This window comes from Nicotiana tomentosiformis, chromosome 10 (assembly GCF_000390325.3).
Source record: "Nicotiana tomentosiformis chromosome 10, ASM39032v3, whole genome shotgun sequence".
Taxonomy (NCBI): Eukaryota; Viridiplantae; Streptophyta; class Magnoliopsida; order Solanales; family Solanaceae; genus Nicotiana; species Nicotiana tomentosiformis.
This window is the reverse complement of record NC_090821.1, coordinates 24,368,061-24,440,149: the sequence shown is the minus strand read 5'-3', so window position 1 is coordinate 24,440,149 and position 72,089 is coordinate 24,368,061. Positions and strand designations below refer to the sequence as shown.

Sequence of the window (72,089 nt, the reverse complement as noted above, 5' to 3'; positions counted from 1 at the left end):
GACCTTAACCAAATATACCAACAAGTCCTAAAACACTATACAAACTTCGTCGAGCCCTCAAAACACGTCAAACAACAACAAAAACACGAATCACACTCCAATATAAACTTAATGAACTTGAAACATCAAATTTCTACAACCGATGTCGAAACCTATCAAACCACGTCTGATTGACCTCACATTTTGCACACAAGTCATATTCAGCCTTACAGACCTGCTCCAACATCCGAAATCGGAATCCGACCCCGATATCAAATAGTCCACTACCGGTCAAAATCTCCAAAAATTCGACTTTCACCAATTCAAGCCTTAATGAGCTACGGACCTCCAATTCATAGTACGGACACGCTCCTAAGTCCAAAATCACCCAACGAAGCTAACGGAACCGACAAAACTCTATTCCAAAGTCGTCTTCACATAATTACAACTACAGTCAAAAATCTCGAGACTTAAGCTTTCGTTTAGCGACTAAGTATCCCAAAACACTCCGAGAACACAACCAAAGCCTCCCGGCAAGTCACATAATAAGGAATAGATACGGAGAAAGTAGTAAATAGGTGATCGGGGCTATAACTCTCAAAACGACTGGCCGGGCCATTACAGTGGACCGCATACCCATCGTAGAGTTGAGTAGAAATATGGTTGAATTTTAAAGGTCGTTTTGCGGCCCATTCTACTGTCGCATATCCATTTCGCGGTCTGCACATCCATCGCATATTTTGTATGAAAAATATTGTTGGGTGATTATGCGGTGCATTCTGCGGCCGCATAAGTGGTATGCAGACCGCAGACCTATCGCAGACCATTCTAGTTTTTGGGCATCACTTTCGCGTCAATTTTGCGCACCACATATCTGTTCTGCAGTCCATTCTGCGACCGCAAACTTGACTTCGGAGGACCATTTTCCTATTTTTATAACCTGACCACATTTTTATAAATAGCTCTTGGGGCTTATTTTGGAACGATTGTTTGATAATTTTAGAGAGAGGTACGAGCATTTTAGAGAGAGATGGAAAACATCTAGCATTCTAATCACCCATTCTTGCACCAATATTCAAGAAAAAAAGAAGGTCAATCACTAGATTATCATCTATCCGGGTAAGTACCGCTCCTCATCTTTCATGCAAGAGGTTATGAGTTCAATAGGTTGTAGTATCTGGGGTTAATGAACCATTTTGGTTAGTTTCTTGTTGAAATTGCTTGAGGGAAGAAGGAATTACCATTGAAGAGATATGTAGTCTATTTTTCATAGTAGGTGTTTGACAAAATTCCTAAGAGAGTTACACCATGGGAATCCTTCTAATTATTAACCGATTTTTGCTATATTCCTATATATTGTTATTGCTAGAAGTGTTGGGGCATTGTAGTAACTTAAGGAAAGCTCATACAAGGTATGTTGGCTAAACTTCTCTTTTAGAATCGGATTCCATAATGTCCCTGTAAGTTTCAAGTATAGTTGGCCCAAGTTCCTACTTCCCATGTTTCGAGTTATTCCTTATAAATTTTACTATTCTGAGTAAGCTTGTGTTGAAAGATATGTCCTAGAAATGTGTACCTAATGCTCCTATTGTATTGTTCTCTCCTTCGGGAATGTACTCAAACTTGACCAATGTGTCAGAATATTATGATTTCAATCATGTTTTATTTCAAGTTATTATGCCAAGTTGTGGAAGAAAAATCAATGTGCTAAGACTCTTATTGTTCATATACATATTAAATCTTGATTTCCAAGTGTCCTTATTGTTGATAAGCTATGACTAAGTTCGGAAGTGGGACAAGTAAGAGTGAGGTATAAAATGTGGCCATGGTTGTTGTAACTATAGCACTTGAATCGAATTCTTGTTTCAATCGTAAATTACCATGATCTCCTTTATAAGAAATTCCAATGTGACTCGAGTTCTTACCTACTCACGAGCTAAAATTGTGTATTGCCCTTTTAGGAAAAGGTATTTCAAAAATAAAAGGTGTATTGCTCGTTTTGGATTATAACATTTTTTTTCTATTGCTGGTCAGTTTCCATTACTAATGAACTTGAATTTATGATTCCCGGAATATTCAATATGTTGATGTTTGTGATGATGATCCTTAAAAGTAAAAAAATTAAAATGTAGAATATGAAATATGGCCAACGTGCCAGGAATAAAGAATCATAAGTATGGCCAAGAGAGCCAAGGAAATAACGATGTTGTGAATGGTTGAAAGTACTAATGAAGATATTCATAGTGTGAAAGAAAATGAGGTATATAAAATATATTTGTACTTTTTTCCCCTTATGTGCAAAACAAAAATATTTTTGGGAGTACCATTAGCAAACCTAGGAAGGGTGGGTCGTAAGGCCCACGCTCGAAAATATACGTACCGGTGTAGGAGTGGATTGTGATTATTCCCCTTATTTGGGATGAGATTGAAATATTGATGTGATTATTATTATTCCCCTTAATTGGGATGAGATTGATATTAGCTGTGAATTGGAAAGTCAACCCACAGGGCATATGTGGGAAGGCAGCCTAGCCAATTGGGTGGAGATCAGATGCCATGTTGCGCACATGGTAGTACTACTCCTAGTAACATTTGTTTTTTGCATCACATGTCAAACCACATTTTTCATGGGGAGATGGCCTAGCCGATCGGGCGTGATCGGACTCCGTGCTAAAAATACGGTGGTATATCAGTACTAATGATCTCCTAACTAAAAATATATATTATTTTCGTATTTTTGAAAATTGTTATGTTTTAACTTGGCATTTGGATATCATTGACTGTTACTTGTTGCTTCCATGGTTTTCCCTTTCTTATATTGGCATTCTGTTTCGAAAGAGGAAATATAGCCTTACATACTGGTACCATTCCACATGTGCTAACGTTCCTTTTTCGGGGGCGCTTCATCTTCAATGGATACAAGTGGTTCATCAGTGGGCAGCTTTGGTCCCCATTAGCACTCATTCTCTATTCAGCAAGCTTTGGTGAGCCCTACTCTGTTTCGGGCCTTATGTCATTTGACATTGTATTTTGAGCTTTGAGGTATAGCCGAGGCCTTTTCACAGGCACTTCCATTCTTCTCTTCTATTGTACTTAGAGGCTCCATAGATAGGTTGTGGCTGGTGTTTGATGCTGGGTAATTAACTAGAAGTGTTGGTATGTGCCAAATATATTTTTCATCATATCTATAAACTTGTAATATTTTGAAAGTCGTAAATGAATCTCTTTGAATAATAGGAAAAGAATAGGGAACACTTGACTATTCTCATGTCTATCTCTTGTACTAATTCTTATATTGTTAATGGGCAAGGTTGTGTAGAAGGCATCTAGTAGGGTTGCTTAACCGGGGTATCTCAGTTGAGCACCGGTCATGCTCCCCGAGGTCGGGGCGTGACAAACTTGGTATCAGAGCCTAAGGTTTCAAAGTGTCCTACGATGTCTCGGAGCCGTGTCTAGTAAAGTCCTTCTTATCGGTGTGTTGTCGACCACATCTATAATGGGGAGGCTACTGGGATATTTAGGAATTTCACACATCTTTGATACTCCAGATCGTGCGATAGAGCCCGAGATAGGGAGCTAATTTCCTCGCCATGTCTCATTTTCCAGATGAGTAATCCACGAGTTCGAAGTAGCCAGGAGGGAATGACCTCGCCATTGAATTTGGAGGAGATTGCACAAGAGTTTGTTGGAAGAACGGGTCGATCCGTGGAGGGATTGGAAGAACGTGTTGCTAGGAAAAGTGCCCTTATTCCTAACAATGTCATCGTATCACCAGATCACGTGGTAAGACCACCTACGAAACGAAAGTGGGTTGTTGGTACTAATATGCCAGATTGTTTGATTTGTAAAACACGTCACTTGGGGAGATGTTGGATGACTCTGGAAATATGTTATGTTTGTGAAAAGAGGAGGCACAAGAAGAACAGATGCCCTAGGTTGGGTACACCCATCCCGGTCTACCTAGTATGCAGGAAGGAACGTTTGGTGCCGTGTCGTGAGGAAGGATAAGGGGGAATGCTTATGATGTATGCAAAAGTGGTAATATCAGGTTAGTGGGGCGAGTCAGTTTAGTGGACCTCATCCTCGTTGCGTGAAGTGTAGGAGATGTCATTCGGGGGTATGTCACTATGGTATCAATGTAGCATCAGTTAAAGCACTGCCCCGTCAATCTAAAGTTACCAAGTAAGTCACTCCTTAGTACATCATTCTGAACACCACATACTTTTTTTTTGTATGTGTACACCTATATTGAGAGCCTGTATAGATATGGTCTTACCAAGAATCTGAATCACAAAACATTGCATGTATCTACTTTTTCAATGAGACGCATTATTCATGAAGACTCTTTATCACACATGTCCTTCTTACAAGCTCTTGAGGAATTGAGTTCTATAGTGACTTCCTTGAATTGAGTTATAACCCTAGGTTATTACTTCCCACTTGCTTCCCTAAATCCTCCACAAGGGACCATACCTATTGAATTCCATATAGAACCTTTTGATCCAAATGGATAACATCTGCTCACTTCTACTGCGCACGCATAATCATAATATTTACCTACATGGCATCGAATCTAATGCAAATAAATCTATTGTTGAAATCTTTCTTGAGCCAATCTCTCTCTGGTGTATGTGGCTCATATGGCTTGAACAGTCACTTTACTCCCTTTGTGAGCATTATCATAAACCCTTTTCACGGTCTAGTAACATGAAAGCAGATCTCAACACCTATCATATGTGTACATGTCAATTTAAATGGTCACTTGTCTGCATTAAGTGCCTCTAAATTTTGAGAACCTCACACCTCCGTCATAGGAAGATCTTTTGTTTGCCCATTTTAGTATAACTTTCATGTTCCCTTAGGACGTTCTGCAGTAAGTGGCTCACTTTTTTTCTAGTATTGTAGTTGCCCAGGTTGTGGCTTGGGATTGAAGTTTGGGAGTTATCATAGCAGAAACATGTCTAGCTTATAACAGATGTTCATTTTCTCTTTACATCTCTACAACATGAATTAACTGTGTTCTTTAGTTAGTGAATTCATTGTGCTAGTTTCCTGACATTTGTTGGATAATCATGAGAGGTCACATCTTCCCCAAAATATTCAATACGTTGATGTTTGTGATGATGATCCTTGAAAGTAAAGAAATTAAAATGTGGAATACGAAATATGGCCAATGTGCCATGAATGAAGAATCATAAGTATGACCAAGAGAGCCAAGGAAATAACGATGTTGTGAATGGTTGAAAGTACTAATGAAGAAATTAACAGTGTGAAAGAAAATGAGGTATATAAAATATATTTGTACTTTTGTTTCCCTTATGTGGGAGTACCATTAGCAAACCGAGGAAGGGTGGGTCGTAAGGCCCACGCCCGAAATTACACGTGCCAGTATAAGAGTGGATTCTCATTATTCCCCTTATTTGGGATGATATTAAAATATTGATGTGATTGTGATTATTCCCCTTAATTGGGATGAGATTGATATTAGCTGTGAATCGGAAAGTCAACCGACACAGCATATGTGGGAAGGCGGCCTAGCCGATCGGGTGGAGATCTGACGCCATGTTGTGCACATGGTGGTACTACTCCTGGTAACATTTGTTTTTCGCATCACATATCAAACTAGATTGATCGTGGGGATATGGGCTAGCCATTCGGAAATGACCGAACTCCGTGCTAAAAACACAGTGGTATATCAGTGCTAATTATCTCCCAACCAAAAATATATTTTATTTTTGTATTATTAAAAATTATTATGTTTTAGCTTGGCATTTGGATATCAGTGACTGTTACTTGTTGCTTCCATGGTTTTCCCTTTATTATATTGGCATTCTATTTCGAAAGAGGACATGTAGCCTTACATACTAATACTATTCCACATGTACTAGCGTCCCTTTTGCTGGGGGGCACTGCATCTTCAATGGATACAGGTGGTTCATCAACGAGCATCTTTGGTCCCCGTCAGCAGTCACTCTCTATTCAGCAGGTTTTGGTGAGCCCTACTCTATTCTGGGCCTTGTGTCATTTGATGTTGTATTTTGAGCTTTGAGGTATAGCCGGGGCCTTATCGCAGGCACTTCCATTCTTCTCTTTTGTAGTACTTAGAGGCTCCGTAGATAGGTTGTGGGTGGTGTTTGATGTTGGGTATTGAACTAGAAGTGTTGGTATGTGGCAAACATGTTTTTTATCATATCTATAAACTTGTAATATTTTGGAAGTCGTAAATGAATCTCTTTGAATAATGGGAAAAGAATTGGGAACACTTGACTCTTCTTATCTCTATCTCTTGTACTGATTATTATATTGTTAATTGTCAAGATTGGGTAGAAGGCATCTAGTACGCTTGCTTAACCAGGGTATCTCGGTTGAGTGCCTGTCACGCTCCCCTTGGTCGGGGCGTGACAACCCTTATGCTCCACACACCATCACAATAACAACATCCGCCCAACATCTCCATACGCGCCATAATCATGAAAATTCAAGATAACAATGTTTCATCAAAAGAATAATATTTTAATTTTTTCAATAAGGTGCACAAGGTCAATGGATGTGTGTTCAAGATAAAAGATATGACTGCGACTAAATCAATCTAGCAATAATTCCGCAAATATCCATCTTCGCTAATTAGGAGATAATTGTTACAAACCAAATTCGCATACCATAGATCATGCCGTAAGTTAGTCGACGTAAGTCCAAGAAGAGATTATCTTTGAGATGATAAGAAGTTAATCCTATTGGTCTTAAATGATACAAGGGTGTATAAGAGTGGTTAACAAGTATTAGAAGTTAAACGAATCAAGGATGTTGTAACCCATATTTTCGAGTAACACTAGAGGTGATTAACTATCCCAAGAGGTCTTGTTTTAATGTATTTGAATCATATAATATCCGTATCATAAGTCTTGAAGTCAAGTGAGTTATGAAACAAAAGTCGATAAAAGTTATCACAACTTAGGTTTATAATTTTACTTAAACTTTAGGTCAAATATTACTGCATTTTTCTCCCAATGTGCTTGGAATTATGGGGTTATCTACTATCAAATTGAATATCTATGAGTCTAGTTTCCAACGCATTAAACCGTTCGTCGATACGATCTCGAAATAGAGAGATATTCGCGTGTTCGCGAGAGTGCGCCAAGCTACTCTCTATGGGGCCCACAAAGGCGGTTTAAGACATATGGACATATATAAGATACCTCAACCCCGTTTAAAGTCATTATTTTTTAGTATATTCAGAACTTATAACCCTAAAAATAGTCTCTCAAGGTTCTTTCATGATCCAAGACCAAAACAAAGGGCAAATAACACAAATCAAATGTTGGGAATCCCGTGGCGCTAGTAAGTTTCTTGTTCTTCTTGTTGTTGCTGATTTTTGTGTTGTTCAAGCTCGTGTGGGAGGTTGTTTTAAGTGTGTTATGTTGTTTAAATACACCTTCAAGTTTTTAATATCAACCCTAGGAGATTTCAAGTCTTCTAAAGTAATTCTAGTGCCGAAAAACCCGAATTAATTGCTAGTTTCGCTTCCTTATTCTTGTGGTAGAATTGAAGGGATATTTCGTGGAAAATTAAGGTCAAATTGGAGTTGTTCATTCTGTTTAAAGGTAAGGAACCTCTTACTCTATATATATTTAAGATTATCCAAGTTGTGGCTAAGTCGTTGATGCTAGAACTTGTGAAATATATATCGAAAGGCTTGGTAGTAATGTTGTTAGTTGGTGGACTGTTTTGGAGGCTCAATATGATTATTAATGATGTTGTTTGGGCTGTTTGGTGATTGTATTGACTTGTGGGAAGTCATATAAATAGGGGAGGTGCTGTCCGTTTCATCGTAAAATAGGTTGCGGTCGATACATAATAGTTACGATGCTTAAACGATAATGATAGTGTCATTTCTCTTATTGTAGACTAAGGAGTCATGAAATTTGCATAGCTTGAGGTTGGGCAGTATATACAAGGTATGTGAGGCTATCCCCTTCATTCTTTTTCACGACTCCGATTGTACATAATGTAATGAACGAGCTCCCAAAGATACTCTACTCTTAGAAGCCAGCAGTACTTATATTGCTGCCCTTCTTATGAAACGATTGATATTGATGTTACTTCTCTTATTCTTATATTATCAATGTTGTTGGTAGTTCCTGATTCTTATAAGATTCTTGATGATGAGTTAATCCTAATAAAGTGTACGAAGGATACCGACCTTACGTCACTTCGAAAGGTTCAAAATGTGATTCCAATGAGTCCAGCATGCATCATATATATGTATCTATTTTACTCTACCGAGCCACGCTATAGTCGGCTGGGTATGGCACCTATTGTGCAACCACTGATCAGTTGGGTTTTACCGAGCTCCACGTGGCCGGGTACGATTTTACCGGGCCCTATGATGGCCGGGTACGTTTTACCGAGCCTATTACGGCCGGGTACGATATGATGATAATGATGCCCACAAAGGCGTATATTTTAAAAATTTATGTATATATATATATATATATATATATATGTATGTATCATATATTTCATGTCAGTAGCCCTCAGAGGTACCCAAATGTCACAGGTTGTATATTCCCTATCACTGTTTACATTATTGTTCTTACTTATGCTTTCCTGCCTTACATACTCAGTACTTTATTCGTACTGACGTCCTTTTTATTTGTGGACGCTGCATGTCGTGCTGCAGGTCCTGATAGACGGGTAGACGCAGCTCCCCCATCACAGTAGGCTATCCGGTTCAGCGTTATTGGCAAGATCCTTTCTCCGGACTTGCCGTGGTCTTGGTATGCATTTTTGTTATAGACATTATGGGTATGTCGGGGCCCTGTTCCGGCAATGTTGTAGCACTTATGTTCTTTTAGAGGCTCATAGACAGGTGTCGACTCATGTATGGTTTGGAATGCCTTGTCGGCTGATTTTTGTTGTATAGTCTTTCATGGCACCATGGTAGCTCGTACCTTATATATAGTTTCTTGACAGTCTTGTCGTCCCATGTTACGTATGTTCATGACATTATCTTTCATTGTTGGATGTTCATGATCCATGTCTACCATTTATATTGGTCTTGTCGGCCCTTAAAGATAATAAGGAAGGTTAGATAAAATGTACGTTGGTGCTCGGCAAGTATGGCCCGGGTTCTAGTCATGACCTTCCAGTTGGGTCGTGACAAACTTGGTATCAGAGCAAGTCTGTCCTAGGGGATGTCTATGAGCCTTGTCTTGTAGAGTTTTGATTATGGATGTGTAGCGCGCCACATTTATAATCAGGAGGCTACGTGACATCTAGGGTTGTTACCTTCTTCCTGAATCTAGATCGTGCGTAGAGTTGAGTCGTAAATGTTCATATCTAATATTCACCTTATTTTCTTTCAGTGATGCCTTCGACTAGGAAGCAAGCGATTAGTAAACGGCTTGATACAGCTTTGGGAGAGGGTAACATTTAGGTGCCTCCAGCTAGAGCAGGCCAAAGTGAGGCTCAGAGTGAGATGCCGTCTCATACCTCTCTGTCTCCTCCAGAGGATATTAGAAGGCACCCAGTATATCCAGTTCCCCCGTCTGGCACTACTGACCACGATATGCGCAGTGCGGTGCAGTTGTTGACTAGCTTGGTAGCTGCTCAGGCTCAGAGGTAGAATACCGGTGCTGCTGATAAACCGGTTAGTGCGAGAGTTCGTGATTTTATTAATCTAGACCCTCCAGTGTTTACCAGATCAGACCCCAAGGAGGACCCACAAACATTTATTGATCAGGTTCATCGTACATTGCGGGTTATGCATGCTAGTGATACGGAGGCAGTAGAGTTGGCTTCTTATCGGTTACGGGATTTAGCGATTTTCTAAAATGATAGATGGGAGAGATCTAGGGGTTCGAACGCTCCTCCAGCCGTGTGGAAGGAATTTTTTGAGGCCTTTCTTCGTCACTACTTGCCAGTTGAGATATGACGAGCTAGAGCTGATAAGTTCTTGAACCTTCGACAGGGTAATATGAGTGTACGAGAGTATAATATACAATTTGATTCTTTAGCAAGGTATGCTCCCCATATGGTGTCCGAGATGAGTGATAGGGTGCATCTGTTTGTGAACGGGTTGGGACCACATCTGATAAATGAGTGCACAACAGCCTCCTTGGTAGAGGGCATGGATATTTCCCGTATTCAGGCTTATGCCCAGACCCTAGAGGATCGTAAGCGCCAGTAAAGGGTAGATAGGGAGCAGGATAGGGGCCAACATAAGAGGGCGAGATTCGCAGGGTATTCTGATGAGTTCAGAGGCATTATCAAGCCCCAAGCTTCGAGGAGTTCGGCGCCACCTGTAGCTAGTGCTGCTCTACAATTTCAGAGGCCTCGGTATGATCAATTTACCTATTCTGGTTCAGGTCAGAGTTCGAGGGCATCAAGCTCACAATTTCATATAGATACTAGTCAGACAAGACCCCCAACACCTCGTTGTGATCAGTGCGGCAAGGCCTACTTTGGACTGTGCCGTCGAGGTTCCGATGCGTGCTATTCTTGCGGACAGTGTGGCCATATGATGCGGGATTGTCCTAACATAGGAGGTGGTGGTATGGCTCAGCCGACTGGATCTGTGTCTGGTTCTTCCTCATTAGTTCGACCTCCAGCACAAGGTTTTCAACAGTCGACAGGTCGTGTTAGAGGTAGAGGTTCAGTGCCGAGTTTGAGTGGTGCTCAAAATCGAACCTATGCTCTAGTAGGTCGACAAGATCTCGAGTAGTCTCCGGATGTTGTTACAGGTATATTGTCTGTGTTTTCTTATGATGTATATACGCTAATTGATCCAGGATCTACCTTATCATATGTTACACCCTTTGTGGCTAATAAGTTTGGCATTGAACCTGAATTGATAAGTAAACCACTTGCGGTATCCACTCCGATAGGAGATTCTGTGATTGCTAGAAGGGTATATAAAGGTTGCACTGTGATGATTTGTAGTCGTCAAACCTCGGCAAATTTATTTGAGTTAGAAATGGTTGATTTCGATGTGATAATGGGAATGGACTGGTTGGCCTCATGCTATGCAAATGTTGACTGTCGTACGAAGATGGTTAGGTTTCAGTTTCCTTGTGAACCCGCCATTGAATGGAAGGGGAACATTGCTACGCCGAAAGGTAGGTTTATTTCCTATCTTAAGGCAAGGAAGATGATCTCAAAAGGTTACATTTATCATCTTGTTCGCGTTAGGGATGCGGAGGTGAAGCTGCCTACTCTACAATCAATCCCCGTGGTCAATGAATTTCCAGATGTTTTCCCAGATGAACTCACAGGCCTTCCTCCTGAAAGGGAGATTGAGTTTAGCATTGATGCGTTGCCTGACACTCAACCGATCTCTATCCCTCCATACAGGATGGCCCCAGCAGAGTTGCGAGAGTTGAAGGCGCAGTTGAAGGACTTGCTGGATAAGGGTTTCATTAGGCCTAGCACTTCACCTTGGGGTGCACCGGTCTTGTTCGTGCGGAAGAAAGATGGGTCGTTAAGGATGTGTATCGATTATCGACAGTTGAATAAGTTTACAATAAAGAACAAGTATCCACTTCCAAGGATTGATGACCTGTTTGACCAACTCCAGGGTGCCAAGTATTTCTCCAAGATTGACTTGCATTCAGGGTATCATCAGGTAAGGGTTAAGGAGAAGGATATTCCAAAGACGGCCTTCCGGACAAGATATGGGCACTTTGAGTTCTTGGTGATGTCGTTCAGGCTAACAAATGCCCCAGCAGCTTTTATACTTGCGGATAGTATTACAGACACTTCGGGATCATAAGTTATATGCTAAGCTCTCTAAATGTGAATTCTGGCCGAACTCAGTAGCATTCCTTGGCCATGTGATATCTAATGAGGGTATTAGTGTCGACACTCAGAAGATCGATGCAGTGAAGAATTGGCCGAGACCTACAACACCGTCAGAAGTTCGCAGCTTCCTAGGGCTAGCAAGATTATTATAGGCGGTTTGTAGAAGGGTTTTCCTCTATATCAGCACCATTGACTAAGTTAACACAGAAAGCTACCAAGTTCCAGTGGTCTGATGCTTGTGAACATAGTTTTCAAGAGCTAAAGAATCGATTGACATCTACTCCAGTGCTCATTCTCCCAGAAGGGACAGAAGGTTATGTGGTATATTGGGATGCCTCAGGTATAGGTTTGGGGTGCGTATTGATGCAACGTGGGAAGGTGATTGCTTATGCATCAAGACAATTGAAGAAGCATGAAAAGAATTACCCGACTCATGATTTGGAATTGGCTGCAGTAATATATGCTTTGAAGATATGGCGGCACTACTTATACGGCGTCCATGTTGACATCTACACAGATCACAAGAGTTTACAATACATCTTCAAGCAGAAGGAGTTGAATTTGAGGCAGCGTAGGTGGCTTGAATTACTGAAAGACTACGATGTCGAGATATTGTACCATCCCGGTAAAGCTAATGTTGTGGCAGACGCTCTCAGCCGTAAGTCAATGGGAAGCTTAATACATATTGAGGCAGGTAGACAAGGGTTGACCAAAGAGCTTCACCAGCTGGCCAATATGAGAATCAGATTGTTGGACTCTGATGACGGAGGTGTTACTGTACAGAATACAGCAGAATCATCTTTGGTAGCCGAGGTAAAAGCACGGCAATATGAAGATCCTACCTTAGTAAGATTGAGAGAGGGAATTCAGCAGTGTAAGATTACAGCTTTCAAGATCGGAGGAGATGGGACACTGAGATACCAGGGCCGATTATGTGTGCCTAGTGTGGCAGGGTTGCGAGAGAAGATTATGATTGAGATTCATCAGTCCCGATATTCTATCCATCCTGGCTCGACAAAGATGTATCATGACGTTAAGGAGCAGTATTGGTGGGATAACATGAAGAAGTCTATTGCAGAATTTGTAGCCCAGTGTCCTAATTGTCAACAAGTAAAGATCGAGCATCAGAAACCCAGTGGATTGATTCAGAATATAGAGATTCCGACCTGAAAATGGGAGGTGATTAATATGGACTTCATTATTGGATTACCTCGCTCTTATCATAAGTTTGACTCCATCTGGGTGATAGTTGATCGACTTACAAAATCTGCCCATTTTCTACCAGTTAAGACAACTTACACGGCTGAAGATTATGCGAAGTTGTATATCAAGGAGATTGTTAGGCTTCATGGTGTGCCGGTATCTATTATATCAGACCGAGGAGCTCAATTTACGGCTAACTTTTGGAGGTCTTTTCAGAAGGGTTTAGGCACACAAGTAAATCTCAGCACTGCATTCCATCCGCAGACTGACGGACAGGCTGAACGTACCATCCAGACGCTTGAAGATATGCTACGAGCATGTGTTCTAGATTTCAAGGGGAATTGGGATGACCATCTGGCACTTATAGAATTTGCCTACAATAATAGCTACCATTCCAGTATTAAAATGGCCCCGTATGAGGCACTGTACGGGAGGAGATGTAGATCACCAGTTGGATGGTTCGAAGTCGGTGAGACAGAATTATATGGGCCAGATTTGATTCACCAAGCCATTGAGAAGGTGAAAGTGATACAAGAGCGACTGAGGACGGCACAAAGCAGGCAAAAGTCTTATTCCGACGTCCGACGTCGTGATCTGGAATTTGAGGTTGGTGATTGGGTTTTCCTGAAGATCTCGCCGATGAAGGGTGTTATGCGTTTTGGGAAGAAGGGTAAGTTGAGTCCGCGGTATATTGGGCCGTACAAAATTCTTCGACGAATTGGACAGGTTGCTTACGAGTTAGAATTGCCATCTGAATTGGAATTTGTCCACCCGGTATTCCATGTATCTATGTTGAGGAAATGTATTGGAGACCCTTCTCGGGTCGTCCCTATCAAAGATGTACAAGTTACAAAGGATCTATCATATGATGAAGTGCCAGTGGCTATATTAGATCGACAAGTCCGCAAGCTGAGAACAAAGGATGTAGCTTCCGTGAAAGTATTATGGAGGAACAAGAATATAGAAGAAATGACATGGGAAGCAGAAGAGGAGATGAAGTCTAAATACCCTTACCTATTCCAGAGTGAAGATAACGAGGATGCCGGGGGAAAGAAGGACGCATTATAAGGTGAAACGGCTCTATGAGGTAAGCAATAGCTTGTGAATACTCTTTTTTTAATACAAAATGGTGATATGCAGATAATGTACATATCCATAATGCTTTGTATAGTCTTGTAAGGCCATAGGTTAGGTTTAACTTCTTGCAAGTTTGGCTAGTGTCCATTTTATAGGGGAAACTCAGCCAGAAATCTCCGTCGGAATCCACAATGAGTTAGACACCCCATAAACCCTTACATTCGAGGATGAATGTTCCTAAGGGGGAGAGGGTGTTACAACCCAAATTTGCATACCATAGATCACGTCGTAAGTTAGTCGACGTAAATCCAAGAAGTGATTATCTTTGAGATGATAAGAAGTTAATCCTATTGGTCTTAAACGATACAAGGGTGTATAAGAGTGGTTAACAAGTATTAGAAGTTAAACGAATCAAGGATGTTGTAACCCATATTTTCGGGTAACACTAGAGGTGATTAATTGTCCCAAGAGGTCTTGTTTTAATGTATTTGAATCATATAATATCCGTATCATAAGTCTTGAAGTCAGGTGAGTTATGAAACAAAAGTAGATAAAAGTTGCCACAACTTAGGTTTATAATTTTACTTAAACTTTAGGTCAAATATTACTGCATTTTTATCCCAATATGCTTGGAATTATGGGGTGATCCTATCAAATTGAAGATATATGAGTCTAGTTTCCAATGCATTAAATCGTTCGTCGATACGATCTCGGAATAGAGAGATATTCGTGTTTTCGCGAGAGTGCGCCAAGCTGCTCTCTATGGGGCCCACAAAGGCGGTTTAAGACATATGGACATATATAAGATACCTCAACTCCGTTTAAAGTCATTATTTTTCAGTATATTCAGACCTTATAACCCTAAAAATAGTCTCTCAAGGTTCTTCCATGATCCAAGACCCAAACAAAGGGCAAACTACACAAATCAAATGTCGGGAATCCCGTGGCGCTAGTAAGTTTCTTGTTCTTCTTGTTGTTGATGATTTTTGTGTTGTTCCAGCTCATTTGGGAGGTTGTTTTAAGTGTTTTATGTTATATAAATACACCTTCAAGTTTTTAATATCAACCCTAGGAGATTTCAAATCTTCTAAATTAATTCTAGTGCCGAAAAACCCGAATTAATTGCTAGTTTCGCTTCCTTGTTCTTGTGGCAGAATTGAAGGGATATTTCGTGGAAAATTAAGGTCAAATTGGAGTTGTTCTTTCTGTTTAAAGGTAAGGAACCTCTTACTCTATATATATTTAAGATTATCCAAGTTGTGGCTAAGTCGTTGATGCTAGAACTTGTGAAATATATATCGAAAGGCTTGGTAGTAATGTTGTTAGTTGGTGGACTGTTTTGGAGGCTCAATATGATTATTAATGATGTTGTTTGGGCTGTTTGGTGATTGTATTGACTTGTGGGAAGTCATATAAATAGGGGAGGTGCTGTCCGTTTCATCGTAAAATAGGTTGCGGTCGATACATAATAGTTACGACGCTTAAACGATAATGATAGTGTCATTTCTCTTATTGTAGACTAAGGAGTCGTGACATTTGCATAGCTTGAGGTTGGGCAGTATATACAAGGTATGTGAGGCTATCCCCTTCATTCTTTTGCACGACTCCAATTGTACATAATGTAATGAACGAGCTCCCAAAGATACTCTACTCTTAGAAGCTAGCAGTACTTACATTGCTGCCCTTCTTATGAAACGATTGATATTGATGTTACTTCTCTTATTCTTATATTATCAATGTTGTTGGTAGTTCCTGATTCTTATAAGATTCTTGATGAAGAGTTAATCCTAATAACGTGTACGAAGGATACCGACCTTACGTCACTCCGAAAGGTTCAAAATGTGATTCCAATGAGTCCAGCATGCATCATATATATGTATCTATTTTACTCTACCGAGCCGCGCTATAGTCGGCCGGGTATGGCACCTATTGTGCAACCACTGATCAGTTGGGTTTTACCGAGCTCCACGTGGCCGGGTACGATTCTACCGAGCCCTATGATGGCCGGGTACGTTTTACCGAGCCTATTATGGCCGGGTACGATATGATGATGATGATGCCCACAAAGGCATATGTTTTAAACGTTTATGTATATATATATGTATGTATCATGTATTTCATGTCAGTAGCCCTCAGAGGTACCCAGATGTCACAGGTTGTATATTCCCTATCACTGTTTATATTATTGTTCTTACTTATGCTTTCCTGCCTTACATACTCAGTACTTTATTCGTACTGACGTCCTTTATTTGTAGACGCTGCATGTCGTGCTACAGGTCCTGATAGACGGGTAGATGCAGCTCCCCCATCACAGTAGGCTTTCCGGTTCAGCGGTTATTGGCGAGATCCCTTCTCCGGACTTGCCGTGGTCTTGGTATGCATTTTTGTTATAGACATTATGGGTATGTCGGGGCCCTGTTCCGGCAATGTTGTAGAACTTATGTTCTTTTAGAGGCTCATAGACAGGTGTCGACTCATGTATGGTTTGGAATGCCTTGTCGGCTGATTTTTGTTGTATAGTCTTTCATGGCACCATGGTAACTCGTACCTTATATATAGTTTCTTGACAGTCTTGTCGTCCCATGATACGTATGTTCATGACATTATCTTTCATTGTTGGATGTTCATGATCCATGTCTACCATTTATATTGGTCTTGTCGGCCCTTAAAGATAATAAGGAAGGTTAGATAAAATGTACGTTGGTGCTCGGCAAGTATGGCCCGGGTTCTAGTCATGACCTTCCAGTTGGGTCGTGACAATAATAATCCCAAGCATGATCTCTAGTAAGAAAGGATAAGATCACACAGTCATATAAAGGATCACACATGTATCCCAGAGAGCACACCTTCAAATCAAGGCACAACACAAGAAAAATAATTACAAGTGTGTGCTCATAACATACATGTGACTACGTCTGAGGCAAGTATAGCATCAATCTCAAGATTATTCACTGTGTTCAAAATAAGGCACAAATAGCCTTAAAATTACCTCTAAAATGATTTATTGTGCTCACATAGTCAATTAATTGAATAACACATCGAATCAAGTAGAACACACAACCAAACAAGACATAGAGTAATCTAGAATCTACCGCGAGCATGAATACCCATGGCACATGTATATATGCTCATCACATCATATGTACATCACCCCTGCATGTAGCAAACATCAGTTAGTAGAAAAAATTCTCTCAACCAAACCTAGGCAAAACGCTTACCTCATCCGGGCTAGTTCAAAGCTCAAAAATGCATCCCCTTAAGAAATCACCTCTAACCGGATCAAATCTAGCCAAACATCAATCAAGTAAGTCAACCAATTTCGTAGGAAGCATCCCATTCAATAAAGCATTAATGTTTCAAGGATTCTCAAAAAGTCAACAAAAGTCAACTCTGGACCGCTTGCCCGAATGTCACGCCTCAACCAAGGGGAGCGGGACTGGTGCTCAACCGAAGTAACCCAGTGAAGCAAGCCTACTTGGTGTCTAATCTCTGGCCTTATCCATGAGTGATTAAGAAGAATTGACATGAGATAGTCAATCAGGAAGACAAGGATGTACAACTCCAGTTTTCGTTAATTAAGAAGTTTCACTGATAGATGATAAAATAATACAAATCCTTAGCTTACAAGTGGGGGTAAATGACTAGAAAATAGCATTTATAGTTCCCTCCATACTATTACGACCCATGGTGTATCTACGAAGCCTCTAGACTAACATGAGAAAATATGAAAGTGCCGGTGACAAGGCCCTAATTATACCTCAAAATATAAAGTATAAGGATCAAAATAACATAAGGCCCTGATGTAGAGTAGGGCTCACCGAATCAACTGAGAAGAGGGTACACACATATCGAGAACATGTGCCACCTGCTGAGGTACCACCTGTATGCATTAAAAATGCAACGTCCCCGGAAAAAAGGGACGTTAGTACATATAGAATAATACTAGTATGTAGAGCTAAGTACCCTCGCATGGAATAGAATGACACTATAAGGAAAGGGAGACATGAAAGTAGTGAGAAAATCAAGAGTATTTAAACTTCTAGGTTAAAAGATAAATAATCATCAAATAAGCATTAACATTTTTGGTTTGGAGATCATTGTCTACGGAGTCTCTAGACTAACATGAGAAAATACAAAGGTACAGGTGACAAGGACCCAGCTATACCTCAAAATATAACGTACAAGGATCAAAACAACATAAGGCCCTTATGTAGAGTAGGGTTCACCGAATCAAGTGAGAAGAGGGTACACACCAATCGAGAACCTCTGCCACATGTTAAGGTACCTCCTACATCCCTTAAAGATACAATGTACCCAACAAAAGGGATGTTAGTACATATGAAATAATATTAGTATGTAGAGCTAAGTACCCTCGCATGAAATAGAATGACAATATAAGTAAAGGGATACATGAAAGTAGTGAGAAAATCAAGAGTATTTAAAAATTCCAAGTTAAAACATAAATAATCATCATATAAGCATTAATATTTTTGGTTGTGCATGGCATAGCATCCGATCTTGGCCCGATCGGCTAAGCCGTCTCACCATAATGTCGTGTGGATCGACGTGTCTATGCTAGCAGTACAATATATCATCCCTATATTGGGGCATAATCTCATAATGGTGCGAAAGAGACTTTTCCCAATCGAATCCTACACCCGTGCATGTAGTTTCGGGTATACGCCTTTCAACTACACCTTTTTGGTTACATAAAAATACTCCCAAAAATATTTCATTTAAAGCAATTCACAAAACATGTTCTTTCCATTGACCCTTTGGTCGTACATCATCATTTTCACGTGGAAAAATGGCCATATTTCATCTTTCATATTTTCACTTGTCATGGCTTATCATAAGATGTCAAAGGTAATTTAAAACATTGGAGAATCATAGTACGAAAATATGAGTATGTAAGAGCTGAAAACACATTGAAACATTTCCATAAGGAAAGCATAGAGATTGCTTTTGAAATATGAAATAACTTTATAAGTATTTGATAGATCAATCCTACTTGAAATATTTTCCAAAGAAAAGCATAAAAATGGCAATTGAATTATGACTTGATTACATAAGCACTAGGTAAATCATTCGCTTGAGGAAATTCATAGTAAGGAATGAGATTTAAAGCAAACCATATTTGGAATGTAGGAGGAGTTCATGGAATTCAATTCTAGGGAAGGAGCTTAGCCAAACATACCTTACTCAAGCCTCCCTTAGGATCCCAACAAAGTTCCACTACTTGAAACACTTTAATATATATCAACATAATTCAATTAAACCATCATTAGAAAGGATTCTCATAATTTAGGTCCTTTTAGGCATTTTATCAAACACTTAGCATGCATGCTCGTCTACAACCTCCTACAATGAAGTTTCTTCATCCTACACCCAATTTCCAAACCAACAATTCAACCATATTAGTCATAAGACAATCAACGACGACTACCGTTGGCACAAGCGTGCCAAACCCTTCATTCCCACCCCACAAGAATCACATCTCCTAGTCTTCACATACACCTAAATTCTAGATTGAAGGCTTATGGATTCCAATCACCATCCCATATGCCCCAACAAAAAAAATACTACTTTTAAACTCATTATGAAGCTTCTCATAAGAGCTTAAGGATGAAATCTTACCTCGTTAGTTGAAGACCTTGTGCGTTTTTCCGCTTGAATCCCCGTGATGATTTGAGCAGGCAACTGAAGAGTAGCAAGCTTAGAGATTTTCTCTCTCTCTCTCTCTCTCTCTCTCTCTCTCTCTCTCTCTCTCTATATATATATATATATATATATATATATATATATATATATATATTGCTACCTGTCTATCAAAATATCAGACTCTACCCTCTAAAATGACCCTTAAGGCCTTTAATTAATATATAGTCGGGTTAAGAAATTCCCAAAAATTACCCTCCGAGTCAAATCCGCGATTGCATAATAGACCGCAAATCGCCTATGCGGTCCGCGATATGGACCTCGAAATGGTCCTCCAGATTTGAGTTTGATATGGACATGTATGCGGTGGATATCTGGGTCGCATAAGGGTTCTGAGGTCCTCACATTCGACCGTGAAATCTCCTTCAAAATTTCCCCAGGAGGACTTACCGATTCTGTGATGGATATGAGGTCCACAAAACAGCTATAAGGTCTACATAACCTACCGATATAACTCTCAAAATTTAGTTTGCTTCTGCCTCAATCCACGATGATTCTGCGGTCAGCGAAACAGATTTGGGATCAGCATAATCGCCATCTCATGCCAATTCTTTACCCACCTCACGATGCATTGCACAATCCATAAATTTGTACCACAGCGAGGAAACTCATCCCATCACCTTCCGAACATCTTAGCTTGACCCCGGCACTGGAAAATCCTAAAATCCTTGGCTAACTTTTACGGGGTCTTACATTCTCTCCCGCTTAGGATCATTCATCATCGAATGAGGGTTAGAGTCTGGATAGACACCCAAAGCGACTTAGTTCCTTATAAATGCACCAATAGGTCAGAATTTGATTAACTCCCCAAATTTTCAAAAATTTTGGCAGAGTTTCCTCTGTATCAGGGCCTATCCACCTGTCAGAGAGCCACATAAACCAATCCTAACAATGCATCCACAACTCAACAAAACATCACAAACACAAAAACAACACCAATCATAACATCATGTGCATTAAATTGCCAAAGGAGAATCTTAACATAAGTTATACAGGTTTAGAACATAGCTCATAGAAAAGTAAACTCTAACATTCTTTTAAGCACATCCATTTGGTTCTACAAACAAGTGAGGATATTTCCTCTCCATATCTTTCTTTGCTTCACAGGTAGCCTCTTCGGCTTGTTGATTTTGCCATAGCACTTTGACTGAAGCAATCTTTTTATTCCTCATCTTACGAACTTTTCTATCAATGATGGCAACCGGAATCTCCTCATAAGTCAATTCTACATTAACTTCAATAGCCTCCACAGGGACGATGAGCGACGGATCTCCAACCACCTTCTTTAACATAGACACATGGAATACTCGGTGTACTAATGACAACTCTAGAGGTAACTCTAGCCTATATGCTACTTGACCAATCTTCTGCAAGATTCTATAAAGTCCGATAGACCTTGGACTCAATTTTCCTTTCTTCCCAAATCGCATTATACCTTTCATGGGGGAAAACCTTCAAAATCACCCAGTCATCCTCTTTTAACTCTAAGTCTCTATGTCGCACATCTTAATAGGATTTCTGGTAGGTTTGAGCGATTCTCACCCATTCCTTGATGATCTTGACCTTCTCCATAGCTTGATGCATGAGGTCTAGCCCTATAAATTCTGCTTCTCTGTCTCCAAAACAACCAATATGGGATCTACCACTTCTACTGCAGAGAGAATCGAACGGTGCCATTTGAATGTTGGCATGATAGTTGTTATTGTAGACAAATTCTATGAGCGGCAAATGATAATTCCAGCTACCCTTGAAGTAAAGAACACAAGCACATAACATATTCTAAAGTTTTTGTATAGTTTGCTCGGCTTGACCGTTGGTTTGTGGATTGAAAGTTGTTCTAAGATTCACCTGAGTACCCAAACCTTGCTCAAAATTCTGCAAAACGTTAGTGATGAACTGTACCCCTCGGTCCGATATGATGAAAACTGGAGTGTCATGAAATATAATTATCTCCTTGACATAGTTATCAAGGAATGTGTTGACGTCGTGAGTCTATCCACAATCACCCTAATTGAGTCAAACTTAAGATGTGTGCGAGGTAAATCTACCACAAAGTTCATGTTGATCATCTCCCACTTCCATATAGGAATTTCTATATTATGCGCCAAACCGCCAGGCCTCTAGTGCATGGCCTTCACATACTGGCAATTTGAGCATCTGGCCACAAAGTCCACTTTATCACTTTTCATATCATTCCACCAGTAGACTTCCTTGAGATCATGGTACATTTTTGTAGAGGCGGGTGCACAGAATACTTGGAACTGTGAGCCCCGGTCATGATTCTCTCTTGGAGACAATCCACATTTGGAACACACAATTGCTCGTGGTACCTTAGCGCACCATTATTCATGCCAAGAGAAAAATCCATGGTCTTGTGTTTATGAATCCCCTCCTTCAACTGCACCAAGAATGGATCATTATATTGATTTTCCTTAACTTCCACTACTAGCAATGAGTCAACTCTATTTTGCACAATCATCCTACCTTCAATAGAGTCCGCGAGCTGAACTCCCAAATTAGCCAACCGGTGAACTTCCTTGGCCATCGTCCTTTAGTGTGCCTCCAAGTGAGCCAAACTACCCATAGACTTCCAGCTAAGAGAACCAGCCACAACATTAGCCTTCATGGGTGATAAATAATGTCGATGTCGTAGTCTTTAAGTAACTCAAGCCATCTCCTTTTCCTTAGGTTCAACTCTTTCTTCTTAAAGATATATTAAAGACTCTTATGGTCCATGAATATATCCACATTGACCCCATACAGATAATGATGTCAAATCTTCAATGCAAACACCACTACCGCATGCTCTAAGTCGTGTGTTGGATAATACTTTTTGTGGTTCTTGAGTTGCTTGAAGAATACGCAACCACCTTGCCATGTTGCATTAATAAACACTCGATTCCAACCCTTGAAGCATCGCAATATATGATGAACACATATGTACCTTACGATAAGGTCAAACACATGTGTCATGGTCAACCTTGGCTTCAACTCTTGAAACTCTTTTCACAAGCATCTGACTATTGAAATTTAGCTGCCTTTTGCGTTAATTTAGTCAAGGGAGAGGCAAGAGAAGAGAACCCCACCAAGAACCTCCTGTCATATCCAGCTAAGCCGAAGAATAAGAAACTGCAAATCTCCATCGGAGTCGTGGGTCTAGGCCAATTCTTCATAGCTTCAATCTTCTGAGGATCAACCTTGATTCTCTCACTAGAGACTGCATGACCCAAGAAAGTGACGGACTCGATCCAAAACTAACATTTCAAAAACTTCTCATATAACTTGTGTTGATCTATAGTTTGCAAAACCGCCTTGAGATGATCGGCATGGTCCCCTTCAATGAACGCTATTACATGACCCAAGGAAATCTTCAATGAACGCTATTAAAAATGAGTCAAGGAAATGCTTGAAGACTCAATTTATAAAATCAATGAAAGCAGCAAGCGCATTCGTTAGCCCAAAAATCATCACCAGAAATTCAAAGTGCCCATACTAGGTACTGAAAGGTGTTCTCGAAATATCCTTCTCTCTTATCTTCAATTGGTGATACCCCCGACCTTAGGTCAATCTTGGAGAAGTACTTGGCACCATCTAATTGATCAAATAAGTCATCTGTCCTAGGCAATGGATACTTGTTATTGATGGTGACCTTTTTGAGTTACCGATAGTCGTTGCACATCCTTAACGATCCATCATTCTTCCTTACAAAGAGAACGGGTGCGCCAAAAGGTGACACACTCGGTCAGATGAAACCCTTCTTTAGAAAGTCTTTCAACTGCTCTTTCAATTCCTTCAATTCTACCGAACCCATTCTATAGGATTGTTTTAATAGGTCGTGTACCCGAATAAACATCTATCCCGAAGTCAATCTCCTGAAATGTCTGTGCCTCAACATCGGTGTTCGTGACTTGGACCAGGTGGTAGACATATCCCTTGTTAATCATCTTCATGGCCTTAAGGTAAGAAATAAACCATCCCTTTGGCACGACGTCATACCCCTTCCACTCAATGAATAGATCATCTAGAAACTCAAACCTAATAGTTTTGGTTCGTCAATAAATCTTAGCAAGGAATGAGTAAAGCCAGTCCATCCCCATTATCACATTAAAATCCACCATCACCAATTCAATGAGGTAAGCTATGGTGTATCGATCACGCGGTGTGACAAAACAGTCCCTATATACATGTGTGACCACAATAGATTCACCAACTGGAGTAGATACTAAGAACGGCTCATGAAGTTTTTATTCTATCCCAAATTCCATGGAAACATAAGGAGTGACATACAATAATGTAGAACCGGGATCTATAAGAGCATACACATCATGAGATTGTATGGTCAACATACGTATGAAAATATCTGGATAAGTGTCTAAACTCTAGTGGCCCAACATGGCATAGAATCTACTAGGTCCTCTTGGACCCTATGTACCACCTCTAGCTGCACCACACCCTACGAGTGTCGGAGTACCTAGAGCTGGGGAAGGTGCTGTAAAAGTAGTAACCGCTGAATTGGTTGGCTGCACCACAACCCTACAAGCATTCTATCGAGATGAAGGGTAGTCTCTATGAACGTAACCGCTAAGACTGCACCCGTAGCACACACCCGAGCCAATGCAGCTTATTCCTGGATGCTTCCTCCCACACTTAGAACATATGGGCCTCTACTGTGGCTTGAGACTCTCACCTGACTGAATATGCTGATAAGGTCCCATACTACCCTAGTTTGGCTTGATATGGCCCCATTGTTGCTGACTAGGCTCTGATAGTGGTGCACTAGTTGAAGACTGAGAAACTAGATGTGACAGACCAGATGACTCTCTCCTAAACAATGCCTTTCCACCACTACCACCACTGAATAAACCACCAAAGTTTCCCACGAACCAGGCCTTCTTGTTACTATCTCGTTTTATCCTACTTTTAAACTTTCGGGTCTCTGTGGCGTGAGATAATGCCACCGTCATCCTATAAGTCATATTAGAATTCTAGCCGGCGGTAGAAACCTCATTGATAACCAATGTACTAAGGTCTTGCACAAATCGGCGCACCCTAGCCTCCAAAGTGGGCAACATGAAGAGAGCATACCTTCAAAGATTCACAAAATTCAGGTGGTAATTCCGCACACTCATGTTTCCTTGCTTCAAATTCTCGAACTCGGTGGCTCGGCTTCCCTGGTCTCAGTAGGTAATAAATAATCAATAAAGGCATTCGTGAACTCATTCCACATTTCCAGAGGGTCACCTTCCTTGCGCGACTCTTCCCACAACTCATACCAAGTATACAACACTTCCTTCAGGCAATAAGAGGCCAATTCCATTGCGTATGTCTCAGTGGCATGCACCACACGAATGGTCTTGTGCATATCATCAATAAACTCCTGTGGCTCCTCCTCGAGCTTAGTACCCGTGAACACGAGAGGATCTAACCGGAGGAATCTCTTCACTCTAAAACTAGCTAAATCCCCTTGGTGACTGGAGGAAGTAGATATAGCATTCAATCTCTAAGCTTGGGAAGCCATTATCTGAGTCAACAATTGGATGACTCCCCTAAGGTCTCCAACAGAAGAACTAGGACAGGCGGATGAAGCTGGAGGTAGAGCTAGTGTATCAATTTGTTGAGGCATCTATTCATTCTTGGTCAGAATCTCAGCATGATTACTAGAAGTAGGAGGTGGTGTAGTTGGGTAGTGCCTTCACCCCTTGGGTTCTCACCCACAACACCATGCACTATATTAACTGCCACTCTTGGGGTGGAATCGGCCCTTTGGCTACTCTTTACCTTTTTCCCAGGCACCATGTACTGAAAATTAGAACAAAGCACGAGTTAAAAGGGCAGTCTTATGATTAATCTCTATCAAACGATCTAGAGAACCAAAGAAAGGTGACATTCCTAAATGCCCAAGTAGCCTCCTAATAATAGATGTGGTCGACTTCATACTGATAAGAATGACTCAACTAGACATGGATCCGAGATATCCTAGGACACATTAAACTTCGGGGCCCAACCAAAGTAACACAATCAAGAAAGCCTACTTGGAGTCTACTCTCTTCCCTTATCCATAAGTGATTTAAGAAGAATTAACATGATATAGTAAATTGGGAAGATAAGGATGCACAACACTTATTTTCATTAATTAAGAAATTTCATTGATAGATGACAAAATAATAAAAATCCTTAGCTTACAAGTGGGAGTAAATGACCAAACTAGCATATATAGTTCTCTCCATAGTAACATGACCCACAGTGTGTCTACGGAGCCTCTAGACTAATATGAGAAAATATGGAAGTGTCGATGACAAAGCCCTAGCTATACCTCAAAATATAATGTACTAGGATCAAAATAATAGAAGACCCCGATATACAGTAGGGCTTACCAAATTAGTTGAGAATATGGTACACACCTATCGAGAATCGATGCCACTTGCTGAGGTACCACCTGCATCCATTAAAGATACAGCGTCCCTGAAAAAAGGCGACGTTAGTAGATATGGAGTATAACTAGTAGGTAGAGCTATGTATCCTCACATGGAATAGAATACCGATATAAGGAGAGGGGGACATGGAAGTAGTAAGAAAATGAAAAGTATTTAAAAATGCCTAGTTAAAACATAAACAATCTTCAAAAAAGCATTAACTACCATGTGCGCAGCATGGCGTCTGATATCGGCCCGATCGACTAAGCCATCTCACCACAATTCCATGTGGATCAATGTGTCTATGATAGAAATATAATACATCATACCAATATTTGGGAATAATCTGAAAATGGTGCGAAAGGTACTTGTCCCAACCAACTCTTACACCGGCACACATAGTTTCAGGTATAGGCCTTTCAACCTACACCTTATCGGTTACACAACAATACTTCATTCATAGAAATTTGTAAAACCTTTTCTTTCCATTGACCCTTAGGTCGTACATACATCATATTTAATTAGAAAAATTCCCACATTTCATCTTTCATACTTTCACTTTCCATGGTTTATCATAAAACCTCGAAGGTAATTTAAAACATTGGAGAATATAGTACCAAAACATGAGTATGTAAGAGCTGAAAACACATTAAAACCTTTCCACAAGGAAAACATAGAGATTTCCTTTGAAATATGAATTTACTTCATAAGTATTTGAAAGATCAAACATACTTGAAATATTTTCCAAAGAAAAGCATAACTATGGCAATTAAATTATGACCTGAGTGAATATCATGTTTATATAGATTTCTTGAGAAACAAAACCCTACCAAGAGCTCTGGCGAGTGGAGATTGTGACGATTGAAACTCGAAGCTTGAGCAGCTCTTCAATGGCCGCTCAGGCCACTGGCCAGCCTTTTATGGAGGTTGGTCACTCATCTGCACCACCTATGCAACCCCACCAAACATCTACAACCCCAAACTCGATCCAAAACTATGCACAATTAGTAAAACATAGTTCATTAAATGCTGCCATGCAGACGTTGCCCAGTGTAGCCCTAAAACCAATCGAATATCTTCATCGTGAACCCATTGTACATTTGAAGAAGACAAAGGTGAGGTAATCCATTATGCAACAAGGACTCCAACTTGCTGTTCTTGGCAAGTTCTCATATGGGAAGCCTATTATGTAGGAGTTACGTAAAGCTATTCCTCTCAATGTGAACTAAAAGGTTGTTGCTTGCCTTTTATTTGAAGGCACAAGATGATATGTCGCATATGAGGTATACCAAATGGAGCCCATGGTGGAAACCTAATGAAGAGACCCCAATTGCTATAGCTTGGATTTCGTTCTTAGACTTGCCTTCTAACTTTTTTGGTAAGGATTTTGTATTTTCTTTAGCTAGGGCAGTTGGTAAACCATTACATGTAGACATGGAAACTCAAAATGGTACAAGACCAAGTTGTGCTAAGGTTAAAGTTGAGGTGAATTTATTACCCATTTTTTCACAAAGAATTGAGATTGTGAAGGAGGAAGATGAAACTGGCCCCGAGCAATAATAGTGGATCAAAATTAAGTACGATTATATTCCTAAATACTGCAAATCCTGTAAGAAGCAAGGCCATAATGAGCAAGAATGCTGGGTGATTAATCCGGAATTACACAAAAAACATGAGGGTGTTGTTGATGATCAAGTCAAGGAGAAGAATATTATAGTGCAAAGTAATATTAGTGGAACTGCTACAGCTTCTACGAAGATCTTAACAAGTGGAAAAGTTATGGGTAATCTAGTGCCAAATGCTACAAGGAATGAGTGGATGCAAAGAAGGAAGAATAAGTATCAAAGAGATAGTAGAGGATAGATAATTGATGAGACTGGGAGTGGTGAAGTTATGCACTCAAAGGAGAAGAAGGAGGTTAAAGGAAAGGAACCAACTGGTAAAATTGGACGGGGCTGGGAAAGAAAAATCTGATGTACCAGTGCAAACGAGTAACAAGTTTTTCTTGTTAAAAGAAGGTGAGATCAAAGTATTAAAACAAGTAAAGAAGGAAGCGGTGGAAAAAGTGTTAAACAAGGAACAGAATGAGGTTAAAAGGCTAATCCTACGCCTACTACGAAAGGGTCTTAATGACGGCAGGTTCACCAAATATGGCAAAAGAAATTTTTAGTCCTAGTCTTATTGGGATGGGGATAGATGAGGCAAATAAGAAGGAATCCACAATTGAGTGGGTTCACAGAAGATTTGGCACAGGTAAGAGGAATTGAGGGAGATGAATGTAACAGTTAACCATTCTTGCCAGGAAATTCCATCGCAAACTTATGATGACTCTAAGGAGCATGGGACTAATATTGAGGTTTGTTCTGGTACAAGTTTGTGGAGTTAAGAGGTAAAGATTATGGAGAATGATACAAATGCAAACTTGAGTCCCAAAAGCAAAGAAGAAAGTCATAACAAGCAAGCAGATTTGGCATCAAGTTTGAGCCCTAAGTCTACAGTAAACCCTAGGAATTCCAAACCTAGGGTTGAAGATGGGGAAGGGGCTGGACAACCAACAGCTGACCCAAAAGTTGGAGTAGGTCAAGATACAAATATATAGGATAGTTTCACATGTGGCTCGAAGATTAAATCCTCACCTAAGAAGAACACCAATAGAACTGTAAATCCTAGGGGTACTGTCCAGGTGTTGGCCATCATTAGAAGTGATCCGGTGGAGTTTTCAGCTGGGAATCAATATGAAAAGGTTCAAGATGATTTAATTGAGCATACATATATGTCTCTTGATCAAACATCTGCTGCGAAGGTGTCACAAGGCAATGGAACAGTAATTACTGCGTTTGATTCTACAGTGAACCCTAGTTTGATTCTACAGTGAACCTAGGGAGATTAATGTTGGAATATTGAAAGAGGGTACAAGGATGTCAACTGACCAAATTTATTTGGTTCCTAATGCTAGCAATATGAAATCTAGGCAAAGTAATACTGCTTTACAACTAGCAGTTGCTACTATTGAGGATCCTGGACTTTTAGCTGGGAAAAATTTTAGTGTAACAAGTGGAATCTTAGCTAAAGGAATTATGATTAACAACATGGGTCAAAGGGAATTGGGAATGATTACCAAAAATCATGAACCAAATCCTTTAGCCCTACAGGTGGTTGATGATGCACAAGGTGAAGAGGAAGACTTGGGGGAGGACATAGAGGAGGAATCTACTACTGCTAATTTTAAACAAGTAGCAAAAGATGGTGATATATCTCCCAAGAGTGTGGACAAGAGGAAATCAACTGGAAAACCTACAAGAAAATAAAATAAAGGCATCGAGGAGAGTGTAGCTCAAAGGGTGAAACCAAAGGGGAGTGTGGTCTCTACTTCCAAATAATCTCATGGATAATGCGTTAATGTGGAATGTGAGGTCGATTAACACACAAAAAGCTTTCAATAGGTTGCTTAACCTACATAAAAAGTACAAGTTTTACCTGATGTGGTTGATGGAATCTTGGCAAGACATAAACAAGCTGGAGGAGTATAGAAGAAAACTGGGGATCCATGCTGCCTATGCTAATGTAAATGGCAAGATAGGGCTTTTGTTGATGAAAAATATTGATGTAGACATTGTGATGGATATGGAACAACAAATGACATTGAAGTTGTTTCATAGGAATTTGAATAAGGAACTATATGTGACATTAGTATATGCCAAATGTGATACTATAGAATGAATTGAGCTTTGGGATTCCATGTATCATTTAGCCTCAGATATGGAATCCCCTTGGCTTGTTGGAAGGGATTTCAATGTGATTTTATTCGAGGAGGAGAAATATGGGGTCCTTCTAGTTTATTTGACTGAAGTAGAAGATTTTGCACATTGTGTGGACACATGTGCACTGTATGATCTTGGCTTCAAAGGGAGCCTGTATATTTGGTGGAATGGAAGGTTTGATATCGATTGCATCTTTAAGAGGCTTGATAGGTTCTTGGAAAATCAACAGTTCTTTGATTTGTTCCGAGCGTTAGAAGTTGTGCACCTTATCAAGTATGGTTCAGACCATGCTCCTCTCTTATTGTCATGTAATATTGACACTGTCCAAATTAAGAAACCCTTCAAGTTTCTCAATTTTTGGACCAATCATGAGTCTTTTCTGAATCTAGTGAAGGAAAATTGGGAAGCTGACTCTATGGGGAATCCATTCATCATATTCCAAAGCAAATTCAAGAAGGTGAAGTCAGCACTGGCAGCCTGGAGCAAGGAGACTTTTGGGGGTATATTCAAACAAATTGCAGCATTGGAGGATGTTATTAAGGTACACGATATTGAGTTTGAATTAAATCCAACAGTTCAGAATAGGACTAAGCTGCACAAAGTAGAAGGTGATCTTACAAGATATTATCATCTAGAAGAAGGATTTTGGAGGCAAAAGGCTAGTATGCAATAGTTTAAAGATGGTAATAGGAATACTAAATTTTTTCATGCTCATGTGAGAGGCAAGAGGAAGAGGCTACAACTGTCCATAATTCTGGACAAAAATAATAATTGGCTGGACACACAAGAAGACATGGTAAGGGAAGCAGTTGAGTTTTTCCAAGATCAATTCATAGAGGAAAGAATACCTACCAACTTTGACATTATTCAGCATGCCCCTAAGTTGGTGTCTAATGAACAAAATGCAAAATTCTGGCAAGAACCAACCATGGAGGAGGTTAAAGCAGCTATTTTTGGGTTGAATGGTGATAGTATCAGTGGTCCAGATAGATTCACTGGACAATTCTATCAAGCTAGTTGGGAAGTTATAGGTGAGGACATCCTTAACATGGTGAGAGCTTTGTTTAATGGTGCAGAATTACCAAGGTTCATCACTCACACAAATCTTATCTTGCTTCCAAAGAAGAAGAATGTTTCAACATTTTCTGATATGAGGCCAATCAATTTGAGTAACTTCTCAAACAAGATCATATCTAGAGTGATCCATGAGAGGTTAGTTGAGCTTCTACCTTCACTAATCTCTCCTAATCAGGCTGGCTTTGTTAAGGGAAGGAGCATAGTGGAAAATATCTTTCTTACTCAGGAGATCATAACTGACATAAGATTGAGAGGGAAGCCAGCCAATGTGGCAATCAAATTGGACATGGAAAAGGCTTATGATAGAGTGTCGTGGTTGTTTTTGACAAAGGTGTTGAGGAAAATGGGGTTTGGAGAGATCTTCATTGATATGATATTCAGATTAGTGTCCAATAACTGGTACTCAATTCTATTGAATGGGCAATTGTATTGTTAAAGGTATCCCTCCAATAATTATTTCTTTTTCTGTTATTTCTTCATTTATTATTAATTCTTTAGGTAATTCAGGGCATAATTGTTCACTAGTTATTATTTCAGTTTCTGTTACTAATTCTCTTGTAATATAGTTTTCTTCTTGTCCTGTATTTATTAATATTTGATATTTTCTTTGTTCCATAATTCCAGTTATATAGTAGTTATATGTAGTGTTTCTTATTAAATTTTTTGGGATTATATATTCTCTTCTTGATGTACTTATTCTTGATGATGTTGGTGTTTCATAAGTTAATTGGTTTGGTATACTTGATGTACTTAATCTTTCTTTTACTATTTCTAAATCTTCTTCCATGTCAATTTCTTTATAACTATATTCATTATTGTCAATAACTGTAACTATTCTTTCAAACGGGTTTTCTATTTTGATTTTATTAATTTTATTTTTTGCTGCTATTTTATGTTTTGTTGTTAAGACGTATAGATTTTTACATCTAGCTGTAAATATTTTACTTCCAGGTGTTAATTCTATTCCTGACATTTTTCAGTATAGTACTAATGATTTATCTATATTCTTATCGTTTATTGCTATTGAATAGTTGGCACTTATTATGAATTTGAATTTTTGATATATGAGATTTTCTTTTATTGCACTTATTATGCTTTTTTCTATAGGTTGAATTATTCTATCATCTGCTAAATATATTTCTATAGGGGTATCTATTCCTTCCCTGAAACATGCTTTTATTAGTATTTCAGTTCCTCCTAGGTGTACATATTTAATTGGGTTTTTTGCTTTTATATCTTGTATTTCTTTGTTTATTATTCTTTTATTTATTATTGGTATTTTAGCTTTTCCTTTTGTATATTTACAGTCAATTATATGTTCTTTTTGGCTAACCACATAATATTCTTCTTTTTGTCTTTTAAACCAATTTTTTTATCGAAGGTACTTCAAATATTTTTTCAACACTGAGGTCTAATTCTTTTCCTTTTATTTGTTCAAATATACTATTATCAAATATAATCTTTTGTACTGAGGGTTCTTCATCTTTATATTCTTCTCGTGTTATTACTTTTATTTCTTTTTCAGTCATTAGATTTCATCATCTTCCTTAGTTATTTCATTTTCTATTTCATCTTCTATATCTGATATTTCATATATACTATCTTCACTATCTAGTTCATAATCTATATATTCCATTTGCATATATTCTTCATCATCAATTATGATTTCGGTTATTTGTTTTTTCTTTGGGTTTCTAGGTGCTTTACAGTCTTTAGCTATATGTCCTAATTTTCCACAGTTATAGCAAGTACATTCTGTTAGTTTCTTTTTTGGTCTAAATGATCTTTTATTCTAGTAATTTTTTACATAATATCTTTTTCTTGGTCTTTTATTTTTATATTTTGATTTATATTTATTATATTTCTTTGTTTTCCATTTTTTATTATTTATTATATTTATCTGTATTATCTGTACATCCAAATTGTGGTGATGTTTTGTTTTTACAACGTCTTAAGTTTTTTATTAATGTTTTTTCTATTTTTGTTTCTTCTTTATATTTTTCACATATTTGTACAAACCATTGTTGTAGAAATTTTATTCTAGCTCCTAAATTATCTGTTAATCCTGCTTCATTCCAATCTTTTATTATTTTAGAGTTAAAAGGTTCTGGTAATTTTGTGAAATATAGTTTTCTTATTTCTTTGTTTTCTTCTGTATTATATGTTCCTTTATAATAATATTCCCTAAATGCACAAGTATATTCGTCTATATAGCACATATTACATATTGCTAATTTTGTTATCAGATTTCTACTTGTTTATTTTTCTTTATTTTGTTCTTCAATTTCTGTAGTCATACTACTAAATTCGTTTCTTATGGCTATTTCATATTTGTATAATATTTCTATATTTGTTGTTGCTATTTCACCATTAAATTTTTTATTACTTCTTAAGGTATCTATACTTTCTCTAGTTAAATTGTGTAACCATAATTTTACTGTTCCTATGAGTGTTCTTTCTATATATACCCAGAGTTTCTGTCATTCCTATTTTATTATCTACTAATTATTTAGATACATATCCCATCCATAGTTGGATTGTTTTATTTATATCTGCTACGCAATCTAAATCTAAAAAGTTATATTGTTCTGATATTGGTTTTGGTGTCCATTTTTTATTTAATCTACTATCCCATAGTGTATTATATCTATCATGTTGTTCATAATTAGCTGTATAATAATTTGGGTATAATCCTTTTGGATTTTTTACACCTGATGTACTAGGTTTTTCATCCATATTTACATCTCCTGTATTTACTTCTATATTTTTTGTTTTTTCTATACTTTCTAAAAGTTCTGTATATGTTTCACTTATTTCACTTGATTCTGACTCTTGGTCATCTATATTGTTATCTATTTCTTCAATTCTGGGAGTTTCTTCTGTTTGTAATATTTGTTTAAATTTATTTATTTCATCTGTTTGTAATATTTGTTTAAATTTATTTATTTCATCTGTTAATTCTATTTCTTTATTTTTTTCTCTTTGTTTATTTTCATAAAGTGCTTTTAACATGTTTAACTCTTTTTCTAGTGCTATAATTTTTGTGTTTTTTATTTCTTCTAATTGTTGTATTTCCTTATTTGCTTGATTTTTAATAATTTCAATTTCTTTTTTCTTATCGATTTCTTCATTTTCTTTACTTATTCTTGTCATAGCTGTCAGACTATCTTCTAATCTTGCTGTTTCTTTTTCTATCATTAGATATAATTGATCTCCTATTTTTTTATATCTTCTGCCTAAATTTGAAAATATTATTTTTATTTTCAATCCATCTTGGTTTTCATATGTCTTTTCATCTACAGCAAATTCTTCTTTGTTCATTTTTAATCTATAGCTCTAATACCATTTTGAAGGTCCTTATTGTTTTCATTTATAATTTAATCAGATGAGAAAGCTTTCTCATAAAATTCTCTTTGTAGTGGGATTATTCTAATTATTTCTGATATACATTCTAATACATATTCTATGTATTCTATATCTTGGGTTCTTTGATATTGTTCTATATTATCTTTTACTAGGGTTTTTAGTAAATTTATATTATCTGTAGTTTGTTGCCAGTATTGTAGATATGTATGATTCATTATATGTTATCAAAATATAGACCTAGTTCATATAAGTCTGTTTCTGGTATAATTAGTTCTGTCTAGTTTTGATTCATTATTTCTGTTATTTCAAAACTAATTAGTTTTTCATAGATTATTCTTCTTACATCATTATTAATGGTTTTTAGTATATATAGTATAAGTATTTTATAACTAATATCGTCATCTATTAAGTAAGTGTTCATCTTATCATATGATTTGCTAAACATATTCCTTTTAATCTCTATGTTTATTATCCTTATTCATCATATTATAATAAGTTATTTTAATCACCTTTTCTGGTCACTACCATGATTTTCTGCTTCAATCAGTTACCCTAACAGCGCTTCAACTCTTGTTTACTCCCCTAAACGGCCTTCTGCCTACCGGTTTCAACTTTAGGATGCATAGTCTGGGCTTACCTATTCTTAGCATATTTTCATGGCAAACTTACTCAAGATGATTTCTATAACAGTATTATTATATGATGGATAATTATAATCTACATGTATGAGATTATCAGGAATATAATGAATTAGCTACTCATAGTTATAATATGACATACCTGGTTTTGTATGTTCCTGATGTCTTCTTGTTGATTTATAGTTTTCATATTTTCTTGTTGATCCTTAGCTTCTTGATTCATAGCTTTCCTTTAGCTTTCCTGTATTTTCTGTATTTTGTATTTTAGAGAGAAGAGAGAAAAGAGAGAAGCCCTTGGATGCTAATGTGCAGCCTATCTTATTTCATAAACGAAAGGCTTATTTAAAGATTACAAAATGACTTTTACTATTCATGAACGACCTTTACTGTTCATGAAACTGACTCTTGACTCTTACTATTCATGAACGACCTTTACTGTTCATGAAATCTGACTCTTGACTCTTACTATTCATGAACGACCTTTACTGTTCATGAAACTGACTCTTGACTCTTACTATTCATGAACGACCTTTACTGTTCATGAAACTGACTCTTACTATTTACTTTACGACTTTTACAAAAAACAAAATAACATAAAGAAAAGAAAAGATTCTAATATATCTTTCATATTATTTTGTCTGCCATATTTCTTTGTCGTCTAGCTTGTCGTCTTCTTCTTCAGTAATCTTCTTCTTGTTTATTCCAGTTGTACGTCTGGAACAATATTATCTTCTCCTTTGCATTTTGAGTATATGTGGTCTGGATATTTGTGACTGATTAACTTGCAGTATCTTGTTAATAATTCTGGAGAAATAAAATTTGTCCTTATAGCTCTTGTGGTTGTAGATTGTCCTGGCTTCAAAATACTTAAGACCCATTGTCTTAATTCTTCCATATCTGGTTCTCGTATTTCTCTGCAATTTGAATATATCATTGTCTGTTCTCTTGAATAATAACTCCAAATAGCATTCTGGTTTAGGTAGTTGTTTGCTAGTTCATTTAGTATAGTGGATATTCCGATAATCCTTTTATTTGCATAAAAGTCTGGAATATTTATTTTTTCTATCTCTTCTTGTTCTTCTATTTTTTCTGGTACGAGCATCTCTCTTGTAAGTCCGATCTTGATAACTTGTATGATAGGTTTTATTTCTTTATATAGTATTTCTGCTGTAGCTGAATAAAATCTTATATAGAACAATGTTCCTTTGGTTATCCTTTTGTATTGCATAAATGCTCTGTATAATTCTGGTATGGTAGCTATCTCTTGTCCTGTTTGTGTGTATACTGTATCTAGTAATCCGTAATTGTAGCAAGTGGCTACTAGTTTTGCATTTGTATTTGGTAGTGCTATTAGTTTATTATATCTTATTAGATAATGAGTAATATAATCTTCATTTGGATTTTGGGTAGTTTGGGATCTTGGATTTTTGTTTAGGAAGTTTTGTATTTTGTATATGTTGTCTATATATGTACGGGTTATATGGTTGTATGTCTTTTTGGCTTGGTTCAGGCTTTCTTTGTAGGTGTTTATTTGTGGTGGTAGGAATATTTCTTTCTGAGTATTTTGGATATTTTTCTGTATGAATGGTTTTGAAAATAGATTGTTCATATTTGTATTTGTATATCTAGGTTTAATTTCTTCCTTCTTCTTTGCAGATAAACTGCTAGCTGTGCTACTTCCTGCAACTGCATTTAACAAACTGTTATGAGTTTTTAGGTGTTTCTCAACGTCACCTTCTAGCTCTGGAATTTTAGAGACTTCCGATCGTCTTATCTCCGCATTTTTCAAGTCATGCTGCTGACCACTAGCTGTTTTCTTTATTATCTGTATCTCTTCTTCTATGCTTTCCACTTTTTTACAAAGTGTAGTCATAGCTAAGAGTAGATTTTCCATTGTATTATCTGGTTCAGTTTGGGTAGCTTTGTCTTGATAAGTAATCTGCAACAACATTCTTGTTAGTAGTGATTATTTCAATTGTAAATGTAAAGTTTAATATATTTAATACCAGTCTGCGTATTTCTTTTGTTGTAACTGAATCTTGTACTTTTCTGGTTATCCACCATTTAACTTGGGTGTTATCTGTTCTTACAATAAATCTGTTGTAAACTATATATGGTTCAAATGCTAATAAATATTTATATAATGCAAATAATTCTTTTCTATTTATCTCCCATTTTTCTTGTGCTTCCGTATAAGATCCTGAATAATACCTGCAATGATGTTCTATTTTTTCTTTATCATATTTATATTTAAAAACTCCTCCATAACTATGATTACTTGAATCTGTTTCTACAATATAAGTAAATTTCTTGTTTTCATCTGGGAAGTATAATTTTGGTAATTTTTTGCACAATATTTTGATCTTCCTTATTTGTTCCTTATCTTTTTCATCAAACCCATATTCTACATCCTTTTTTAGTTTTTTCTGTAAAGGTTTTAAGTTTTCTGCTAATTTGGGTATATATTCTCTTACTTGGTTTACTAGTCCTAAAAATGATTGTAATTTCTTTTTTGTATCTATGTTTTCATCAAGATTGATTATTTTTTGTACTATATGTGTTTGCATTTTCATTTCATTTTTATCTATTTATATTCCTAAAAATTCTATCTGATTCTTCATAATTTCTGCTTTGGTTTTGCTTAAGCTTATACCAGAGTTTTCTATAATATGTATGAATTTTTCTAATAATTTTATATGTTCATCTTGTGTTCTTGAATATAGTAATATATCATCTATATATACTATACAATTTTCTAGTTGGTTAAAATAATTATCCATAAAATGTTGGTATCTTCCTGGTGCATTTTTATATCCAAATGGTAAAACATTCCATTCATAAAATCCTTGTGGTACTGTAAATGCTGTTAGTTTTTTAGATTCATCTTCTAGTTTTAGATGGTAAAATCCTGATTTACAGTCAAATTTACTAAAGTAATTATATCCTTGGATTTGTCTTATTTTTAATATCTTATTAGGTATTGGGTAATTATATGTTTTAGTTTTTGCATTTAAGTTGCGGTAATCTATAACCATTCTACTTTTTCCTCTTTTTTGTTCACTATGTTTATTTACTATAAATGCTGGACTTGTATGTTTACTATTACTTTCTTGTATGTAATTGTTATCTAATAATTCTTTTATATGCATTTTGAATTCTGCCAAGTCATCAAAGTTATATTTTAAGGATTTTTGTGTTATTATACTATTTTCCTCGATTAGTTCTATTTTTATTTTTGTCTTATGTTTATTCCATCCTTGTAGAGGGTTATCATTATATAATTTTTTTAATTCATTCTGGATTATTTTTACTTTGTCTATTGTAAATATAATAATTTCTAATTGAGTAGTTATATTTTTACTTATATTTTCTAATTTTTGTGTGATTTTTTCATTTCCTCATATCCATTCTGTAGTTTTTCGTTGTTTATTATTTACTCTTTTTGCTCCTACTTTATTTTTACATGGTGTGGTAAACCACCAGTGTGTTCTTGTTATTATGTGTGGGTATAATTTGTCTAAAAATGGCATTCCTAGTAACATATCTTTCGTAGTGAATTCAAAGTTATATATTTCTTCTATAGTTAATATTTTATCCCATATTTGTATTTTTACATTTTTGGCTTTGTAGTTAATCATACTATCTTCATTATTAAATCCTGTTACTACCATAGGTGTTTTTAATTTTTCTCATTTATCTGTTGGTAAACAATTATATTTACATATATTAGCTTCTGCCCCTGTATCTATCATTGGTGTATAGTATCTATTATAATATCCTTCTACTATGATTTTTGCGAGTATATATATTTTCATTCTTCTGTTCTTTTTATTATTAGATGAGAAAGCTTTCTCATAAAATTCTCTTTGTAGTGGGATTATTCTAATTATTTCTGATATAATTATTTGTGATTATTCTCATATCTTGGGTTCTTTGATATTGTTCTATATTATCTTTTACTAAGGTTTTTAGTAAATTTATATTATCTGTAGTTTGTTGCCAGTATTGTAGATATGTATGATTCATTATATGTTATCAAAATATAGATCTAGTTCATATAAGTTTGTTTCTGGTATAATTAGTTCTGTCCAGTTTTGATTCATTATTTCTGTTATTTCAAAACTAATTAGTTTTTCATAGATTATTCTTCTTACATCATTATTAATGGTTTTTAGTATATATAGTATAAGTGTTTTATAACTAATATCGTCATCTATTAAGTGTTCATCTTATCATATGATTTGCTAAACATATTCCTTTTAATCTCTATGTTTATTATCCTTATTCATCATATTATAATAAGTTATTTTAATCACCTTTTCTGGTCACTACCATGATTTTCTGCTTCAATCAGTTACCCTAACAGCGCTTCAACTCTTGTTTACTCCCCTAAACGGCCTTCTGCCTACCGGTTTCAACTTTAGGATGCATAGTCTGGGCTTACCTATTCTTAGCATATTTTCATGGCAAACTTACTCAAGATGATTTCTATAACAGTATTATTATATGATGGATAATTATAATCTACATGTATGAGATTATCAGGAATATAATGAATTAGCTACTCATAGTTATAATATGACATACCTGGTTTTGTATGTTCCTGATGTCTTCTTGTTGATTTATAGTTTTCATATTTTCTTGTTGATCCTTAGCTTCTTGATTCATAGCTTTCCTTTAGCTTTCCTGTATTTTCTGTATTTTGTATTTTAGAGAGAAGAGAGAAAAGAGAGAAGCCCTTGGATGCTAATGTGCAGCCTATCTTATTTCATAAACGAAAGGCTTATTTAAAGATTACAAAATGACTTTTATTATTCATGAACGACCTTTACTGTTCATGAAACTGACTCTTGACTCTTACTATTCATGAACGACCTTTACTGTTCATGAAACTGACTCTTGACTCTTACTATTCATGAACAACCTTTACTGTTCATGAAACTGACTCTTACTATTTACTTTACGACTTTTACAAAAAACAAAATAACATAAAGAAAAGAAAAGAATCTAATATATCTTTCATATTATTTTGTCTGCCATATTTCTTTGTCGTCTAGCTTGTCGTCTTCTTCTTCAGTAATCTTCTTCTTGTTTATTCCAGTTGTACGTCTGGAACAATATTATCTTCTCCTTTGCATTTTGAGCATATGTGGTCTGGATATTTGTGACTGATTAACTTGCAGTATCTTGTTAATAATTCTGGAGAAATAAAATTTGTCCTTATAGCTCTTGTGGTTGTAGATTGTTCTGGCTTCAAAAGACTTAAGACCCATTGTCTTAATTCTTCCATATCTGGTTCTCGTATTTCTCTACAATTTGAATATATCATTGTCTGTTCTCTTGAATAATAACTCCAAATAGCATTCTGGTTTAGGTAGTTGTTTGCTAGTTCATTTAGTATAGTGGATATTCCGATAATCCTTTTATTTGCATAAAAGTCTGGAATATTTATTTTTTCTATCTCTTCTTGTTCTTCTATTTTTTCTAGTACGAGCATCTCTCTTGTAAGTCCGATCTTGATAATTTGTATGATAGGTTTTATTTTTTCATATAGTATTTCTACTGTAGCTGAATAAAATCTTATATAGAACAATGTTCCTTTGGTTATCCTTTTGTATTGCATAAATGCTCTGTATAATTCTGGTATGGTAGCTATCTCTTGTCCTTTTTGTGTGTATACTGTATCTAGTAATCCGTAATTGTAGCAAGTGGCTACTAGTTTTGCATTTGTATTTGGTAGTGCTATTAGTTTATTATATCCTGTTAGATAATGAGTAATATAATCTTCATCTGAATTTTGGGTAGTTTGGGATCTTGGATTTTTGTTTAGGAAGTTTTGTATTTTGTATATGTTGTCTATATATGTACGGGTTATATGGTTGTATGTCTTTTTGGCTTGGTTCAGGCTTTCTTTGTAGGTGTTTATTTGTGGTGGTAGGAATATTTCTTTCTGGGTATTTTGGATATTTTTCTGTATGAATGGTTTTGAAAATAGATTGTTCATATTTGTATTTGTATATCTAGGTTTAATTACTTTCTTGTATGTAATTGTTATCTAATAATTCTTTTATATGCATTTTGAATTTTGCCAAGTCATCAAAGTTATATTTTAAGGGTTTTTGTGTTATTATACTATTTTCCTCGATTAGTTCTATTTTTATTTTTGTCTTATGTTTATTCCATCCTTGTAGAGGGTTATCATTATATAATTTTTCTAATTCATTCTGGATTATTTTTACTTTGTCTATTGTAAATATAATAATTTCTAATTGAGTAGTTGTATTTTTACTTATATTTTCTAATTTTTGTGTGATTTTTTCATTTCCTCGTATCCATTCTGTAGTTTTTCGTTGTTTATTATTTACTCTTTTTGCTCCTACTTTACTTTTACATGGTGTGGTAAACCACCAGTGTGTTCTTGTTATTATGTGTGGGTATAATTTGTCTAAAAATGGCATTCCTAGTAACATATCTTTCGTAGTGAATTCAAAGTTATATATTTCTTCTATAGTTAATATTTTATCCCATATTTGTATTTTTACATTTTTGGCTTTGTAGTTAATCATACTACCTTCATTATTAAATCCTGTTACTATCATAGGTGTTTTTAATTTTTCCCATTTATCCGTTGGTAAACAATTATATTTACATATATTAGCTTCTGCCCCTGTATCTATCATTGGTGTATAGTATCTATTATAATATCCTTCTACTATGATTTTTGCGAGTATATATATTTTCATTCTTCTGTTCTTTTTATTATTATTTTCTTATCTTTGTATGTTATGGTTAATTGTTTATCTCCTAGGCTGTATGGTTTTACATTTTCTAACCATTTTATTCCTAGTGTAATATTTTCGTTTTCATTTTCTTGGTATATTTTAAATTGTATCGTTAAAGGTATTCCTCCAATAATTATTTCTTTTTCTGTTATTTCTTCATTTATTATTAATTCTGTAGGTAATTCAGGGCATAATTGTTCAGTAGTTATTATTTCAGTTTCTATTACTAATTCTTTTATAATATAGTTTTCTTCTTGTCCTGTATTTATTAATATTTGATATTTTTTTTGTTCCATAATTCCAGTTATATAGTAGTTATATGTAGTGTTTCTTATTAAATTTTTTGGGATTATATATTCTCTTCTTGATGTACTTATTCTTGATGATGTTGGTGTTTCATAGGTTAATTGGTTTGGTATACTTGATGTACTTAATCTTTCTTTTACTATTTCTAAATCTTCTTCCATGTCAATTTCTTTATAACTATATTCATTATTGTCAATAACTGTAACTATTCTTTCAAACGGGTTTTCTATTTTGATTTTATTAATTTTATTTTTTGCTGCTATTTTATGTTTTGTTGTTAAGACGTATAGATTTTTATATCTAGCTGTAAATATTTTACTTCCAGGTGTTAATTCTATTCTTGACATTTTCCAGTATAGTACTAATGATTTATCTATATTCTTATCGTTTATTGTTATTGAATAGTTGGCACTTATTATGAATTTGAATTTTTGATATATGAGATTTCCTTTTATTGCACTTATTATGCTTTTTTCTATAGGTTGAATTATTCTATCATCTGCTAAATATATTTCTATAGGGGTATCTATTCCTTCCCTGAAACATGCTTTTATTAGTATTTCAGTTCCTCCTAGGTGTACATATTTAATTGGGTTTTTTGCTTTTATATCTTGTATTTCTTTGTTTATTATTCTTTTGTTTATTATTGGTATTTTAGCTTTTCCTTTTGTATATTTACAGTCAATTATATGTTCTTTTTGGCTAACCACATAATATTCTTCTTTTTGTCTTTTAAACCAATTTTTTATCGTAGTTACTTCAAATATTTTTTCAACACTGAGGTCTAATTCTTTTCCTTTTATTTGTTCAAATATACTATTATCAAATATAATCTTTTGTTCTGAGGATTCTTCATCTTTATATTCTTCTCGTATTATTACTTTTATTTCTTTTTCAGTCATTAGATTTCATCATCTTCCTTAGTTATTTCATTTTCTATTTCATCTTCTATATCTGATATTTCATATATACTATCTTCACTATCTAGTTCATAATCTATATATTCCATCTGCATATATTCTTCATCATCAATTATGATTTCGGTTATTTGTTTTTTCTTTGGGTTTCTAGGTGCTTTACAGTCTTTAGCTATATGTCCTAATTTTCCACAGTTATAGCAAGTACATTCTGTTAGTTTCTTTTTTGGTCTAAATGATCTTTTATTCTAGTAATTTTTTACATAATATCTTTTTCTTGGTCTTTTATTTTTATATTTTGATTTATATTTATTATATTTCTTTGTTTTCCATTTTTTATTATATTTATTATATTTATCTGTATTATCTGTACATCCAAATTGTGGTGCTGTTTTGTTTTTACAACGTCTTAAGTTTTTTATTAATATTTTTTCTATTTTTGTTTCTTCTTTATATTTTTCACATATTTGTACAAACCATTGTTGTAGAAATTTTATTCTAGCTCCACAATTTGGATGTACAGATAATACAGATAAATATAATAAATATAATAAAAAATGAAAAACAAAGAAATATAATAAATATAAATCAAAATATAAAAATAAAAGACCAAGAAAAAGATATTATGTAAAAAATTACCAGAATAAAAGACCATTTAGACCAAAAAGTGCTTGGGAGAGCCTTGGATGCTTTTTTTTTGACAATCCAGATTTCATAGGCTTTGGCATGCCAAAGTGGAGCCAAAACATCAATTATCTATCCTATGCAGATGATACTATTATATTTTGTTCTTCTTATTACGGGGCAGTCCTGTTTATCATGAATGTATTGGGGGATTATAAGGCAGCTTCAGGGCAGAAAATCAACAAGGAAAAGTCTTCCTTTTATATGCACGAAAAGGCACCTACAGATGAAGTAAATACTGTCCATTTAATCACTGAGTTCCAAAGACAGTCTTTCCCATTCACTTACATGGGATGTCCAATATTCTATAGTAGAAGGAGGAAGAATTTCTATAAGAGCATTATTTTCAAAGTTCGGGAGAGGTTATCATCATGGGAGGGTAAGTTACTCTCAATTGGTGAAAGGGTTGTGTTCATTGCACATGTGTTAGAAAGCATGCCAATTCATCTCCTTTTAGTAGTGAATCCTCTAATATATGTGATCAACCAATTGCACAAGATGTTTGCTAGATTTTATTGGAGCAACTCAGGCAATGGAAGGGCAAGACACTAGGCTTCATGGGATAATCTTTGTTTACCTAAATATGAGGGAGGTCTTGGTTTTAGATCATTGCATGATGTATCCAAGGCATTATTTTCCAAGCTTTGGTGGAATTACAGAACAAACAATACTCTATGGAATACATTCATTAGAAATAAATATTGCAAGAAGATCAACGAATTAGTGGTGCCATGGAGGCAGTCATCTCGTGTGTAGAGGAAAATGCTTCAAATGTGGGATGAAGTGGAACACCAAGTGTGGTGTCAATTGAAGAGTGGTAACTCCTACTTCTGGTTTGATAATTGGACTGGATTTGGAGCTCTTTATCATGCTTCAGGTCCAGACCATTGGTGTGATGAATCCATAAAATATGTTGATGATGTGGTGGAGAATGGGGCATGGAATGAAGGGCTTTTGAGGAAGTTACTACCAGAGGAGTTAGCTGACCACATTTTTGATTCCATCACACCACCTTCAGATTACTCAATGAAGTATAAGCGTTGGCGGAAGCTGGAAACAAAAGGGAAATTTACAATGAAGTTTGCATGGCAATACATAAGGAAAAGAAGAGATGAAAGCAAGCTATACAGGTTCTTTTGGGTAAAGGGTGTGCCTTTCAAGATAAGATTTTTCATGTGGAGGTTGTGGAAGGCAAAACTACCATTAGATGATTGGTTCTTAAGGCTGGGGTACTTTAGAACCTCAAGACATTGCCTCATGTCTTTTTGACATCTCCAACTGCCAGATTTGTTTGGAACTACTTTGGTGCACCTGCAGGGATCAAAATAGAAGGGGAGCAGCTAGTACAAGTGATAAATGAGTGGTGGAATAAACCGGGGAACACAAGTTTGAAGGAAATCTATCAAGCTATGCCAGGTATGATTGTGTGGCATTTGTAGAAGAAAAGGAATTTAGGGCTGCATAGGAAGAATGTATCCTTTATAGGTTAATCTTTTAGATATCAACCTCGATACAAATATTTTTGAATGTGAGAAGGCTAGGCTTTAAGGGAGTTACCACTAACTGTCCAGATTTACATGAAAAGTTGCTAAATCATATCCCTAGATTGAGGTTCACTAAAGTTTTGTGGCAATTGCCTCCAGATGGATGGATTAAATGTAACACTGATGGGGCCTTTAGAGGGGAATTTGGAGGAGCTTCATATGGTGTTTGCATTAGGGATGGTATTGGAGATCTTATATATGCCCAGGCTGATGTAGTTGAAGAGGCAACCAATAATATTGCGGAAGCACAGGCCATTCTTGAAGCAGTCAGGTACATAATTCAAATGCAGTTTCCTCCATGTATAATTGAGACTGACTCTAGTTAGAACGAATGATAACACAAGGAAGGATAGTCATAAATCAATGAAAGTATCAGACAATACTAAAATATCAAATTAAGAGAAAGATAATTGTCAAATAAATTTCCATTATTTTTGGTTGGGAGATCTTAGCACCGATATACCACCGTGATTTTAGCACGGAGTACGATCTATGACCGATCGGCTAGGCCATCTTACCCGAAGACATCAACCACGATCACAATCACTATCACAGTTTCAATCATTATCTCGATAACAATTTTCAGCACAATCACCACCATTTGTGCGGCATGGCATCCGATAACGACCCGACCGGCTAGGCCGTCTCACCAAAATATCGTGTGGATCGACATCACCCTTTTCTAGCAATCATCTCATCCTAATAAAGGAGAATATTTCATCACATCAAACTCGTCCCAAATGAGGGGAATAATTACAACTCATTCCTACACTGTCATGTGTAATTTCGGGGTTAGGCTATTTCAACCTACCCTTCCTCAGTGATTAACGATACTCCCAAAGTGTTTGTTATTAAAAAGGATTCACAACTCATTTCAACATCTTTTAAATGTTTCTTAGTTTCATTGGCACTAGTGGCCCCAAATGTAATATCATTCTTGGCACGTTGGATGTATTTCATGTTTTATGCTCTGCTCACCTCTTTCACTTTCGAACATCATCACGGATCATTAACAACGAAGCATTTCTATTCAAGACTTGAGTACACATGTGAGCAAGCAAGAGTCTTAACTACATTGAGATTTCTTATACAATTTGGCATAATAGCTTTTGCTTGAACCACGACTTGAAGCTATAGCATTTAGACATGCAACCCGTACTTTGAACACATTCTCAATTAGTAACACAACATAACAGGAACATTCAGAATACATATTGAACACATATATATTTTGACACAAGTCTTATTTGGAATAATTAATTTATAATGAACAGCTCGGGACTTACAAGGACATTGTGGTGTTCAATTCTAAAAGAGGAGTTTTTCCAACATACCTTGCTTTGAGCTTTCCTTAATCCACTACACAGTTCCGAAAATCTAGCAACTTTGATCTATTTAGAGATATAGCAAAATTTGACACAAATTAGGAAAAATGTCATGGTTCCAGCTCATTTGAGCATTTTATCAAATATTTGGTGGGTATTATGATTTCAAGGTCCTCCTTTGGTGGATTCCTTCTTTCCACTACCCAAAGTCTATCCAATTTAGCTCAACATTCTTCCCCCAACCCTTGATAGTACATGCATGCATAATGGATAACTTCCACACCTAAGAATTGCTTTTCTCATTACCGATTTTAAGTAAAATCACAAATTTGAGGGCTAGGGAGTAGAATCTTACCTCTAGGATAAAGACCGAGTGAATTTTTCTTGTGAATTCTTCAACTTTGAGAAAGAGTTGATGAACAATAAGCTTAGGAACTTCCCTTATCACTCTATGGCACTCCCTCTCTCTAGAAATATCAGATTTTTGCTTTAAAATGGCCCTTTACTTCAGTATATTGATATAAGGTCGGGTCAAAAAAGTTAGAAAATGAAGCCCCAGTGCAAATCTGCGGTCGCATATTACGCTTCTGCGGTCCGCAAAATGGACAGAAGAATGGCCCTCCGGAACTGAGCATTTATGCTTCACTCTACGACAGGTATGCGGTCCGCTGACCAAATCTGCGGTCGCATAATGCGCCGCAGAACTTCCCTCCATAATGTTTCATGCTAGATCTGCGATGGGTTGTGTGGCCCACGAAATGAAGAATCTCTACAATCATCATCACATAATTCTATCCTGGCATCATGAAACCCTGGGTTTTAGGTGAAATTTTATGGGGCCTTACATCCTCCCCCGCTTAAGATCATTCATCCTCGAATGAGGGCCAAAATCTGACATTAGAAACCAATGTGACTCAGCTAATATTTCACATACCAACAGTCCCCAAATTTTTGACTAACTCCATAAATTTTCAAATATTTCGCCAGAGTTTCCCTATAACTGGCATATCCACCTATCAGAGAATCCCAGAAACTAATCCTAACAACAAATGCATGAACCAACTACGTAACATAACGTAAAAACAATGGAAATCATGGCCTCATGAACAATGTATTACCAAAAAGGAACACCCTTAGCATAACTATACAAGTGAAACATAATTCATGGAAAGTAAACTCTTAGCATTTTCATAGAACACAACTTTATAAATATATGGCTATTCAAACAAATGAGGGTACTTCTTCTTCATCTCTTCCTCCGCCTCCCGGGTGGCCTCTTCAATCTGTTGGTTTCGCCATATCACTTTCACGGAGGCAATTTCCTTATTTCTCAGCTTACGAATTTCCAACCACCTTCTTCAACATGGATACGTGGAACTTTGGGTGCACTAAAGACATCTCTGGAGGTAGTTCAAGCTTATAAGCCACCCGACCAATCCTCTGAATAATTCTGTACAGTCCGACATACCTCGGACTTAACTTCCATTTCTTAACAAACCGCATTATACCATTCATGGGGAAAACATTCAATAATACCCAATCGTCCTCTTTAATCTCCAAATCACAGCGACGCACATCAGAATAGTACTTTTGACACCTCTGAGCAGTTTTCAACCATTTCGTAATGATCTTAACCTTCTCCATAGCCTGATGCACGAGGTCTGGCCCTATCAACTCTGCTTCCCCAATCTGGAACCATCCAATGGGAGATCTACATCTCTTATAATATAAAGCCTCGAACGGTGCCATCTGGATACTAGCATGATAACTGTTATTGTAGGCAAATTCTATGAACGGCAAATGATCATCCCAGCTACCCTTAAAGTCAAGAACACACGCACGCAATATATCCTCAAGCGTCTGAATAGTCCGCTCTGCCTGCCCGTTGTCGCACCCCTCTTTCTCACGAAATCGAGTTTTGACACGTGACAACTCTTTTAAAGGAAGGTGTTACAAGAGAGAGTCGCCACCTAATGGGTTTGAGGTGCGTTAGGTCACCTATTTGAAAAAACATCTCTGGTTTAACCAGTTTGCGTCACCAAAGATCGAGTAAGGGCTCAAATTACCTCGAAGAGAAGGTGTTAGGCACTCTTCGAGGTCCACAATTGTAGATCCCGTCCAAACTTGAATTATATAAATTAGTCAAATAGTCAGAGATATAAACAAGAAGTTTGAAAAAAAAATAATTATTAGAAAGTCCTTGAGTAAACACAAATAATTGGTTTAAAGACAAGATGGGGGGGGTCCTATGTTTTTTAGCCTAAAAGGATCACCCCGTGCAACATAAATAATACTTCGTAACTCCCTCGAGGTGGGGTGTTACTCGTATTATTCAGCGGGCACCGACTATCATCTCCTGCTACCTGATTGCTATATTTAAGTTTTTACCTAAAGCGCGCTAATTGATTCTAAACAGTGCACTATGCGTGCACTACCCGTCCCATGCCTATGGCCCAAGAGGCGTTTGGACCTCTATTTTGGATGGTTTCTAGACTTAGCTTAGGCTGCTCAGAAATGATAAAACTAGGTGACATACAAAATAAGTTGGACTTCATGTGAAGGCAATTAAGGGCTCAAGTTAGCCTCCACAATTAGACAACAAATGCACGCAAACAAATTAGGCATTTGACAGTTTCGGAATTGAGACAAGTTAAAGCCATTAAGCCCTATAGACATGGTTTCTATGTGACCTTAGGATTCAAACGTGCAGGCAGTTTCAGAGCAACATGCCATTTTACGTACAATTTCTAAGAGATTACATAGTCGGCCTGCTGATTACAGATTATAAGCATTTAAACCTATAGACATGATATCTAGGTGATTTATGCAGTTGTTGTCAGTGATAACTATTGAAGATACTCATAATTACTCAGTTTGATCCTATAGGCATGGTTTCTAATAGTGGCAACGAAACAATGTTGAAAGTTCAATATTAACACTTAAAATCGAGTGGTATTACCCTATAGGCAGAATTTCTAACGATTAACGATTAAAATTAATTTTTTATACTTAGATGCTATAGGCATGTATCCTAGGTGGGCAGTATAACAACAAATTAACCAAGTAAAACCCTATAGGCATGATTTCTAAATGCAGATTTTGTAGAACATAAGCTAACATAGCCCTATAGTCATAGTATCTAATGAATATGCTACAGTTATGTAAAATGAAAGATTGGTCATTGACACTTTATTTCCTATAGGCATGGTATCTAATAAAACACATAGGAGCATAATATGTTAAACAAATTAAAACTCAGGTCCTATGGGAAGGTTATCTAACAACACATAGGAGCAGAATATGTTGAGTAAATTAAACACCTATAGGCACGATTTCTACTCGTTTATGCAAATATTAGTAGATACAGTATACACACAAACAGGACAAGAGATAGCTACCATACCAGAATTATACAGAGCATTTATGCAATACAAAAGGATAACCAAAGGAACATTGTTCTATATAAGATTTTATTCAGCTACAGCAGAAATACTATATGAAGAAATAAAACCTATCATACAAGTTATCAAGATCGGACTTACAAGAGAGATGCTCGTACCAGAAAAAATAGAAGAACAAGAAGAGATAGAAAAAAATAAATATTCCCATCCTTGTAGAGGGTTATCATTATATAATTTTTCTAATTCATTCTGGATTATTTTTACTTTGTCTATTGTAAATATAATAATTTCTAATTGAGTAGTTGTATTTTTACTTATATTTTCTAATTTTTGTGTGATTTTTTCATTTCCTCGTATCCATTCTGTAGTTTTTCGTTGTTTATTATTTACTCTTTTTGCTCCTACTTTATTTTTACATGGTGTGGTAAACCACCAGTGTGTTCTTGTTATTATGTGTGGGTATAATTTGTCTAAAAATGGCATTCCTAGTAACATATCTTTCGTAGTGAATTCAAAGTTATATATTTCTTCTATAGTTAATATTTTATCCCATATTTGTATTTTTACATTTTTGGCTTTGTAGTTAATCATACTACCTTCATTATTAAATCCTGTTACTACCATAGGTGTTTTTAATTTTTCCCATTTATCCGTTGGTAAATAATTATATTTACATATATTAGCTTCTGCCCCTGTATCTATCATTGGTGTATAGTATCTATTATAATATCCTTCTACTATGATTTTTGCGAGTATATATATTTTCATTCTTCTGTTCTTTTTATTATTATTTTCTTATCTTTGTATGTTATGGTTAATTGTTTATCTCCTAGGCTGTATGGTTTTACATTTTCTAACCATTTTATTCCTAGTGTAATATTTTCGTTTTCATTTTCTTGGTATATTTTAAATTGTATCGTTAAAGGTATTCCTCCAATAATTATTTCTTTTTCTGTTATTTCTTCATTTATTATTAATTCTTTAGGTAATTCAGGGCATAATTGTTCAGTAGTTATTATTTCAGTTTCTGTTACTAATTCTCTTGTAATATAGTTTTCTTCTTGTCCTGTATTTATTAATATTTGATATTTTCTTTGTTCCATAATTCCAGTTATATAGTAGTTATATGTAGTGTTTCTTATTAAATTTTTTGGGATTATATATTCTCTTCTTGATGTACTTATTCTTGATGATGTTGGTGTTTCATAGGTTAATTGGTTTGGTATACTTGATGTACTTAATCTTTCTTTTACTATTTCTAAATCTTCTTCCATGTCAATTTCTTTATAACTATATTCATTATTGTCAATAACTGTAACTATTCTTTCAAACGGGTTTTCTATTTTGATTTTATTAATTTTATTTTTTGCTGCTATTTTATGTTTTGTTGTTAAGACGTATAGATTTTTACATCTAGCTGTAAATATTTTACTTCCAGGTGTTAATTCTATTCCTGACATTTTCCAGTATAGTACTAATGATTTATCTATATTCTTATCGTTTATTGCTATTGAATAGTTGGCACTTATTATGAATTTGAATTTTTGATATATGAGATTTCCTTTTATTGCACTTATTATGCTTTTTTCTATAGGTTGAATTATTCTATCATCTGCTAAATATATTTCTATAGGGGTATCTATTCCTTCCCTGAAACATGCTTTTATTAGTATTTCAGTTCCTCCTAGGTGTACATATTTAATTGGGTTTTTTGCTTTTATATCTTGTATTTCTTTGTTTATTATTCTTTTGTTTATTATTGGTATTTCCTTTTATTTGTTCAAATATACTATTATCAAATATAATCTTTTGTTCTGAGGATTCTTCATCTTTATATTCTTCTCGTGTTATTACTTTTATTTCTTTTTCAGTCATTAGATTTCATCATCTTCCTTAGTTATTTCATTTTCTATTTCATCTTCTATATCTGATATTTCATATATACTATCTTCACTATCTAGTTCATAATCTATATATTCCATCTGCATATATTCTTCATCATCAATTATGATTTCGGTTATTTGTTTTTGGGTTCTTTGATATTGTTCTATATTATCTTTTACTAGGGTTTTTAGTAAATTTATATTATCTGTAGTTTGTTGCCAGTATTGTAGATATGTATGATTCATTATATGTTATCAAAATATAGATCTAGTTCATATAAGTCTGTTTCTGGTATAATTAGTTCTGTCCAGTTTTGATTCATTATTTCTGTTATTTCAAAACTAATTAGTTTTTCATAGATTATTCTTCTTACATCATTATTAATGGTTTTTAGTATATATAGTATAAGTGTTTTATAACTAATATCATCCATTTTCCCAATTTTACTAACACCCCAATTATTATTACAGCATTATTTCAGGCCCAATGAATGAATCAAATTACAAAGTTACAAAATCACTATAGTGGGCCTAAGACATGCCCAAAAATACACCCAGCCTGGCCAGGCCTTCAAATTTCGTATCCATACAGGTTTAACCATAGCCCAAAAGTCATAGCTAATCGAACCTAGAAAACAATCTTCATTTACACAAAATATCCAAAACCCAGTAACCACAGCTGATTAACAACCATTTACACAAACCAACTAGTTAATTCAGTAGGTGAAAAGGGAGGCAGAATTGAGCAATTGGGATAAAGTGGCCACAGAACCTTAGACCCTAGTGTGTCAGAGTTCCCAAAGGTTTCAAGAACCCAGGACAGTGCTCACACTAGGGAGGTTAATAGAGAAGCTTTAGGGGGCCTTGGCTTCCAGCTGGCCCAGAATTAGACTCATAACAAGAAACAATCAAAGAAATAGTAATAAAGTAATAGGTTTGGAAAAGCATTTGTAGACACTTTAAGATAATCACATAATGAACATGAGCTTGAGAAGCAAACTAATATATTGAGGCACAGTTACATATGACAAGAAACACGGAGCCTAAGATTGCAAAGTTTGCAGGCAAGGGCATTAGACTACTAAAAGCAATTAATACAACCAGTTTAGAACTTAAAGGATCAAATTATACCAAACTCAGGATTAAAGAGTATAACACAAACAGGATCAGGTACCATAGAGGGCATCAGTCAAGGAAGAAAGGACAATAGGTTATTAGAGGTACAGAATTGGATATGGCAAGAACAAATAGAGTGACAATCATATTCGTAGGGGCAAACTATACATTTAAAATGAAGGTCTTAAACAAACTAAGGCATATTAATGACAAAAACTGATCACTGGAGATTCAGAATTAGGCAGAACATATGGATTAAGCCATATAATCAAGGCAGAACATTCAGATTATAAGCAATCACCCAGCTAAACATGCTTCAATCTGTCCAAATTGACTAAGCTAGGTGCAAATACATTATTAGGCTAGTAATTATAGGCAGAATTAGACAGAAAAGAGTCAAGGGAATACATGAAGTCATGCAATTTTTAGAAAACATGCTAACATAATGGAATAAACATTGCGAAGGTTTAGAAACTAACCAGTGATTATTCAATAAATAAGAAAGAACAGCAAATAGGACCTAGAGTCTCAAATGTGTCAAGTCCCCAAGGGTTTCAAGAATCCAGGACAGTGCTAACACCCAAGAAAGGTCGAAAAAATAGAAATCTGGTGGCCTTCGCTTTTAGCCAGTCAAGAGCCCAAAACAGAACAAGATACCTAACGAGCACCGAGTAAAGCTTCAGTTTTAGTTGAAAAATAGTGATTGAAGTTCTCTCCAAAAAGGGGAAGGGGAATGGGTTTTTATAGCAGTAGGAATCGAACAAACAAACAAGGAAATATAATCAATCAGACATAGAAATAAGGAAAGAAGAGCATGCAGAATCAATTCGAACCAATTTAGGAGAAAAATCAGGTCAAACCTAAGTTTTTAGGGAAAACAAATATCAACAGATTATACACAAAAACACTAACATATGATGAATATAGACACAAATAGCACTAAAAATTAGAGAATCGAACCAATTTTGGTTCGATTTAAGGAAATCTAAAAACCCTAGTTTTAGGGTAAGTAAGAATCAACATAATATAAACAAAATTGGACTCACACGGTGTAGAATAAATGTGTGTAGACGGAATATCGTCCAAATTCATGAAATGGGAGTCAATCGGATAGAATCAGAGTGGTAATACTTGCCATATTTAGGCAAATATTAGGTAATACCATGGAGAATCAACCAATAGCGGAAACATACTAACATGGTAAGGAGATGAGAGGGAAATCGCATTAGAAGAGGGATTAGGGGAGGGTTTTTAGAAGCGGCGGCTAGGGTTTCTCAGAGAAGAAGAGAGAGAGTAGAGAGGATTTAGGAGCGGAGGGTGGTGAGAATGGTTAGGTTTTGGGCGGGTTTGGATTGTTAAAGAGAGGGGGTGAACGGGGGCCGTTGATCTTGAGAGATTAATGACTAGGATTAAAGATAATGGGGTAGGTCGTGTAAAATGGGTATTGGCCGGGTTTTGTAAAGGGGTGTTTGGTTTGGGCTTGAGATTTATTGGGCTAGGGTGTTAGGTTTGGGCCAGCAATTGGTCCGAAAATGGGTGGATTTTTAGGCTAGTTTTTAAATACCTAATATTTAATGAATAAATAATTTATAAAAGTAATTAATAAATAAAAAAAATATAATTTATGAACTAAAATGATTAAAAATAATTACTTAAAATTATAAAAATATAAAAGTCATTTTCTGCATAAATAATATAATTATACATGCATATGGGCTATTGTTGCAAAAAAGTGCAATTAGCCCTAAAATGCAAATATAATTATAAGAAATGCACTAAAAGAATATTTAAAACCTTGGTATAAATGATAAGTTTAGATAATTAAATCATCATAAAAATAATTTGGAGGATAATTATTGAATATTTATATAATAAAATACATGAATAAATTGATTTAAAGCCTTTAAACATTATGGAAAATTATGAAAAATGCTTGTATAGGTTTATAAGCTAAATGATGATGCAAATATACTATTTTGAAAGTGTATATATATATATATATATATATATATATATATATATATATATATATATATATATGTTTTAAAAATACGAGAGAAAAATTGGGTATCAACAACTGCCCTTCTTTACCCGAGAATGATGAAAGAGTTGTCGGGTAAAGAAATGATGACCGATTTTGACTGAATTGGGTGATTTGAAAAAAATATAGGCCGAACTCCGATTTCTGAGTTGCCTACATATCCCTGGTTTTACAGGAATTAGGTCGTGTGTAGTTCTGGATCCAACGGTGGAATAAGCCGATGGAGTTGTTATAGGAACGGACAAGCTCTTCTGGATAGGATGATATCGGAATTGTGAATGGATGTACGTTGGAATGGTTATGGGTATGTGAACGGTCATCAAGAGGAAATGGGTAACGGATGATGGTTGGCTGTATTTGAGGTAGTTACACGGTGTGAATATTGAACGGAAACTGGAGCGAAGATTGCTCCCGTTGGGAGAACGGTTACCTACTGTATTACCTGCAAAACATAAATACAATGCATGCAGGTGTATATTGCGATAATTTAAATATGATGCAAATTCCCTTTTGACCATGAAAGTTGTCTTTGGACGATGAGGATGATGTCCTCAGGCCATGATGTCCTGAGCCATGAATTGCGTGATAAGGGATTCGCAGGCCATGAAATGATGTTCTCGGGCCATGAAAACGGTGCCTCTGAACTATGACGCCTTTGAATAATGAGGTGCGATATTGAGAGATCCTCAATACATGGCATGGTGTCTTCCGGCTATGAGGATGATGCCTTCGGACTATGATGCCTTCAAACAAAAATGGCGGTATTTCACCCTATGAGATGCAAAGACATGACGTTTGGTTATGCAAAGCGAAACAAGACAGAGTTTAGTCTTGTGAAAGATCGAGGGCAGAGCTTAGCCCGAGGTGGAGAATAGTGCTAGATTTCAAGTAGCATGGCATTTGGGGTTACGCAAGGAAAGACAATGTTTAGTCTCATGCAGGCATGGAGACAATGCTTAGTCTTGTGTAAAAGGAAGGCAGTGCTTAGCCTTATGCAATTAAGGAGGCAGGGCTTAGCCTCATGCAAAGACTGGAGATAGTGCTTAGTCTCATGCAATGGAAGGCATTGATTAGCCTTGTGCAATTAAGGAGGCAAGGCTTAGACTCATGCAATAGAAGGCAGTGCTTAGCCTTATGCAATTGAAGAGGCAGGGCTTAGCCTCATGTAAAGATTGGAGACAGTGCTTAGTCCCATGCAATGGAAGGCAGTTCTTAGCCTTATGCAATTAAGGAGGCAAGGCTCAGCCTCATGCAAAGGTGGAGACAATGCTTAGTCTCATGCAGAGGAAGGCAGTGCTTAGCCTTATGCAATTGAGGAGGCAGGGCTTAGCCTCATGCAAGATGGAGACAATGCTTAGTCTCATGCAATGAACAGATAATAAGTCGTAGCAGAGCATTTCTTATCTAGAAATGTGTTTGCATTTGGCAGCTTTGTCGTTATGAAGATAGTGATCCTGAAGTGTGCACGTATTTGCGAATATTCCTTGTTCCTGCATCCAAAGGAAAATCGTGAGTTCTGCGGGGAAGGTTGGTTCGTGCCTTCGCCTGCTTGCTTTGCCTTGCTCTGCATAGAAATCCTGCTTGAGTTACCATGGGTAGCATCTGGCTGTTTCATAAAATAAAGTTTTCGAAAAATGTGCGTGCATATGATGAATGTAGTTATTTAAAATATATTAGTATGCAATATCGGATAAATTATATGAACCAATGACTGTGAAACTTTAGAGACATTGTGACTTCCTTAGAATTTTGAGGGTCCTCCTCAAAATACTACCCCAGTTTACTTAGGCGATTCTCTGACAGTTCTGCATATGATGACGTTGGCTGGACTTGCTTCGCAATTTTGAGGGTCCTCCTCAAAATTCTACCCCAGTTTCTGGTTGCGGGAAAAATGAAAATTTTATTGAATTGTGACCGAACCCACAGGGCTGCCTATGTATCCCCTCTTAAATGGGAATCAGGTCGAGCATAGTTCAATTACATCAGATGAAGAAATGTGAACATTCTAAACATAATATCTTTTGACTGCATCTGAATTGATAGGCTTTGGCCAAACCTCTCCGTCCATTTCTGCGAGTATGAGTGCTCCTCCTGTTAGTACTCTGTGAACCATGTAGGGCCCTTGCCAATTGGGCAAAAATTTCATTTGGCTTCATCTTGATGCGGGAAGATCCGCTTCAGTACTAGCTGCCCCGGTGCCAACTGTCTATGTTTGAACCTTTTGTTGAAAGCTCTAGACATCCTATTCTAATAGAGTTAACCATGACACACTGCGTTCATTCTTTTCCCGTCATCGAGAGCTAATTGTTCATAGAGGCTTTTTATCCATTCTGCATCACTGAGTTCAACTTCTTGTATAATTCTTAAAGAAGGAATTTCAACCTCGGTAGGAATGACAGCTTCGGTACTATAGACCAGCAAATAGGGAGTTGTGCCGGTTGATGTGCGGACTGTGGTACGGTACCCCAATAAGGCAAATGGTAACTTTTCATGCCATTTCTTATGGTTTTCTACCATCTTCCTCAGTATTTTCTTGATATTCTTGTTTGCAGCCTCCACAGCTCCATTCATTTGAGGCCTGTATGCTGTGGAATTCTTGTGCTTGATTTTGAAGGTTTCGCACATAGCTTTCATTAGGTCACTGTTGAGATTGGCGGCATTGTTAGTGATAATGGACTATGGAACCCCAAATCGGTAAATAATATGATCTCTGACAAAATCTATGATGACTTTCTTGGTTACAGCTTTGTAGGATGCAGCTTCGACCCATTTTGTGAAGTAGTCTATGGCCACTAAAATGAACATATGCCCGTTTGAAGCGGCGGGCTCGATTGGTCAAATGACATCCATTCCCCAAGCAGCAAAAGGCCAAGGTGCACTCGTTGCATTGAGTTCATTTGGTGGTACCCGTATCATATCTGCGTGTATTTGGCACTAATGACATTTATGGACATACCTGATGCAGTCTGTTTCCATAGTCATCCAAAAATAACCTGCCCTCAGTATCTTTTTGGCTAAAATGAAACCATTCATGTGTGGTCCGCAAGTTCCAGAGTGTATCTCTTCGAGCAGTTTGGAAGCTTCCTTGGCGTCAACACACCGTAATAACCCTAAGTCTGGAGTCCTTCTGTACAGAATTCCTCCACTTTGGAAGAAATGGTTGGACAATCTTCGGAGCGTGCGTTATTGAGTATGATTTGCATGCTCCAGGTACTCTCTTTTTGCCAAGTACTCCTTGATATCATGGAACCATGGATTCCCGTCTACTTCTTCTTCAACATAAGAGCAGTAAGCTGGCTAATTATGAATCCTTGCTGGAATGGGGTTGATGAAATTCTTGTCTGGATGCTGTATCATGGAGGACAAAGTGGCCAATGCGTCTGCAAACTCATTCTGGATTCTCGGGACATGTCTAAACTCTATCTTCGTGAACCTCTTCATAATATCTTGCACATGATATAGATATGGTAATATCTTGGTATTCTTTATTGCCCATTATCCCTGCAATTGATGTACCAGAATATCTGAATCACCAGTTACCCATAATTCATGAATATTCATGTCAACGGCCAAATTGAGCCCCAATATGCAAGCCTCATATTCTGTCATATTTTTGGTGCACGAAAATCAAAGTTTCATGGATACCGGATAATGTTGACCTGTTTCTGACACCAAAATGGCTCCACTACCCACTACTTTGAAGTTTGCATCTGCATCAAAAAACATTCTACATCCGTCGTAGGCTTCGGCGATATTTTCTCCTACGAATGATACTTCTTCATTAGGAAAATATGTTTTTAGTGGTTCTTATTCTCCTCCTATAGGATTTTCCACAAGATGGTCCGCTAATGCTTGTCCCTTAACCGCCTTCTGAGTCACATAGACAATGTTGAATTCACTCAACAATATCTGCTGTTTTTCCAGCTTCCCTGTAGGCATGGGTTTTTAGAAGATGTATAGGCACATAAGTAGTGCCTCAGTTTCTGGGCAATCCATGTCAAAGCACAGCAGGTGCATTCCAGCAAAGAATACTGTGCTTCATAGTGTGTGAACTTCTTACTCAGATAGTATATGGTCTATTCTTTCTTTCCCGACTCATCGTGTTGTCCCAAGACACAACCGAAAGTCCCATATAATATAGAGAGATAGAGTAGCATTGGTCTACAAGTTTCTGGCGGGACTAGGACTGGCGGTGTGGACAAATATTCTTTGATTCTGTCAAAAGCTTTCTGGCAGTCTTCAGTCTAACTGGTTGCGGCATCCTTCTTTAACATTTTGAAAATCATCTCACAGATCACGGTTGATTGTGCTCTGAAGCGGCTGATGTAATTAAGACGTCCCTAGAAGCTCATCACGTCTTTCTTGTTCTTTGGAGGTGGCAAATCCTGGATAGCCTTGACCTTTGATAGGTCTAGCTCAATTCCTCGGCGGTTGACGATGAATCCTAACAACTTTCCTACGGGGACCCCGAAGGCATATTTTGTGGGATTCAATTTCAAATTGTACCTCCGAAGCCGATCAAAGAATTTCCTCAAGTCTGCTATGTGATCTGTACTCTTCTTCTATTTCATGATGACGTCATCCACATATACCTCTATCTCCTTATGTATCATGTCGTGGAAAATAGTTGTCATGGCCCTCATATAAGTGGCCCCAACATTCTTCAGACCAAACAACATCATTTTATATCAGTACACCCCCAACGGTGTAATAAAAGTTGTCTTTTCGGCATCCTCTTCATCCTTCCAGATCTGATGATATCCCGCAAAGCAATCCACAAAGGATTGGAGTTCATGCTTGGCGTAGTTGTCGATGAGTATGTGTGTGTTGGTTAACGGGAAATCATCTTTTGGACTTGCTCTATTTAAGTCCCGATAATCGACGCATACTCTGACTTTCCCATCCTTCTTCGGAACTGGCACAATGTTAACCAATCAAGTTGGATATTCAACCACTCTGAGAACCTTAGCTTTGATCTGCTTGGTGAATTCTTCTTTGATTTTTAGACTTATATCTGGCTTGAACTTTCTGAGCTTCTGCTTTACTGGCGGACACATTGGGTTGGTGGGTAGTTTATGAGCCACTATGGACGTGCTCAAACCAGTCATATCATCATAAGACCATGCAAAAATGTCTTCATATTCTTTCAGGAAACGGGTAAATTCTTATTTCTCTGATGGTGGTAGGTGAATGCTTATGCGAGTTTCTTTGAATGTTTCGGAATCTCCCAAGTTGACTATCTCAGTTTCGTCCAAGTTGGACTTAGGCTTGTTTTTAAAATCTTCAACTTCTCTAACAATTTCCTCAGGTATTATATCCTCTTCTTCTATTTCTTTTGAGTCACTATCCTTATGTTGCATTGTCTCATTTCATGTCACAGTCGTAAGTTCATCGGGATAGGTAATAATAATGTTGTAGAGAAAAAATATAAAGAATAATAATAAATACTAAAATAACAATGCATTAGATGAATCTTGAAAACGTCAAAAAGGTACGGCTCGATGACCCGAGCAATTATTTCAAAACAAAACATGCTTAAAACAAAATACTGAAAATGCCTTAAATGCTCATAAAAATTGCTTTTAAAATAAATGATGCTAATTGCGAGGCTACCCAGGAACTCGACGGGCCCTTAATGGTGTGGCAGTCTAATTCCTGAGAACAGCTCCATTCTCCACTGTCTGGATGACGAGGCCTTCCTCCTCTTCCTCCTCAACTATTACACTGCAGTCAATGTCTTCATCTTCTAAGAATAGATTCCTCAAATCAGCTAGCACTTCATCTTCTTCAGATCCCCACATCATATCCGCATGATGGAAGGACTGGCTCAACTGTGATATCGACTGCTCGAGAGGGTAATAAGGACCGCGCCATGGTGGTGACCAATTTTGATACTCATGCCAAGTGTATTGATATCCCAGTCCAAAGGTCGTGCCATGATGTTTTAACTGTATTAATTTGGTGATCCCTTGGAGATTCTTGCCGAGACCCTTGCCGGGTTCATACCCTATCCATGCTACTCCACCATTTGTCCTTTTCAATCACGTTAACATGCTCAATGCGATGGTAAGTCTCTCCCCCTAACTTCCTCCTATTATCCACAATCGAGACGGTCTGGTTGGTGTAAATAGGGTTACTCCCGTCTCCATGAATGATCACCTCCTGGTGATACCATTCGAACTTCACAGCCTAATGTAGAGTAGACGCTACAGCCCCAGCGGCATGTATCCAAGGTCATCCAAATAGCAGATTGTATGAGGCAGATATGTCGAGCACTTGGAATTCAACATCAAACCAAGTTTGCCCCATTTGTAAGCAGAGGTTGGTTTCTCCGATTGTGGCCCTTTGAGACCCATCGAACGCTTTTACATTCATAGTTCCTGCTCATATCTCATGCAAACCTTTACCTAACCTCTTCAAAGTAGTCAACGGGCAGATGTTAAGACTTGAACCCCCATCTATCAGGACCCTGGCAATGAATTTGTCTTCGCACTGTACTGTGATATGCAACGCCCTGTTATGGCTTAACCCTTCAAGTGGCAATTCATCTTCGTGGAAAGTGATCTTATGGCTTTCCAATACTTGTCCTACCATGTTGGCCATCTCTCCACTTGTAATGTTGTTGGGTACATAAACCTCATTCAACACTTTCATCAATGTGTTCCTGTGTGCCTCAGAATTCAGCAGTAGTGATAGAATGGATATCTGAGCAGGGGTTTTGTTCAAATGATCGACCAAAAAATACTCCCTTGCTTGCACCTTTCTCCAAAGATCATCAAGGCCGGTTTCAATAACAGGCTGACTGGAAGCGGCTTCTTTACTTGTTCCCCCCAAATGCTCAGGCGTGTAAACCCTACCAGTTCTGGTCATACCTTGTGCTGCACTAGTTTCTTCTATTTTCCCCTTTCCTTTCCTCCTCGCTTCTGCAATATAGTCACAGGTCACAGCATTGGAATTAAAGGATGGTGTGGGTGCTACCGTTACGGTGAATGGTGTGGTCACTTCTACTTCAAACGGAGTTGGCGTGGCTAAGGGCGTTGTTACTTTAACCTCAAACGGAGTCGGTGCGGCTACCTTAACTTCAATCGGTGACTGTATCTGTATAATAGGTGTGAGAGTGACTGGAGGAATTTTGGGATCATCCCCTTCTAGAATGAGCCTAATTGGCCCTTCCAGATCCCATTCTTCATCAGTTTATATCACATTTACCACCTCGCCCCTGTGATCCGGGAGGGGATTGTTGTGGACATTAGGTGCAGTCTCCTTTGCCTATATATCTTTGGTATCAATCAGCGTCTGGATCTTATCCTTCAGAGTGCGGCATTCATCAATAGTGTGACCCTTCATGCCCGAATGGTAGGCACATGTCTTGTTCAGATTGACCCATTGAGAGGAATTTTCCATGACGACATCGGGAATGGAAATGACATAACCGGCAGCTTTCAGTCTCTCATGCAACTGGTCAATAGGCTCGGCAATAGGAGTGTATTGTCTGGGTGGCCTATGGTCAAAATTTAGCCTGGGTTTTTGGTAGTTTTGGCGGGCTGGTGGTGAGTGGTAATATGTTGGCTGAGTGTTGTAAGTGTGGTAGGCGGTAGCGGGTTGTTGATATCTAAGAGGTGAAGACTGATATGTGGGTGGAGGTGTTTGGTATGTGAGAGGAGACTTCGGACCTTGGGCTACCATCACTGCCCCTACTTCCTTCTTTTTAGATATACCGCCCGACTGCAAGGCATTGTTCGTAGCCTGGAGTGCCTCGAAATTAGTTACGATTCCGCTTTTAATTCCCTCTTCTATTCTTTCTCCCAATTTGATGATGACAGAAAACTTATGGTTTTCAATAACTATCAACCTCTCGTAATATTGCGGATCCTGAGCTCGGACAAAGAACTTGTTCATTTGCTCTTCTTCCAGCGCTGGCCTTACTTTTGCAGCTTCATACCTCCACCGAGTAGCATACTCGCAGAAAGTTTCCGTTGGCTTCTTCTTGAGATTTTGAATATAGAAAACATCTGGTGCATTTTCTGTGTTAAACCTGAACTGATCCATGAAATCCAATGCCATGCTTACCCAATAACCCATTTCTTTGGATTCTGACTGATGTACCAAGACAGGGCTCTCCAGTGAGGCTTCTCGTGAACAGTTTCATGCGGATTCTTTCATCCCTGCCAACTCCAATAAGCTTGTCACAATATGTTCTCAAGTGCACCTTTGGATCACCAGTTCCGTCGAACATTTTGAACTTAGGAGGTTTGTAACCTCTGGCAGTTCTACGTCTGGATGAATACACAAATCTTCATAATTCAAACACTTAATACCTTTGCCCCTTTCGACACTTTGAGCCCTGCCGGTAAGTTTCTTGAGTTCCTATGCCATGTTCTTGATGAACAGGTCCTTCTCGGCGGATTCAGGTATGTATAGGGTCTGTTGTGGGGTGTAGGGTAAGGTTTCCACATATATGGGATTGCTTTGGTGGACTCCGGAAATCTAGGCGTAATGGTGGTCATTGGTTGAGTTTTGCAAGTCAGGAGTAGGCTATGGTACATTCTGAGGAGTGTGGTAGGTGGTAGTTTGTGGGTACTGGGTCGGATAATGATGATGTTGTGGAGGACTTGGTACTAGTGGAGGATTAGGATTTTGGGAAGGCATGGCATATTGGTGAGGTGCGGGAGGATTTTGCGGGTGTTGGTTTTGTGTATTTTGAGGAGGTGTTGGATTTCTGGCATTTTGTTGGTAGATGTCGGGAACATTCTGGGTAAGGGAAAGGTTTGCCAAGTTACGGACCTGCTCAAGTTCCCCTTGTAACTCCAATATCTCCTGTTGTAACCGTAAAACCAAGTCATTCTGAGCCGGAGTACTCCGACCATCCGAAGTTTCGACATTCTCGGTGCGCGTAGCGTTGTCTTTCTTGATACCACTCATATCGTCCATCTTAGCTTTTCCTTTATTCTTAGGATCACTTAGAGGAGGAGGAGGAGGATGAGGAGGACCTCTAGATCTGGTATGATATGCTGATGATGCCAGTATGTATGAACCAACATTAGGGGATGGGAATAAACAAAGAAAAGAAGAAAAACAAAAGGTAAACAAGTCAGTAAGGAGTATATAAAGGATATTTACGATATCTAAACATGTATTGCAGAATTATAAATTTGCGTCCTAATTTGGGGACCTCATCGTGCTCAAGGTAGGCCTAGCGACACATAGCTTTGGAGAAAACTCAATGCCGATAACTGCGTCATTTCATTAATATGATAAATAGATCAAATCTCTACTAAACCGACAATAATTATAAAGATTCACTAGTGGCATTCTCCTTATTATAATCAAATTCTAAAATGAATCTAGAAAACATCATTCCTAATCTACTTTGTCCCAAAGGGACCTTCTCCAAGTTTGGCCTTCTTAGCCCCGTCAATCAGATTCCCCAGGTCGTGCATGTCCAACAGCAGATGTGCCCTTGCTAGATGTCCTCCTTCATTGCCCTCTGCGTTCTGACAATCCGAGACCCTTTTCCTCATCTTTCCCTCAAGTTTCATCAAACCCTGCTCCAAATACTCCAACCTTTCTGTTGATTTAGTAGAGATTACCCTCCATTAATTGATTGCCTCCATGTCCACTTTATGTTGTTCCAAATGCCTGGCCTCAGATTCGAAGACCCTTTTGCGCAACCTCCTGTATTTGACTTGTGCTTCAGTAGCGTCGTCTATGATCCTATTTCTCAAATCAACCCCTGGCTTGACCTTTCCTGCTATGTCATCGACCAACCATGATGGGTAGAAGTATACATGGCCGGCATGATACCTGTCTGGCTCGATGGTATCTTTCTCCACGATAATCTTTTGATGCCACATGTGCTGTGCCTCAAACTTGAATGGAATGGAATTCCCTCGGAAGTCTGCTTTGTAATGAACCATTTTGGAAACTCGTGTTATAACCTGTTTTCTCCCAGCTTACCGCATGACTCTGATAGGATAGATTCCCCCTAATCCGATTAGCACTAGATGAGGAACATCTCTCGACCTGATGATGAATTCACTGCTAGGGAATCACTCGATCATCCAATGTACCTTGTCATCACTTAAATTGCTAAATAAATGTACCCAACTCATAGCGTTTCCCGGTCGTGCAAACCTGTCTAGGATAAAAGTCATTCTCTTCGGATGGTGATAAACTATATGGTCATTACATGGTCGTCGTGGAAATTGTTTACGGTATTGTCCTCTCTAAAGGTGTTCCAATAACCTTATTTATAGCAACAGATTGCAACCCTCGAAATGCCTATATCCCTTTTTGCAACAGTCTAAGGCTAGGTACATCTCAGCCACGATCATTGGGACAATAGTGTAAGTTTGCCCCTCAATTCCTTCCATTAGGTTCTTAGTGACCATAGCTAGGCGAGTGTGGATCTTTTCTCCTTGTATCGAGAATATAAGCATCCCCAAAAAATAGATAATGAATACAAAAACCCGGCGGTGAGTCCAACCTAAAGTAGTGATGGCAAATTTATCATGGTAAAGACGATATGACTTGCTGTAACCATAACGCTAGTAAAGGAAGTCGAATGGTATGTAAGATTTCTTTAGACAGACTAACTCATCATTTTTCCTGAAACCCATCATTTTTAGGAAACCTCGAGAAGGGGAAAGGGTGTGCATGTAGCCATAAAAAAGGGAAAATGGAAGCGGGATGTTCATGTAATGATAAATAATAAAGAAACACATTCATCAAAGAAGACTAATTCATATAGACCAAGTTTGCTATGGTAAGAGCCTAAAAATACCCCCAGCAGAGTCGTCATGCTGTCGCGCCCCTCTTTCTCGCGAAATAGGGTTTTGACACGAGACAACTCTTTTAAAGGAAGGTGTTAAAAGAGAGAGTCGCCACCTAATGGGTTTGAGGAGCGTTAGGGCACCTATTTGCAAATAACTCTGGTTTAACCAGTTTGCGTCACCAAAGATCGGGTAAGGGCTCAAATTACCTCGAAGAGAAGGTGTTAGGCACTCTTCAAGGTTCACAACTATGGGTCCCGGCTGAACTTGAATTATATGAATTAGTCAAATAGTCAGAGAGAAAAACAAGAAGTTTGAAAAAAAATCATTATTAGAAAGTCCTTGAGTAAACACAAATAATTGGTTTTAAGACAAGATGGGGGGTCATACGTTTTTTAGCCTAAAGGATCACCCCGTGCAACATAAATAATACTTCGTAACTCCCTCGAGGTGGGGTGTTACTCGTATTATTCAGCAGGCACCGACTATCATCTCCTGCTACCCGATTATTATCTTTAAGTTTTTACCTAAAGCGCACTAGGTGATTCTAAACCGTGCCCTATGCGTGTACTACCTGTCCCATGCCTATGGACCAGGAGGCATTTGGACCTCTATTTGGATGGTTTCTAGACTTAGCTTAGGCTGTTCGGAGATGATAAAACTAGGCGACATAAAAAACAAGTTGGACTTCATGTGAAGGCAATTATGGGCTCAAGTTAGCCTCTACACATAGACAACAAATGCACACAAACAAATTAGGCATTTGATAGTTTCAGAATTGAGACAAGTTAAAGCCATTAAGCCCTATAGACATTCTTTCTATGTGACCTTGGGATTCAAACGTGCAGGCAGTTTCAGAGCAAGATTCCATTTTAGGTATAATTTCTAAGCGACTACACAGTCGGCCTGCTGATTACAGATTATAAGTAATTAAACCTATAGACATGATATCTAGGTGATTTATGAAGTAGTTGGCAGTGATAACTATTGAAGATACCCAGAATTACTCAGTTTGATCCTATAGGCATGCTTTCTAATAGTGGCAATGAAACAGTGTTGAAAGTTCAATATTAACACTTAAAGTCGAGTGGTATTACCCTATAGGCAGGATTTCTAACGATTAACGATTGAAATTGATTTTTTATACATAGCTGCTATAGGCATGTCTCCTAGGTGGGCAGTATAACAATGAATTAACCAAGTAAAACCCTATATGCATGATTTCTAAATGCAGATTTTGTAGAACATAAGCTAACATAGCCCTATAGTCATAGTATCTAATGAATATGCAGCAGTTATATAAATTGAAAGATTGGTCATTGACACTTTATTTCCTATAGGCATGGTATCTAATAAAACACATAGGAGCAGAATATGTTAAACGAATTAAACACTCATGTTCTATGGGAAGGTTATCTAACAACACATAGGAGCAGAACATGTTGAGTAAATTAAACACCTATAGGCAGGATTTCTACCTGTTTATGCAAATATTAGAATAAACCCATTTTTCCAATTTTACTAACACCCCAATTATTATTACAGCATTATTTCAGGCCCAATGAATAAATCAAATTACAAAGTTACAAAATCACTATAATGGGCCTAAGACAGGCCCAAAAATACACCCAGCCTGGCCAGGCCTTCAAATTTTGTATCCATACAGGTTTCACCACAACCCAGAAGTCATAGCCAATCAAACCAAGAAAATAATCTTCATTTACAAAAAATAGCCAAAACCCAATAACCACAGCTGATTAACAACCATTTACACAAACCAACTGGTTCATTCAGTAGGTGAAAAGGGAGGCAGAATTGAGCAATTGGGACAAAGTGGCCACAGAACCTTAGACCCTAGTGTGTCAGAGTTCCCAAGGGTTTCAAGAACCCAGGGTAGTGCTCATACTAGGGAGGTTAATAGAGAAAATTTAGGGGGCCTTGGCTTCCAGCCAACCCAAAATTAGACTCATAACAAGAAACAATCAAAGAAATAGTAATAAAGTAATAGGTTTGGAAAAGCATTTGCAGACACTTTAAGATAATCACATAATGAACATGGACTCGAGAAGCAAACTAATATATTGAGGCAGAGTTCCATATGGCAAGAAACAAGGACCCTGGGATTGCAAAGTTAGCAGGCAAGGGCATTAGACTAGTAAAACCAATTAATACAACCAGTTTAGAACTAAAAGGATCAGATTATACCAAACTCGGGATTAAACAGTATAACACAAACAGGATCAGGTACCATAGAGGGCATCAGTCAATGGAAGAAAGGATAACAGGTTATTAGAGGTACAGAATTGGATATGGCAAGAACACATAGAGTGACAATCATATTCGTAGGGGCACACTATACATTTAGAATGAAGGTCTTAAACAAACTAAGGCATATTAATGACAAAAATGGATCACTAGAGATTCAGAATTAGGCAGAACACATGGATTAAGCCATATAATTAAGGCAGAACATTCAGATTATAAGCAATCACCCAGCTAAACATGCTTCAATCTGTCCAAATTGACTAAGCTAGGTGTAAAGACATTATTAGGCTAGTAATTATAGGCATAATTAGATAGAAAATAGTCAAGGGAATAAATGAAGTCATGCAGTTTTCAGAAAACATGCTAACATAATGGAATAAACATTGCAAAGTTTTAGAAACTAACCAGTGATTGTTCAATAAACAAGAAAGAATAGCAAATAGGACCTAGAGTCTCAAATGTGTCAAGTTCCCAAGGGTTTCAAGAACCCAGGGCAGTGCTCACACCCAAGAGAGGTCGAAAAGATAAAAATCTGGTGGCCTTGGCTTTCAGCCAGCCAAGATCCCAAAACAGAACAAGATACTCAACGAGCACCGATTAAAGATTCAGTTTTAGTGGAAAAATAGTGATTGAAGTTCTCTCCAAAACGGAGAAGGGGAATGGGTTTTTATAGTAGTAGGAATCGAACAAACAAACAAGGAAATATAATCAATCAAACATAAAGATAAGGAAAGAAGAGTATGCATAATCAATTAGAACCAATTTAGGAGAAAAATCATGCCAAACCCTAGTTTTTAGGGAAAACAAATATCAACGGAATATACACAAAAACAGTAACATAGGATGAATATAGACACAAATAGCACTAAAAATCAGAGAATCGAACCAATTTTGGTATGATCTAAGGAAATCTGAAAACCCTAGTTTTAGGGTAAGCAAGAATCAACATAATATAAATAAAATTGAACTCACACGGTGTAGAATAAACGTGTGTAGACAGAATATCGTCTAGATTCAAGAAATGGGAGTCAATCAGACAGAATTAGAGTGGTAATACTTGCCATGTTTAGGCAAGTATTAGGTAATACCATGGAGAATCAACCAATAGCGGAAACATACTAATATTGTAAGGAGATGAGAGGGAAATCCCATTAGAAGAGGGATTAGGGGAGGGTTTTGAGAGGCGGCGGCTAGGGTTTCTCAGAGAAGAAGAGAGAGTAGAGAGGATTTAGGGGCGGCGGGTGGTGAGAATGGTTAGGGTTTGGGCGGATTTGGATAGTTAAAGAGAGGGGGTGAACGGGGGTCGTTGATCTTGAGAGATCAGCGGCTGGGATTAAAGATAAATATGATGCGTCGTATAAAATGGCTACCGATTGGGTTTTATAAAGGGGTGTTTGGTTTGGTCTTGGCATTTATTGGACTAGGGTGTTAGGTTTGGGCCAACAATTGGTCCGAAAATGGGTGGGGTTTTAGTCTAGTTTTTAAATACCTAATATTTAATAATTAAATAATTTATAAAAGTAATTAATAAATAACAAAAATATCATTTCTACACTAAAATGATTAAAAATAATTACTTAACATTATAAAAATATAAAAGTCATTTTCTGCATAAATAATGTAATTATACATGCATATGGGCTATTATTGCAAAAATATGCAATTAGCCCCAAAATGCAAATGTAATTATAAGAAATGCACTGAAAAATAGTTAAACCTCATGCTGGTATAAATAATAAGTTTAGATGATTAAATCATCATAAAAATAATTTGGAGGATAATTATTGGATATTTATATAATAAAATACGAGAATAATTTGATTTAAAGCCTTTAAAAATTATGGAACATTATGAAAAATGCTTGTATAGGTTTATAAGCTAAATGATGATGCAAATATACTATTTTGAAAGTATGTATATATATATATATATATATATATATATATATATATATATATATATATATATATATATATACGTTTTAAAAATACGAGGAAAAAATTGGGTATCAACAGCCATCAGTCTGCGGGTGAAAGCCTATACTAAGATTCACCTGGTTGCCCAAACCTTGCTGAAATTTCTTCCAAAAATTAGCCGTGAACTGTGCCCCTTGATCTGAGATAATAGAAACTGGAGTGCCATGCAACCTGACTATTTCCTTGATGTACAATTGAGCATACTGTTCTGTGTGCTGATTTCGTGAGTCGGTCCACAATCACCTTAATCGAGTAGAACTTGCGAGGAGTGCGAGGTAGTCCCACCACAAAGTCCATATTGATCGTTTCCCACTTCCATATTGGAATTTCTATGTTCTATGCCAACCCACCGGGCCTTTGGTGCTCGGCCTTCACTTGCTGACAATTTGGAAATCTTGCCACAAAGTCTGCTACATTCCTCTTTATATCATTCCTCCAATAGACTTCCCTAAGATCATGATACATCATTGTAGAGCCCGAGTGCACGGAATACCTAGAAGTGTGAGCCTCGATCATGATTCTTTCCTGGAGACCGTCTACATTTGGTACACATAATCGCCCTTGGTACCTTAGTGTGCCATCATCCATGCCAAGAGAAAAAGTTGTGGTCTTGTCTTTATGGTTCCCCTCCTTCAATTGTACCAACAATGGATCGTAGTATTGCTTCTCCTTGACCTCCACAACAAGCGATGATTCAGCCCTATCTTGCACAATCACTCCTCCTTCATTAGAGTCCGCAAGACGAACTCCCAAACTAGCCAACCAATGAACCTGCTTGGCCAACGACTTTTGATATGCCTCCAAGTGAGCCAAAATGCCCATAGATTTTAGGCTAAGAGCATCTGCTACAACACTAGCCTTCCCCGGATGATACAGAATATCGATGTTGTAATCCATGAGTAATTCAAGCCATCTTCTCTGCCTCAGATTCAATTCCTTCTGTTTGAAAATATATTGGAGGCTCTTATGATCTGTGAATATATCCACATAGACCCCATACAGAAAATGACGCAAAATTTTCAATGCAAATACCATTGCCTCAAGCTCTAGGTCATGTGTTGAATAGTTCTTTTCATGATTCTTAAGTTGCCTAGAAGCATAAGCTATCACCTTTCCACGTTGCATTAATACACACCCAAGTCCGATTCTTGAAGCATCACAATATACCACAAACCCATATGTACCATCTGGTAGAGTCAACACCAGTGCCGTAGTCAATCTCGGTTTCAACTCTTGGAAGCTTCTTTCACAAGCATCTGACCATTGGAACTTAACCGCCTTCTACGTCAATTTCATCAACGGAGAGGCAAGGGTAAAGAACCCCTCCACAAACTTCCTGTAATACACAGCTAAGCCCAAGAAACTGCGAATCTCTGTTGTGGTTATAGGTCTAGGCCAATTTTTCACAGCTGCAATCTTCTGAGAATCAACCGTAATTCCTTCTTTGGAGACGACATGACCCAAGAACGTGACAGAATCTCTACAATCATCAACACATAAGTCTATCTTGGCATCACGAATCTTCGGGTTTTAGGTAAAATTTTACGGGGCCTTACAGATGGGAAGTTTCCTAGTCATCCTGTAGCCTCTCGAAGATAAGTATGGATGTCATAATACCTATCCAGAAGACTCTACTAGACACTTGCTCATAACTCATAGAACCTATGAGCCTAGAGTTCGGATACAAACTTGTCACGACCCAAAATCCCACCAAGTCGTGATGGAACCTAACCAAACCTGCTTGGCAAGCCAAATAGTATAGGTAACTACTATACTGAGAAATCAACAATGATAGTGAATAAAATAGAAAAACAATTTAATGAAACTATCTCAAGGACTGGAAGCACAATTCACGAGCCACTAAAATTTAGATTTACCAAGCCTGTAAAAATAACAAATATAACATCTTTTTGAAGTTTACATAAATAGAAATGAAGTCTTAAACTACCATGCCAAATGGTTACTTGAATCTGGAACGCAACTACAACTTTAGTACTATCTTTCATCATCCACAACAACTCAGCTTCATGATCTGCACGCAAGGTG

The 72,089-nt window shown here is 37.2% G+C and overlaps 3 protein-coding genes across 3 annotated transcripts; 2 read left to right on the top strand and 1 right to left on the bottom strand.

The window, feature by feature from the left end:
- Positions 1–20,813: 20,813 nt before the first annotated feature.
- On the bottom strand, positions 20,814–22,321 carry LOC104094741 (uncharacterized). The gene is made up of 2 exons (XM_070186586.1): positions 22,107–22,321; positions 20,814–21,228 (listed from the first exon to the last, which is right to left on the bottom strand). Exons 1-2 carry the CDS (start codon positions 22,319–22,321, stop codon positions 20,814–20,816), a joined length of 630 nt encoding a protein of 209 aa, XP_070042687.1.
- Positions 22,322–29,948: 7,627 nt separating this feature from the next.
- LOC138899888 (uncharacterized) lies at positions 29,949–30,623 on the top strand. Its single transcript, XM_070186585.1, has one exon. It carries the CDS (start codon positions 29,949–29,951, stop codon positions 30,621–30,623), a length of 675 nt encoding a protein of 224 aa, XP_070042686.1.
- Positions 30,624–44,482: 13,859 nt separating this feature from the next.
- LOC138899887 (uncharacterized) lies at positions 44,483–45,590 on the top strand. The gene is made up of 3 exons (XM_070186584.1): positions 44,483–44,949; positions 45,006–45,136; positions 45,364–45,590. The coding sequence occupies exons 1-3, from the start codon at positions 44,483–44,485 to the stop codon at positions 45,588–45,590; spliced, it is 825 nt and encodes a 274-aa protein (XP_070042685.1).
- Positions 45,591–72,089: the final 26,499 nt, after the last annotated feature.

What these genes read in the sequence shown, in the direction of transcription:
- LOC104094741 (XM_070186586.1), bottom strand. Translation starts at nt 22,321, where the DNA reads ATGGCCAAGGAAGTTCACCGGTTGGCTAATTTGGGAGTTCAGCTCGCG. An exon ending in ATGAATAATGGTGCGCTAAG is followed by an intron (nt 21,229 to 22,106) that starts GTACCACGAGCA and finishes GTGATTTTGAAG; the next exon opens with GTTTTCCCCCATGAAAGGTA.
- LOC138899888 (XM_070186585.1), top strand. Translation starts at nt 29,949, where the DNA reads ATGGAATCCCCTTGGCTTGTTGGAAGGGATTTCAATGTGATTTTATTC.
- LOC138899887 (XM_070186584.1), top strand. Translation starts at nt 44,483, where the DNA reads ATGCTTCAAATGTGGGATGAAGTGGAACACCAAGTGTGGTGTCAATTG. An exon ending in GATTGGTTCTTAAGGCTGGG is followed by an intron (nt 44,950 to 45,005) that starts GTACTTTAGAAC and finishes TCCAACTGCCAG; the next exon opens with ATTTGTTTGGAACTACTTTG. An exon ending in AATCTATCAAGCTATGCCAG is followed by an intron (nt 45,137 to 45,363) that starts GTATGATTGTGT and finishes AATTGCCTCCAG; the next exon opens with ATGGATGGATTAAATGTAAC.